This window comes from Arvicanthis niloticus, chromosome 9 (assembly GCF_011762505.2).
Source record: "Arvicanthis niloticus isolate mArvNil1 chromosome 9, mArvNil1.pat.X, whole genome shotgun sequence".
Taxonomy (NCBI): domain Eukaryota; kingdom Metazoa; phylum Chordata; class Mammalia; order Rodentia; family Muridae; genus Arvicanthis; species Arvicanthis niloticus.
Genome location: NC_047666.1, coordinates 61,958,217 through 62,029,201, shown reverse-complemented (window position 1 = coordinate 62,029,201; position 70,985 = coordinate 61,958,217). Strand labels below are relative to the sequence as shown.

General features: G+C 48.2%; 1 protein-coding gene across 1 annotated transcript; it reads left to right on the top strand.

Moving 5' to 3' along the window:
- The first annotated feature begins 23,429 nt into the window (after positions 1-23,429).
- Clstn3 (calsyntenin 3) lies at positions 23,430-56,866 on the top strand. Its single transcript, XM_034512012.1, has 18 exons — positions 23,430-23,740; positions 25,920-26,042; positions 26,431-26,626; positions 28,223-28,431; positions 28,925-29,074; positions 29,322-29,507; positions 29,924-30,205; positions 30,904-31,016; positions 35,793-35,955; positions 36,526-36,582; positions 37,275-37,432; positions 37,567-37,715; positions 46,952-47,178; positions 47,480-47,650; positions 48,366-48,511; positions 48,902-49,037; positions 55,479-55,681; positions 55,901-56,866. The coding sequence occupies exons 1-18, from the start codon at positions 23,677-23,679 to the stop codon at positions 56,039-56,041; spliced, it is 2,874 nt and encodes a 957-aa protein (XP_034367903.1). The 5' UTR covers positions 23,430-23,676; the 3' UTR covers positions 56,042-56,866.
- Positions 56,867-70,985: the final 14,119 nt, after the last annotated feature.

Below are 70,985 nucleotides of genomic sequence, written 5' to 3'. Positions count from 1 at the left end.
ACCAAACCAAACCAAACCAAACCAACAAAATGAGAAGAGCTCTGGTCCATGCCTTTGAGGAAATAGCAGAGAGTGAGGGTCAGAGAACATACAATTTCCCAGTCACAATATTGAAACACAATCTACCACTTGTGGCATGTCCTAACTCCACACACCCCTGGGGATGGTTCCCCTCCCCCTCCGACTGGAAGAGAATCCAAGGCCTTGCACTTTCTAAGCTAACGCCCTACTATTGAGCTGTATCACCAGCCCTTTTCTGTTTGTTTTGAGATAGAGTCTCAATTTGTAGCCCAGGCTAGCTTTGGCCTCTTAGCCTCATGAGCGATAGGTTTATAAGCATGCACCAGTCTATAGCAATCTTGGGAGGAGCAGACCCTTCTAGCTGAGGTCCCAGGGACCACTGAAACCTGTTTCCCCCTCTAACTACTAGGGTCATACAGAGTTCCTGGGAAGCCAGAGGTCACTCATATCCACAGGGTGAGTGGCCATTTTAGCCCATGACCAACTTTTCAGGAAGGAAGCAGCTATGACTTAGCTAAGGTGAGGGCTCTTGCAGTAGCTGGCCTTGTCTTTTTATCCTCTGTAGGGGCCAGTCTGTATCTATTTCTGAGCTCTGGTCATTCAGTAAGAGAGACAGGAATCTGAATCTGAGTGTCCAGGCTAGCCTCTCTGTCAAATTGTCCCTGGAGATCTTCTGGAGAAGAGAAAGGAAGGGACTTTAAAAGGAGACTCCTGGGTAGGAGCCAGGACCACAGTTCTGACTTGCATGGGACTAGTGGGTATTTGGGACACACTGTTCTGGTTTAAACAGGATTGAGGATGTCTTGGGACAGGAGGCTTTCAATTTTGTTTTGTTTTGTTGAGACAGGGTTTTTCTGTGTAACCCTCACTGTTCTGGAGCCCGCTTTGTAGACCAGGCTGGCCTCAAAGCATAGCGATCTGCCTGCCTCTGCCTTCTAAGTGCTGGGATTAAAGGTGTGTGCCACCACGCCTGGTTCATGGCTTTCACTTTTAAAACAGAAGAAGTTCTGGAAAACTCAGAATGGGTGTTCATCCTATATGTCCAGGAGCTGTACACTGGGTGGAAGCTGGTTGAAAAGACACGGGGAGACAGAGGAGAAAGAGACCAGAAGTCCAGGGCTGGGTGTATGCTGGTTCCTGTGGTGGGACTCTAACTTGAGTATGAGAGTCCACTTTATTCCCATTCCGGTGTGAAGGCCAAAGTTTGTATTTGGGTAAAGGGGAGGAAGCCTCCAGGGACTCGGGACTGGAGAGGGAGAGTGGTGGCTGTGCATGGAGCTGGTGAGTACAGGCCTATGGTCTGAGGATGGGCCGCCAAGCTTCTGGCCTGTTTTCATTGCTGCCTCAGAGTTGACACTGTGTGGTGGTCACACCTGTCCATGGATGGGAGTGGGGAAGATCAGTGTGAGCTCCGGAGCTGTGGGGAGGGGGCACTTTCCATCCTGAATTTACTGCCCTTCAACACAAGGTCTCTCATAGCCCAGGTTAGCCCCAGACCCAATAGGTAGCTGAAGATGGTCTCTACTTTCTAAGTGCTAGCATTAACTGGTGTGCACCCCCATGCCCAGTTTATAGGGGTGCTGGGGATTGAACTCATGGCCTCGTGCATGGTAGATGAGTACTTTACCAACTGAGCTCACCCGAGGCTTTCTACTCACCATGCCACCCTGGTGGAATGCAATTGATTGCATTGCGAGATAAAACGAACACTTCGTAAAGTTGCTTTTATCAGATACCCTAGCAAAACAAGGAGGAGATAACTAACATATAACCCCAAGTTACTCAAAATGTAGGGAAGGAAAAACACAAACCATGCTTATGAGAAAACTTAATTTACAGAGAGACTGGCTAGTTTTATGTCAACTTGACACCAGCTAGAATCGGTTTGGAAGAACTTCAATTGGGAAAATGCCCCTACCAGGTCTGCCTGTGGGCAAGCCAGTTGGACATTTTCTTGATTGATGATTGATGTGAGCCGGCCCAGCTAACTATAGTAGTGCCACCAATGGGCGGGTGGTCCTGGGTGCTATAAAAAAAAATCAGACTGAGCTAGCCAGTAAGCAACACTCCTCCATGGCCTCTGCATCAGATTCTGCCTCTGATTCCCTGCCCCGACTTCCTTCAGTGATGACCTGTCACATGGAGCCTAAGCAAAATAAAAACCTTTCTGCTCTAAGTTGCTTATGGTCGTAGTATTTCGTCACAGCAATAAAATCCTGACTAAGATAGAGACGGTCTTTCAAAATGACACAGATGTTGGAAACAGTAAACAAGAATTTTTGCATATAAAAATGAGAGGAAAAAATACATTTACAAATACAAGGAGAAAAAGTGAGAATTCTCATTCAAACCACTACAAAGTCTCCCAGCCATAATAACCCTAAATAACATAATCCCTCACAGGCATGGCCAGAGGCTAAATATCCAGCACAGGTATGCATAGAGGCTTGTCCCCCCCACCCCACCCCGGGTGACTTCAGAGCTCATCAAGGTGACAGTTGAGAATAACTATCACAGTAGCCCAAGAGGACTATCCTCCTGCCTCCACTGACCGAGTGACAGGCGTAGATCACAATGCCAAAGCACAGTTGTTTTTTAAAAGACCTGCCTATCAAGATAAGGAGAGTGGCTGCTCCCTGTCAGGAAGGACTGATGACCCGGCTGCTATACACATTCCAAGGGGATCATTTGGGGGGCGGGCACACGGTAAATAAATCATATCCCTCAGGTCACATGAGACTATAATAAATGGCCTCTTGAATTTATTTTCCCATCAGTTATGTTAGGTAAGCTTACTCCTTTTCCTCTGATTTTTTTCTATTAAACATTCAAATTCTAAACAAACGACAATGCATCTATTTGGGAGTTGGCTGACATATGGTATGAATATTAAGAGAAATTCTGTATGTTTCAATCCCCCTCCACCCCCCGTAAAATATGAAGAAAATGTACTGTTAGCATTCTGTGTAAAGCTGTGCTGTGAAATACAGGTTTGCACAGTGAAAAAGAAAACTGCATTTAAGTTCTAGTACTAAAGAGTGAAACACAGGAAGTATAAGAATCGGACAAGTGCCGCACGCTAATCAGGCTTGCTGCCCTAGTCCCCTGCACCTACATTCTAGGCAAATCTTATAAAGGAAAACATTGAATTGGGGCTGGCTGTAGTTTCAGAGGTCTAGTCTATTGTCATCATGGTAGGAAGCATGGGAGCATCCAGGCAGACATGGCCCTGGAGAAGGAGGTGAGGATTCTGCATCTTGATCAGCAGACAGCTGAAGGAGACTGTGTCAGTGGATGTAGCTTGAGCATAGGAGAGCTCAAAGCCCGCCCACACAGTGACATGCTTCTTCCAACAAGGCCACACCTTCTCCAACAAGGCCACACCTCCTAATAGTGCCACTCCTTATAGCCAAGCATTCAAACACAGGTGTCTATGGAAGCCATACCTATTCAAAACACCATACACGGTCTCATGATTTAGTTCAGGCTGGCCCAGAACTCAATATGTAGATTAGGTTAACCTGAAACTCAGAGATCTGCCTGACTCTGGCTCCCAAGATTTAGAGCTAAAGTGTGCGCCATCAGTCAGCTTTTCTGGTTGTTGTTTTATTTTTTATTTTTAAATTTTTACTCTTTAGACAGGGTCTTATATAGGCTTGAGGCCTTGAATTCTTTTTTTGTTTGTTGTTTTGTTTTGTTTTTTGGTTTTTTGAGACAGGGTTTCTCTGTGTAGCCCTGGCTGTCCTGGAACTCACTCTGTAGACCAGGCTGGCCTCAAACTCAAAAATCCACCTGCCTCTGCCTCCCAAGTGCTGGGATTAAAGGCGTGCGCCACCACTGCCTGGCATGAGGCCTTGAATTCTTAATCTTCTGGCCTTCACTGCCCAAGTGTTGGAATTATAGTCACGGAATTATGCCACCAAGACCATTTTGTTGCTTTTGGTTTTTGAGATAGTATGTACTCACTCACTATGTACTTCATGATTCTCCTGCCTCAGTTCCCTAAATGCTGGGACCAAAAATGAATGAGTGAATGAGTAAAGCAGCCAGAGAAAAATGACGCACTGCGGACAGAGGACGTTTTGGATGTCAGTGTTTTCTTCTAGAGCAGGGACATCATCTTTCCGATGCTACAGCACGAGCTAGTGATGTAAAAGGCACCTGTGATCTAAGCCCTTGGGAGGCCGTGGCAGGTGACTCAGGCGTGTGAGGCCAGCCTAGGTCAATACTGAGACCCTATCTGAAAAAGAAAAAAAAAATTCTTCCAGGATCAGATGAACTGGGACAATGCTGTCACCAGCAGACCTGCATCATGAGACGGAAGTGCCGAAGAGATGTCCTCAGGGATGAAGGGGGCAATGAGATCGGCCCAAGAGCAGAGAGAAGCCGTGGGTTTGTAGGTAAAAATCAGATCCCCCGCTGCTGGAGTTCCAGGTGGTTGTGACCCACCTGGTGTGGGTGCTGGGACGTGAACAGGATCCTGCGAATGCAGCAAGCATTCTTAACTATCTCTCCAGCCCCGATCTTTTCTTCTTAACGTCTTCCAAACACATATAACTGCATAGAGCAAAGTTATGCCACGGTGTTGTGTGACTTATGGCTAAGTGGACATAACCTTTGAGGACTGAGGATTAAGGAAACGCACTGTAATCCTTGATCAGTGGTTCTCCAAAGAGCGATGTCTTTCCTTATGTAGTCGGGGGAGGCTTAGGGTCCTTGAGAACCTTTCTCTGGGTCAAAATGACTTCCACAAAAACCTCAAGACGTTATTTGCTTTTCTCTCATGCTCTCCTAAGTGAGCGGCAGAGCTCATCCAAGGCCATGGGATTCTCGATGACTCACCCCTGATAACCAAAGGAATGCACATTGCAGATTTTTTTTTTTAATTTAAAAATCTTCCATTGGAATTTCCAGCCCAATAGCTATGAATAAATGTGACTTACATAAGCAAAAGGTCTTTTGGGTTCTCAGTAATTTTTAAGATGTGAAGTCTGTGATTAGCTACCTAACACCAACGGGACGAGGGGACAAGGCGGGGCAGTGTGGGAAAGACATAAAGTTAAAAGGGTGATACACAGGTCAAAGAGGACTGAACTCCAACCTTGTTTAAGTCTGAGGGACTTGTTTGTGACAGAGGGAACATATCATGATTCTTTTTGCTGAGTAATGCCTGGCACAAATGAACTTGAAGTAGGAAGGTTCGGTTTACAGGAAAAGCAGAGCAGGCATGGAGGCACGGTGGCTTGGTCCGTAGTGCTAACCTAAAGGTTACAGGGGAATCTGAGAACTCAATGGTTTTTACCTTTATGATTTTTACTCTGTCCAGGCCCCCAGTCCTCAGGAAAGTGCCTTCCACATCCAGGGTGGGTCTTCCTTCTTCATTACACCCAGAGGCACATCTCCATGAGGCTCTGGGCACTGGGCACATCTTTAGGGGGTTATCTCGGTCCAGTGTCTAAGAATGCCTTTGAAGGGGCAGCCATCTTCAACTCAAGACAAGGTCCTCACTAGAACCTGAGATTAGATTGAGACCCTGACTAGGGACCTCAAGCCCATGGAGGAACTAGGAAAAGTGAGTTTCTGTTAAGTCTCTGATACTTGGTTATAACAGTTCAATCTGGTGAATGCATGGTTAACCTACTGGGCTGTTTTCCTTTGAGCTGTTCAATGGATTTTTAATTTTGGCTGTCGTGTTTCTCCAGTTTCGCAAATTACATACAATATGAAGTCTGTGTTCTTTTGGGTAAAAGAAACTTCTATGAGTTATTTTCTTGATTACATTAACTGATGTGGGAAATGCCATCTTTTAGATTTATGTATGTATGTATGTATGTATGTATGTATGTATGTATGTATTTAGAGATGGGGTCTCACTGTGAATTCCCAGCTCTCCTAGAACTCACTGTGTAGACCAGGTTGGCCCTGAGCTCACAGAGATCTACCTGCCTCTGCTAGGATTAAAGGTGTGTGTTGCCCACCTTGACTGTGGGCAGTACTTTGTCCCTGGGCGAGGGTTCTGAGCTGTGTAAAGAGGAGACCAGCTTGTGACGAGCATGGGCGCTTTGTTCTTCTGCTTCCTGACTGCGGATGGGATCTGGGACAGAAGCCTTCCAATGGGCTCGGCCTCAGGAAAGCTAGAAGGGGTCGTCTCATTCTAACAGAACACCTGATGTGTCAGATAACAATTCTGTGTAATATTTCCCACGTGTTTCCCTCATCTCAATGCTCGCCACCGAAGAGCACAAGATGAGCTTGACCTGTGCTCACACAGATTCTTGGCAAGAGGAAGCAAGCCAGGCATGGGGGCGGGGGCATGGCTGTGAAGTACAAAATCTTAAATGCATTATGTTCACGTATGTAGTGAACACTCATGAGACAAACTGAAGTACATGTGTCACGGTAGAGCTTATGCATGAAGGAAGCTTTTAAAGTGAAATTTCTGTAATGCTGACTCACTGAGTATAGTAAGTTTAAAGCTATATTTAAGTATATATGTAAATATTTAAAGTTATAACTGTAAACAAGGGGTGGGGATAAACATCTGTGACCTTAGAACGCGGGAGGCCATAGCAGTAGGATTGTGAGTTTGAGGCTAGCCTGGGATACACAGGAAGACTCTAGCTCAAAGAGCCAAAAAAAAAAAAAAAAAAACAAAAAAAAACAAAACAAAACAAACAAACGGGGGTGGGTGGGAAGATGCCTAAGCAAGTAAAAGCACTAGGTAGCCACACAAGCCTGATGACACAAGTTCATCCTCCAGAACCCACCTGGCACATATCTGTAACCACAGGGTTTCTACAGTAAGAGGACAGGTGGAATTCATGGGCAGGCTAGCCTGGAGCACGCACACAGCAGCAAAAGCAACAAGGGGTCCCTGTTTCGACAAGGTGGAGGGTGAGGACCCACTATGGATCTATGCTGTAGCATATGTGCACCCCACCCCCAGTATATGAATATATTTAAAATCCCACACGAGAAAAACAGAAGGACGTACATCATAGTGACTGGATAATGGTCCCATCTGAGCCAGACAAGGAGGAGGAAGTCAGGAATTTCTTTTTACCTCATTTGGTAGCTCAGGCTAGCTTTAAATTCATGGTAATCCTCTTGCCTCAGCAGTCAGGTTCTGAGACCACTAATGAAGGACTTAAAATATTAAGAAACTATTTTATACGCATGAATGTTTTGTTTATATGTGTGTATGTGCAACATGTGTGTTATGTGCCTGATACCTAGGGAGGTCAAAGAGGGGGTCGGAGACCACGGAGCTGGAGTTCTGGACCACTGCGTAGGTGCTGGGAATCAAACGCGGCCCTCTGAAAAGCAGCAAGTGCTCTTAAGTGCTGAACTGTATCTCTGGTCACGAGGAACTTTCCCTTCTTAGATGTAAGCCTGGGGAACTGAGTGAGTCAGGACAGTGGGCTCCAGAGACCAGGGATATGTCTGAAAACAAACTGATACCTCCTACCTCCGATGTTTCCTCCCACCTTCTGTTTGTTTCTGGATCATTGACTTTTGTTTCTCATTAACTAAGATGGGAGAAGGGCAGGGGCAGGGAGACGGGATGGAGCGAAAGCAGAGAGGATGCGTGGGTCTAAGTCCAGGAAGGGCATAGACACATTTTAGTTTCAGCTTTGATTTTACTTTGAGAAAAATCCATGTCGGTGCTGCCACCTGCTGTTCTGTGAGGGGATGGCCCCAGGAGAAAGGGCCTGGGGTTTCCTGTAGCTTTCATTGGGAGAGGAGTTACTAGCTCTGCCCAGTGCAAAGGGCCAAAGGAGGGACCTGGTGGAGGGGCCTGGGACAGTATTGGCTGCTCCCTCCACCCCTACCATTGATTTTTTTTTTGGGGGGGGGAAACACGTGTGTGTGTGCGTGCGCGCTCCACACAGCATACGTATGGAAGTCGGAAGACAAGTTGAAGCAGTAGCTTTTTTCCTTCTACCACGTGGGTTCTGACACTCAAGCCATCAGTCTTGGCAGCGAAAATCTTTACTCGGCTGAGCCGTCTCACCAGCTCAGTCTGGCTTTAGATTTCAAGACTTACCCCAGGGCAAGGACCCTCTGGGGCTTCTGGGTTCAGGAAGGAAGATCCAAGATAGCATTAGGGGATGATGGATAGCCATGTCAGCAGGGCTGTGAGCCTGGGCATTAGGGGTATGGGCAGGCCAGGGCTTGGGAGACAAGATGGCTCTGACGACTTGTTCCTAATGCCCTTAAGTCATGGACACTCAGAGCTCCGTCCAATTCAACCCCCTTAAATCCAGCCATGAGTCTTAGCGCTCGAGCCCACCCTTCCTACTGCCCTCATCCGCCTACAAGCTAATCACACCCTTCCCATCTGGAACCCTTTCAGTGACCGAGCCCTCTGAGCGGTTTGTCTGTCTGTCCTGGCAGGTTCCTCCTCAGTAACTGCGTTCCCATTTTCTTTCTTCAGCCTCTTTCTGCTCTGTTTGGCTGCGCTCGTGGGTTACACTCTTACTACTAATCTTATGCTGTCCCCAAACTTCTCACACTTGTCCGCCTCCCCTCCCCCATCCATTACCATGTCCTTCAGTCGCAAGAGGTCAAAAACCAGCCCACTACTGCTGCAGCAGCAGTGGTTCCAGGCCTCGTTCAGCAGGCTCAGACCAAGGCACCACTACCCAGAAGCTTTGGGACGGTCTTCAGTGTGTGTAACATCTCCGTGCCACTGTGAAGTCCTCCTCCGTAGAACACAGAGCAATGAAGCTCGCACTTAAGAGCTGTTGTGAGGATTAAATGAGTTAATAACCTAAATTATTTAGGAGGAGGCTTGGTCCTTGGCGAACAATAAGCTTCATTACGAGTTTATGGAGATAAGAGAGAAAAATGGGTAGTTCAGCGCTTCCCAACCAGAGCAGTACAGCACCAGTGGGATATTTGACAATCTCGAAAGATTAAAATTAAAAAAAAAAAAAAAAAAAAAAAAAAAAAGGAAGGGTGAGGGAGTACTACTGCCACCTAGTGGTAGAGACCAGCGATACCCTCTATATTTGTGTTTGGTAATAGTTCAGAAATTGGGGTATTGGGTAGTCAGTTTCCTTTTATTTTATATATAACTTAGTACATGATTAAAACTTGTTCCTTAGTTTTCTTAACTGTAAAATGGAGACAAAGAGAGGCAATTATTTTACACACACACACACACACACACACACACACACACACAAAACATCTCTCTCCCTGACCCCATCTATGGGTCTGGATCTAACCTGTTTGGGACAGCCTAAGGTCATTAGGCAGCAGGGAATGATCGAGACTTGTGGCCCCCTCCCTCTACCTCTCAGATATACACCACTGGGCCTAGCTATGACAGGGCTCTTTTAAAAAGATTTCATTTATTTATGTGTGTGTGGTGGTAGTGGTGGGGGACAGCACAGGATCTCGGGGAGCTGCGGTCACAGGCAGTTGTAAGTAATCAGATATGGATGCTGGGAATTGAACTCAGGTTCTCTGGAAGACAAGCAAGAGCTCTTACCCATAGAGCCACCCATCTAATCCCTGTGACATGGGTCCTGGCAAATAGCGTTCATGGCCAGTCACCATTAATGTTACTTCTCTCCTTATGTTTACTCCTCTGGGAGGCCTGGTTCAGGGTGACCTTACTTCCCGTGTTCATTAGACACTCGAGCATATCTGAATGCATGATATCCACCTGTCCACTTGTCTGTCTTTCCCACAAGTCTGGGAGATACTCGAGGGAAAGACTTTATCCTGTAGGTTCTGGCATCCCCAGGACTGAGTGCAGGGCCTAACATGTCAGTTCCCACTTATGTCTTTGGGTGAGTATGGGCCCAAGCAGGGAAGTAGGTACCAAGCCTTCACCTCATCGTTGAGGGAGGAAGAGAGGGTGATGGGTGGGCAGGTCCAAGATCTGAGGGGGGGAGGGTGGAGGCCAGTGATGTAGGTGTAGCCGTGCTCCATCTGTGACTCTGTAGTGCCGGTTCTAACCGGCAAGTCATGCCTACCCATTGCTGTACATTGTTAACTATTATAGTTTGAGGGTAAACGCCCCCCACAAGGATACAGTTTGGGGAGGCTGGGAAACCTTTTGGATTTGTGATGTAGATTCACTAGCAGAAGTGTGGCAGTCGAGGCTTGCCGATTTAATCTGCTTTGCCATCTCTCAAGGTGTGAACAAGCCGAGCCACAAGCTCCCACCGCCCTAGACTAAGCCTTTTTTAGTTTCCATGCCTTCCTTAGACTGACGTCCCCTGAACCACAAGCCAAAATAAGCTCTCCCTAACTTCTCGGGTATATGTCCTACTGAGCAGACACCACCCACCCATCACTCTTCTTTGACTGGAACCTTCTCTTCTGTTGGAAGGAGCAGCCCTGTGAGTGGACGAGAAGCTGGCCCACGCTGAGGGTCTATCATTTGGCAACAGGGTCCTGATGGCACACATGGCTCTGGTGGGTGCTATGCACCTGTTGGTTGACAGAACAAGGTCCCTTTGCCAGGCTGGGACACTGCTCGTGGTGCTGGGGCGAATACTATGAACTCAAGCACTTGTAACATCTTTCTCCCTCCCGGCATTTAATGTGGTGTCACAATCCTTTGTTAGGGCACTACCGTTTTGTACTCAGCTGTTTCACCCTTTGTGGAATTTCTGACCTCAGCTGCCATCTGAGGTGGCCTCCTTGTCTCTGTGTCACCCTCTCTCTGATGACCCTGATGCTCAGAGTCCTGCTGATGCCGCAGAGAAGGAGCACGCTCGAGCACACTCGTGAGAGGGATGAGGAGCCACTTGAAGTGGCGGACACCCCTTTTACTGTTACCTGGGGAAAGGGGACCTGGCATCATGGGGACAGATGGAGCTTGCAGAAGGAGGGAAGAGGAAAGCTACTTTTCTCAAGAGGGTAAAGTCCCCTTGAGCTTGTAAAGAGGCTGGTGTCTGGGGTTCCAGTGAGGGAGAGGGCTGTAGCCTTTTGTGGTTGGACATGTTTTTTTCATCCCAATTCATCCCCACCCCGTTCTTTTGCTGATTTGGTAAATATTGAGGCTGGGAATGAGCCACGTGTGATGGAATTCAAATATTAGTTATTTGTTGCGTAATGAATTGCCCCTTCCTTTAGTTTAAGAGGAGTGTCATGTATCATTTTACACAGTTGCCGGAGTCGGGAATCAGGAGCAGTTAGAAGGGTGGTCTAGCCTCAGGGTCCCTAACAGGCTTCAACTGCCCAGAGTGTGAGGCACTCGGACGCTTGATTGGGGGAGTTCTGTTTCCAAGATGTGGTCTCTGATCTTTGCCACACAGCCCTCTCCGTAGGACACTTGGGAGTCGGAGTTATGCAAGATAGGAAAAAAAGCAAAGTCAGAGGCCAGAGTTCTTTTTCAACCACATTTGTTACTCTTATCACCATGGAGATAAAATGCCCGGCAGAAATGACTTAGCAGAGGAAAACTTTCCTTTGGCTTTAGTTCCAGAGGGATTCCTACCGCCATGGTGGTTAAGTGCAGAGGTGTGGTTTAGCCTGTGCTGGTGGGAGCAGGAGCCAGTGTCTGCTCACCCTGCAGCAGATGCCGGGTGGGAAGAGAGAGCAGGCCTGAGGACAGCAGTGGGCACAACCTTCAAAAACTTCCACCAGCCACACGCTGCCTCCTAAAGACTTATTTATAGCGGTGGTTCTCAACCTTCCTAATGGTGCAACCCTTTAACACAGTTCCTTGTGCTGTAGGGACCCCTAACCATCCAATTGTTTTCACTGCTTACTCATAACTATACTTTTGCTGTTATGAAATGTAATGTAAATATGTTTTATGACAGGCTTAGGCAACCCTGGGTAAAGGTCATCAACACCCCCAAAGGGGTCGAGACCCACAGATTGAGAACCAGTGCACTATGGCCTTGAAAACAGGCCACACACTAGGAAGCAATCACTGGAACCTGGTGGGGGACCTTCCAGAGTAAGGTAGCCTTGGCAGTGACAGTTTGACTTCTTCTCTATTTCCTGTCACTCAGGCCACTCCCCAGCTGATGCACTGTGGGAGGAGATGGCCTGTGAAGGGACCTTCAGAGACAACATTTCAGGAATTATTTCTAGAGTCTGAAGGTGCTCTCCACTTCCCACTCCATAGTAGCCGGACTGGACAGATCGTCACCACCCACAGGAGACGAAACACAGGAGGAGGTGGGGCTTAGAAAAGAGAAAGCTCAGGCAGAATGCCCTTCTAGCCTAGTGGAGGCCAACCACTGTGTGTCTTCCATGAAGAGCCTGCTAAAGGAGCATGATCCCTGGTCTAAACCAAAGCCCCACATCCCAGCAGCTGTGTGTGGACCTTCATCTTACAACAAAGATCTTCAGTAAAGGCTCCTTCACCCACTGCCTATATGGGTGGCTTGTTGACTGGAGGGGGTTCTATACCCTGCACCATCCCTTCCCCACAAAGACGAGTTCACTGGTGAAGCTGTGTCTCAGCCATTGAGCTGTATGCTTCTCTGTTCTGTACCCCACCCCTCTTGTTATGACTTTGGTAAATTCATCTGCAGAGTCCACCTTATCCCATCCGTGCTGTTCAGAAGTGCAGTGGCTACCACAGAATGAGCAGGGAGCAGCTTCACAGACAGGGGGCACTGGCGTCTAGCGTCTAGCTGCCCCTCCCTGTGTGGCACCGGAGACCCAGAGGGTATGTTTTTTTTTTTATTACACTAAAGATGACGATGGTTTCCTTGCAGCTGTGTCAAGGGGATGAAACAACATTTTCCTAAAATAACCAGGAAAAGAGAAGAACCCAGCTGGGGCGGGTGCAGGGATAGAAGGCACGAGAGCAGATCAGTTGTGAGCAGAACACAAGAGGACAAAGCTCAGAGGCAAAGAAACTTGCCTGTGACCATCCGGTGTGATCTCAACAGTGACTTGTCCAGGGATGCTCTTAGCTCTGCTGTGGGCCACTGGTGTAGGCCGGTGAAGAAGTCATTGTTGTGAACTCGAAGGGAGGGGGGGAAGAGGGTGGCTATTGAACATGCCAGCTCAGGAACTTTGGAAAGGTTATGGGACACCTGGCCCTCAGGAAGGGAGATGCTAGTTAACATTCCTCAGACCATGGAGGAGGGGGACCGACCTGAGGGTCGGGACACATTCCACAGGATGCACCACCCACAGACAAGGGAGGTCCTAGCCACCTTATTCCCTAAAGACCAATCAGTTTAAAAGTCACACCCTTCTGCCAATCATATTGTGCCTAGTTGCTGTTTCTCTAGAAACTGTATAAAAGCCCACTGAGAGAGCTGCGCAGGTCGCTTCTCCTTTTAGACGCAGGGTGACTCCAGCATGCTGAACAATAAATTCCTCTTGCTTTTTGCATCGATTCCTGGCTCCACGTGGTTCACTCAGGGAGTCCCTGGTAAGCTAAGGCTTGCCAGAGTCTTACACTATCAGGGAGGCTTTAGGACATTCTAACACCGAGACGTGTCCACACAGGCCACAAGCAGAAATGCCATGTCCTAGCAAAGCTCCAGAGATGTTGCAGCGGGGGAACAAATGGACACATAGACAAATTGGAAGCTAGGGCCGGGTGAACTGGGCGCTCAGGTAGAGAAGCCTCAGCATCAGGGAAGCTCGTGTTATTTTACACAGTTGAATAGGGAGTTGCAGACAGATGCATCAAGGGGACAGGAGTGATGGTATGCAGCCTAATCAAGGATGCAGGGTTAACTGATCTCCACAGGAGTGGGCTCAACCTGTGGGTCACCACCCCTTTGGGGGTTAAGTGACCCTTTTACAGGAATTGCATGTCATATAGCTACATATTATTTATATCACAATTCATAACAGTAGCAAAATTACTTATGAAGTAGCAGGAAGAGGTCAGCTCAGGGCCTTTGGAAAATTCCACCAGGCCCCATCCCCTCCTGGAAGAGAGAGGTCATGGAGCCCATAGGCACACTTCCCCTCCAGGACAGGCTGATCACATTCCTCAAGAAGACCAAAGGGGGGACGGACTGTTGGCCCCCACAGATAAGGGAAGCCCTTGTTACCTCATTCTCTAAGGACCAATAAGTTTAAAGGTCTCACTCTTCTGCCAGTCACGTTGGGCCTAATGGCTATTGCTCTATTCTAGCTCTGAAAACTGTATACAAACTGGCCTCCTCTCTTTTGGATGCAGGACGATCCCAGTGCGCTGGAACAATAAACTCCTCTTGCTTTTGCATTGATCTCCAACTTTGTGTAGTTCACTGGGGGGTGGGGTGGGAGGGGTGGTCCCGAGGGGCAGTCCCCAGTAGCTAAGGCTTAGTCAGTCTTACAGTAATAAAAATAATTTTACGGTTGAGGAACTGTATTAAAGGGTTGCAGCATTAGGAAGGTTGAGAACCATTGCTGTAGGCGCTCAGTCTTCAGGCCAACATCATCTGGGAGGTGTAGCGTGTAATATTAAAAAACAATTCACACTATCATCCTTTCCCAGCCCGGTACTGAGGCCGCATGCTTCCCTTTTGCCAATGGTTGTCCCACCAAGGCTGGTTCGGCCTCTCCAGAGCTCTGAAATCACCCTCTCCACCCGGAGGCTGACTGCCACCAAGCCTGCTCAGCACTCCCAAATTTGCACAGCTAGATGAGGCGCACTCTCAGTGGTTACCTTTCCCTGGAGCTCGGCTCAAGTGCCTCAAGAAGGAAGACACTAGTCAATCTTAATTTAGAATCAACAGATAACACAATTGCTGGGTGCAGAACCTAGTATCCTAAAAGTATCAACTATTCTATGTTATAAATCTTCTGGTGGCAGATGCATCAAAATCTACCGAAACTAACAGCTTCCGGCCTACAATGCGTCTGGCTTGCTCCCCGCAGTCCAAAAGGAAGTTCCTCTCCTCCTGCCTTCCCTCTTCCTTTCTGGGACCGGAAGTCCCGCCTCCTTCTCGCCCAGTGATTGGCTTCTTGTATTTATTATTATAGTTAACTAGGGGAAAATTCCACTACAGGGAAGAGAAAGCTATGGCGGGCATTTTCTGCAAACACTGTCAACATTGCAATAGGACCTGCAAGTGAAGACCCCCCATACTCGGAAGACCCTTCCTCAAGTCTCAGGAAATCATGACCACCCAAAGATCACAAGAAACCATACCTGAATGCAATCAGCAGAGGCTTTATTAGGGAAATTGGCTGGCCAAGGTCAAACCACAAGCTCTCTCTCTGAAGAGCAAGGTTTGGCCTCGAGTGGTGGACTAAGGGGTCTTTTAAAGAGGAAAACCGCAAACCAGGGGAGTGAGGAGGGGGTGAGGGGTTGCCAAGGATACATAACATAAGAATAGTGAAACATTCCAGAGAAACCCACCCTGAATGGTTAATAGCCATGGAAATTACTCAGTGCACTCATTCTTCTCAAAAATGTGGCTTTACCATGTCACTGCCCCACCCTGTCATTTACCAACTATTGATTGACTATTTCTCACTTGTTTCAACTGTAGAGCCACAGCCCTGTCATTGTGTTTCGCCACCTGAATGACTTTCAGCCAGTTCCTGAAACTGGCCTGGCTTGCTTCAGAGAAAATTTTCCATGTCCCTAAAAGAACTTAAAAAGCATCTATATATGTATATATTTATAAAAATGATTTTTATAATTTTTCATTCTTCACAAGGAAGGCGTGGCCATTTCCCATGGGTCCAAGGCAATGGAGCCCTTGGTGCAGCCCTGTCCTTGTCAGCCACACATATCCATTCAGGCTTATACACAGCCAGGCCTTTCTCCACTCTCCACACAGAAGACAGGCATGACAGAACAAATCACAAAGCCTGTGAGGATTTTTGTGGGAGAAAAGTGTTCCATGTCCATTTGTGTGGACTCCCTGCTGGAAATTACAGGAGGGCACCAGAGGGCACCAAAGCTTAAAGACGGAGAAGCTGCTAACTCAGGCTTGAACAGAAGGAGAGCCGGAAGCTGTTTAGTGTGGAAAGGTGATCCTGAGGGAGTCTGTAGATGTGGAGGGAGCCCTCAGTGAAGAGGAAAACATGAGAACTCCAGGGCAAGGGGATGGTACCGCCTCTGTACCTCAGCACAAGAGGCAGGGAACAGGGAGGTAGTGGGACAGTGGCTGAGTTTACAACGGGGGATTGCAGAAACCCAAGGCCCAGTTGCGGGCTTGGCTGCGGGTGTGAATATGTGTCCAGGTGTATTGTGCAGTCTGCACTGAAGGCTGATGAGTCTGGACAGAGCAGGACCATCCCTCTGCCTGCCGTTAAAGGTCCCATTAGTTGTCAGGAAGGCAGGAGTGAGTGGAAAACACAGTCAGAAGTACGCACGCCCCACTCCTTGCTAGTATCTTTCTTGGGCATGACGGGGTGGACTATATTGGGGATTATAGTCTTGGGCTTCAGGCTGGGGAGCTACAATTCTGCTTCACCCACCTCATCCTAGGTGAGTTTCCTGTCTGGACAGCCCAGGTAGGGAGCTCTCCTGACTAACTCCACTTCTCTGGAGATCAGTCATTCCTACTTTGGCATTAGTGATATCTCACTGGCACTGGCGTTTGATGCTTCTTCGTCTGTTACTTGTACAATTCAATGCTCTGCTTCCGTTTAGGAGAGCTCTACTTATTACAAATTCAAATAGTAATAGCCAGTGTTTTCCTGTGTACACTCTGTTCCCAGAACACGGCTGAATGGCGGTACGTGGAAAATTCACGGAGTTGTTGGAGAAGGAGGCATTCTTGGTATTTCTTCTGATGACTGGTGCACACTATTATCGGCTGAAGGCCCCTTCGATCTGACTATTGGATCTGTGTAGATAGCCCTTTTTGTCCCCTTGGGATATAGGTAGTCCCTGGTGAGGGAGACAGTATTCGTTGAGGAGCACAGATGCCCACATAACTGGTCTTGGCCAATCCTGGTGGCTGAGACACAAGGGTGAGGAGGGCAAGGGGCCGCCTGTTTTAGCTCTTGGTCTCAGGGTCTAGGGAGCAGAGGACTAGCTTGTCAATGTAGCTACTCCATAGATTATGGAAATAAGCATTGGAACTCCTGGTCATATTCCCAGGATCTAAGTCTTTAGTGACCAAAGCCAACTGCTGCAGGAAGTTTCACACTGTGCAGGAAGCATTAGGGGCGGGACTCACCCTATCTGTGACCCTTGACCTTTTTCTTGCCTTTTCTTTACTCACAGGTTGGTCTCCTTGACAACCATCTCTTCCTTGTAAGGATGAACAGAGGTCGATTTGAATGAGGGACACAGTCTTGTGAAGCTGTTATTGTGGGCTTGGGAAGGGGGAATGTGCACGTGTGGGCTGCGGCATAGCCGGAATGTTGCGTGAAATAGGGTTGAACTGGGCAGCAGTTGCGGAGTAGCGCCATCTCCTGGCCACAATGAGAACAGCACTCTAGCGTCTTAGTGGCTGGAGGCTCCTAACTCCTTGGAGTTGCTTCTAGAGCTGCTCAGTCCTACTCCGAGTGTTTGTGTAGCTTTGGGTGATCTGGAGGATTCTGGATCTTGCTGGGGTAGGGGATGGGGACTTGTGGTGGTGTGGGTGGTGTGGTGTGGTGTGGGTGGAGGGTTTTTCTGAGGATTCTCCTCTTTCCATTGTGCAGAGGACATTCAGAAAGGCTGGACAGATGGTAAAGTATCCAGTCCAACTCCGAGTTCTTTTCCAGACTCACTTTGGGATCAATGTAAGGTCAAGCCTAGTTCCTGAGCAGAGCCCTAGCTACCATCTTTTATGGGTGAGGGCCCTAGCTATTGCAGGAAGGGGAAGCAGGAGCGTTCATTTGGTAACAACAAGGACTTTCTACCCTCCTCCCTTTTCAAAGACCAGATCTCACTAGGATAGGCCTGACTGAGCCTCAGACATGTCTTCCTTCTTCCCCAGGCTCCCCCAAAGCTGACATTTTGGATATTGTCACCCAGCTCTCTGCTCTGAGCCAGGGACAGCCCCCATCTTCATAAGATCAGTTGTGTCTGCTCGAGGCAGATTGCCACTGCCGGGCTTGTTGATTGTGAGCATTCCCTCATAGAAGGAGGGGTGGAGAGAATCATCGGACCCTCTCCTGAGTATCCAAACACTCTCTCCAAGTAGCTGTATTGCAATTTTAGCCCAATTGCACACGGCCTTCGAGGTCTCGGGGAGCGGCTAGGACATACAGGCTGGGAGGGAGGAGTGGGAGAAAGCTCCGTCTATGCAGCTCTGAGCAAGCCATCATCATGCTGGGTGTAGACTTTCCAGTGTGGGTGGTTGGGATCATCCATACCCCGCAAGCAAGGCCAATGAATGCATCAGCTCCCTCAGAGGGACTTTGGTGGAAAAGACTTTGATTTGTTGTTGTGACTTTAGAAGGCAGAGGGTGGAAGCTGCCGATTCTTCCTCCCACACACAGGGAGAAAATTCTTGCAACAGATATGTATCGCCATACCAGGCTTCCAGGGACTTTCTGACAGCCACTCCTCGACCCTTCCCACCTCACTTTGTGTTACTCCTACACTGAGCCCTTTTCTGACTGACACTTGATCCACAGACTTTTATTCTGAAGGAACTAAGTCCTCCAGAGGGAAGAGGCAGAGGCTGAGGCTGGTCCTGAACCAGCTCCGCCCGCTTTCCAGGACAGTGACCCTGGTGCCCTAAGCTCATTGTGTCCAGCTGTTCCTCTTGTCCAGTATTCCCAGCCTTGCTGGCTTGTAAGCAGAGGGTCTCTACAGTCATTTCTGCTGGTCCCTTCTGTACCCAAATGTAACTAATTCTTCCATCCCCTGGTCCTGTCTGCTGTCTCCTCCCTCGTTCCCAAGCCCTTTAGCTGCCCATAGTTTTCAACGTAGCCATAGAGGGTTGGCCGTTACTTGGAAGCTTATAGCTTCCTCCAGGCTGTACGAATCTTGCTCAGACTAATTCTTTTGCTCTAGCGTGTGGGAAGGATATGCCCTCAACTGTGGGTGAGGTGGAGTCTATGGTCCTCTGTGGGCATGGCCTTGGATCCCATTCTGGTAAATGCATAAGGTTTTCTGAACAATGAAGACAAATGAGACTTCCCCAAGGAGACTGCTCAGGGGATCAGCCTAATGACCAGGTTGGAGACTCACGTGGTGGAACAAAAGAACTGACTCTACAAGTTGCTCCTCTTCCTTCCCCTCCCCTCCCCTCCCCTCCCCTCCCCTCCCCTCCCCTCCCCTCCCCTCCCCTCCCCTCCCCTCCCCTCCCCTCCCCTCCCCTCCTCTCCTCTCCTCTCTTCTCATCTTCTCTCCTTTCCTCTCTTTCTTTTCCCTCCCCTTTTCCTCCCTCTTTCTTTATATTTTTGTATTTCAAGACAGGGTTTCTCTGTGTAGCCTTGGCTGTCCTGGAACTCACTCTGTAGACCAGGCTGGCCTCGAACTCAGAAATATGCCTGCCTCTGCCTCCCAAGTGCTGGGATTAAAGGCCTGCGCCACCACTGCCCTGCTCTTTCTTTTTTCTTTTCTTGAGTTTGAACTTAGGACATTGTGCAAGTGCTGTAGCACTGAGCTGTGCCCGCGTCCCCTCCCCTTCTTTCAGATGTGAATATGCGCATGTCTCTGCAGGCGTGTGCATGGTTGCTGTTCATCTCCTTTGAGACAGGGTCTGTCATTGGCCTGGCGCTCATCACTTCTAACATCAGGCTGGTTGGCTAATGATCCTTAAGGATCCTCCTGTCCCCCTTCCCTGGAGCTGGGGTTGCAAGCACGCACCACCACCACCATCTGGGCATTTTTATGTGGGTTCTGGGAGTCAATCTCAGGACCTGTGCTAGCAAAGTAAGTGCTTTACTGACTGAGACATGCAGCTCTCTTGTTATGGTGAAACTACCTAAGTTGTTCGGACTGGCCCTGAAATCTGTAGTCCAGTCGGGCCTTGAACTTGCAATCTTCCTGCCTCAGCCTATTGATGTTACAGGCCTGTGTCACTAGGCATGGTTCCTGATTGAGAATTTCAAGGAAGGCAAGAAAAGGCACAGAAGTCAGAGTGAAGGCTGATGTTCCTGAGAGGCTGTAGAGAGACCGAGGAGCTGGCACATCCTCTTAAGTAGCCTTTGTGTGGAGTGTAATGAACCATCGCTGGGTGAGTTAAGCTACAGAGTGACACGGTCAGTTTTACTTTTTTTTTTTTTGATGAATCCTGTGGCTACAGGTAAGGTTGTGCTGCCTGGGTTAGTGGAGGATTAAGACTGGGGACCAATTTGGGGCAGGTGAGAAACAAAGACCTTAGTTAGGAAGAAACAGACACTTAGCAGAGAGCCGTAAAATAGAAATAAATCATAAATGCCTGCAAACCGTTCTAGAAGACCTAGTAGAAGACCAAAGAGAGACACGTACATTGAATTTTAGAAATATAATTTTGTTTAATATAAACTCTTCAAAATATTGTAATTTCAGCATGTGATCAATAAGAAAATCAGACACGGTTTTTTTTTTTTTTTGATGCTATTTTACAATGCGGTATGTATTTCAGACTTAGCACATTTCCATTTGGACTAATTACATGCCAAATAGCTACTATTTTGGCTAGTGCAGAAAGTTATTCTGGATATGGTGTGTGTGTGTGTGTATGGGGGACGTGAGTAAGGAAACAGGGACATCAATCAATGTGGCATAAGGTCTGGCTGGTAATTGCCGTCCACAGACACAGTAAATACAGAAGTGAACGTGCATCGGGCCTCAGGAAATAATGAATTCAAGTCTGACCTCGAGCACACAATAGCAGTGTCTTCTAGATAGGTGAGGGCATCACTCTGGGGTGGTGTGACTGCCACTCAGGCAGTGGTGTGGCTGGAGGACAGATGTCAAGGACAGGTCAGGTGGCAGCTGATAGCATGGGAGCAGGTGACTTAGCTCACGGTGTACAGGCAAGAGAAAGAAAGGTAGGAACAAAGTCCTGTGGGGGCTCAGTGTCAGGGTTGATTAGTAGGGACTCTGTTTGCAAAGGGGACTGAGCAGGACCATGTAAGAAGCAGGAAAAGTGTGGGGAAATGTGGCTAAAGAGACAAAGTGAGAGACTCAGACCCAGTGCGACAGGCTCCAGGAGGAACAGATGTTGGCTCATTGGCCCATCCTTTGTGTTTCCAGTGACTGATGATGCAAAAGGAAGAGACTGGGGAGACAGCTCAGCAGTTAGGTGCACTTTCTGCTCTTCCAGAGGACGTGTGTTCGATCCCCATTACCTACCTGGTAGCTCATAACTGCCTATATCTCCAGTTCTAGGGGACCCAGTGGGGGCACAGATCCATGCAGGGAAAATATTCGTCCACATAAAAATGTTTAAAAGAAGATAAAATAAACTAAATAAGTCATTCTATTAAAGACATAGAATGAGTAAGGAAGAAGTAGGAAGGGGTTGGGGAGCACAGGAGTTTGTTGGTCCCAGAGACTGTTATTTGGGGACCCCATGTCCTGCTTTGGTGGTCACTGTGCCTGGCTTGGCTGGAGGAGTCACAGTGGCCCACCTGCCTGGTGCCCTGTCAATGCAAAGGAAAGCACTTGGCATTTTCATCCATCCATGAAACTTAGATCCATTTCCAACTCAGGTTCCATAAAGTAGTTCCAGAAGGGGCTAAGAGTCTTCATCACTATGTGATTCCGCTGATGGGTGATCTCCTTTCCCCGCCCCCACCCCACCCTCAGCAGCACTACCTTTCTCAGACCACTGATGTCTGTGGGGGCTGAGACTTAGTAAGGGCTCTCCTGGCCAGCCAGGCGCTTCCTGTCTGCAATAGCTCTGTCAAGGCTGTGAGAGGCAGGGAAATAGATGCTACGCCATCAGGTGGGGTGTTGGGTGTCTGAATCTTCCGATGCTGTCCCACTCCAGTGTGGCTTCACAGTGGGACCTAGAAGAGGAAGAGACTGAGAGGAAGGGCCTGAAAAGGTGACATCATTACTTAGGATATCTAGGTAGTGTTCCAAGTTCTTTTGGGACAGGTTGGGAGGGAGACATTGTTCCCAATATAGACAGGAATAGACTGAGGAGTCAGGGGGGCTGTCTGGAAGAGAATGCTCACAGACTTCAAGTTAGTCCCCACACACGGTGTGGGAAAGTCCAGCTACCAGGGCTTTAAGAGAGCTGGTCCCTTGCTGCAGTAAGAGATGCTGCCCCCTATCCCCGCGCCGCCCCAATGATGAGCTCTGGTCTGGTGTCTTGTAGCCCTGGAGCGAAGAAGCTGAAGGAGACTTAACAAAGTCATGCCTGGCTTCAGCTTTTGCTGTGGAGTGACCTTGGAGCTGTCAGTCATTCAAAACTTGAACTTTCTGAGCGTCAGTTTTGGCCTTCGTGCCCTTTCCAGCAGGTTTGGGAACTCCTAGGGGCAGGCTCCCACTGGAGGCTGCTGGGTCTGGTGCGGCAGGCAGTGTGTGGAGCATCTGTGAGCTCTGAGTTTATTCTTAGACTGAGGGGAAGGGGAGGGAGAGGGCATTCAGAGGTGTGAGGCGGGAGGTGAGGACAGCCGGGAGACAGGAGCCACATTTAAGAAAGGCCTGGGCACTAGGCCTTCACTGCCTCCCTCACCGTTGGCTGAACGTGGATCTTAAACGGGTGTTTTTGGTCTTTTGGGGCATGTATGTGGAGGCAGAGGAGATGACACTCAGTGAGGGGTGAGTTCAAGAGAAGGCAATGGAGGGCTGAGAATTTTATGCTCCTTGATTTGGGACCCAGGGTTTCCCTCCTCAGGTCCTGGATACCATCACCCCTCAGCCCTTACCACGGCACATCATAACGGCTTAGGGGGTACTGAAGTCATTGCATACCCTGTCTGCAGCTGCCCATATGTCTCCCAAACTGGCCAACGATGTGGGGCAGCTCCATCACAGTTTAAGGTGGGGAAATCAGGGACTGTAAGCAGTAAGAAAGAGAGCGCTTAGGGTCCAGATGCGGGTAAACTGCCCTTACAGGAGCCTGTGTGGAAAGGACCGAAGGGAGTCCTTCCTCTCCCTCATCTCAGGGTTCTTGTCATCAGGGTGGGTTTTTCCGTCTGTCTATCTGTCTTTTTCTGGCCTTCCTCTGTCTCCCACAGGGCCCTGAGTTGGAACTGAAATGCTAGAATTTCATACTCCAGGTTTTGCCTCCAGGTTTCCAGAAAGCACGCAGCAAGGACTCGCTAACGGAATGGGCTGTAAAAAGAGGTTAGTGCAGAATTGGGGGTGGGTGACGTGGATACTGCCTCTCTTGGCCACCCTCAAATCTGTTGACGTCTCTGTCTCACCCCACCTCCTGGCTTTCAAGCTAGGTCTTCTGATGTCCTTCGCATCTTCTGCCCCCTCCATGGCTTTCCTGCTTCCTCTCTAGCCCCCGCAATTCCTCTGCTCCCCCAAACTGCAGCCAGGGGAAAAAGCCCTTACACATTCTCCCGCCCCTGCTCCCCAGTCCCATTGGTTCCCTAGCCCCCCTTGCAGCACCTGGCGCCCCCGGTCTTCTAATTGGCCAGCGGCCCCATCAATCCTTGCCTGGCTGTGCTGACGTCATCCTGCAGTAGCGGGGATGGGGTGGGAGTGAGAGAGCGAGCGAGAGTGAGGACGCTGGGCTGGAGATTGAAGAGAAGCTACTGCAAGTCCCCCATCTCAGCTACCCAGCGGCTCTGCACGCATCTGCTATATGGACTAGCGTGGTCAGCAGGCCCCTTTCTGATCTTGTCTCCCTGCCTTCCCCTCGTAGAGTCTCTGCATCTCTCTCCCAAGGTGGCATTAGCAGGCTTGAGGCTCCCAGGGGATAGCGCACCATGACCCTTCTCCTGATGTCCCTCCTGCTGGCTTCTCTGCTTCAGATCAGCTCTGGCAACAAAGGTGAGATAGACGGGGATGGGGGGCCTCAGAACTGGGGCGTCAGGCTGAGCAATGTGGGGGTGCGGAGGGAAGGGGATGTTGAGGCTCTCTGGCGTCTGAGACAGGTGTCCTTTCCTTTCTGACCACCCCTTTCCATCCTTACCTCAGACCCGTTCTCACTTCCAAGGACCAGCTCCTCCTCTCCGGTCCATCTCTACACGTACTTGCCCAGCACCCTGCCTGTATTTGGTCTCTATTCCCACCTGGGGTCTCTCTGCCCCCTCCCCCAACTCCTCCATGCTGGTAGATACCTCCTGTCTCAAAGGGACTTGCTTCCCCGAGGGTGACATTCCCTCAGGTTCCGTTTCACTGGGTGTTTCTGCTCACTAAGGGCGTGTGGCAGATCCAGCTGGCTGTCTTCATCCCTTCCTGGGGAGAAACTGTGTACCTCAGCTCAGCAATTCCGAGCACGTATGTTTTTTCGTGTCTCTCTGCATCCATACCCTTCTGCCTGCATCCGCTGGGTTGTGGGTTACCACAGCTGCCCTCTCTGGCAGACAGCAGATAAATTCAGCTGGGTGAGACTGTCAGAGGGAAGGGGAGGGTGGGGCCAGGGGCAGAAGGTTCAGGTAGCTAGAGGGGACAGAGAAAGACTGAAAAGGGCAGAAAGGGGCTTGGGGGTGCTCCAGAAGGAGGTGAGAAGGGAATCTGAGGAGGGAAGGGAGGATGAGGAGTGGGAATAAGAAACGGATCAGAAAGGTAGAGGCAGAAGGAGGAAAGGAGAGAAGTGGGGAGGAGGGAACCAAGGAAGATCCAGGGAGCAAAGAATGGATACAGGACAGCAGGCAGACATAAGACAGGGACAGGAAGGAGGCTCATTGCTGAGGGCAAAAAGGCAGGGTTGTTGGGTGCCTGGCTCTGCCCTTGGCATCCTCTGCTCTTCTCTATTCCCACCTGTCTTCTGTCTTCTGTCTGCTGTCTTCTAAGTCTGGTTGGAGCTCCTACCTCAGGATGGTCCTCCTGGCCCCCAAACCCTTCTCACTTCCTGTTTGGCCTCCTATACACCATCTTAAGGCTTTCTCTTCGGCCATTAGGGGAGAGGGTTATGGTGGTCATCACCATGAAATGGAGAGGCCTGCAGATACCAGCATATGATTGGTTGGGCTGTGGTTACAGGAGTGAATAGAAATTCGAATTTCTTGCTCATCATGAGATACTGGGGTGAGAGCCCTCTGGTGACTCAGTTTCCCTCTGATGATCTATCCTCTCCTCTCCGTGTCTGGCTTTGGGAACATGGATGGGCATGATGGAATTAGGTGGAGGTTGGTTCTAGGGGTGAGAGAGAAGAGACATATATGCTTTCCTGATAACCTCTCAAGAGCTTGAAGGAAGTTGGTCCTGGGGAAGAGACCCTACTTGGGAGGAGTCTGGTAGGAGAAGGTGTGATGTGGGTTCAGACAGGTCTGTGAAGGAGCTGAGGGAGTGTGGAGATCTTGAGAGGACCTAGAATGTACTGGTTATGACTGCATTCTCTTGGGTGAGGGATTTGCTGTGTTTCTAGGCCAGCTCCATAATCCCTTAGGATGTGGGCTCTGCTGGGTCCAGGCACAGCACTGATTTCTCTGTTCTTCCCCTCCCCTCTGCCCCCTCCTGCTGTCCTATATACCTGTCTTCTTTCCTTCTCCTTTTCTGGGAGAGTGGCCTGGAGTCTGGGCCCGACTAGGAGAAGTATAGGGTGAAGGATTGAAATTCAGCAGGTGGGGCATGGGGGTGGGAAGGAGGGTAAACCACTGAGATTTCAGGAAACTGGGCTCTACTCTTACCCCCAGTCTTAACTCTCCCTTCATTCTCCCCATCCTTTCTCAGGACCTTCTGAGGGCTCACCATTGTTTCCTGAGTCCCCCATCGCCATTTCCCTAAGGCAAAAAGACCTTCTAGGAGATTCTCTACCCCTGACCATGGTTCCCAGGGAGAGACAGTGGTCCCTTCCCCAGAGGAAGGTAGTTGCCATGAAACTGTCCCTCCAGTTATAGAAGGCCGTGACCTCCTACAGAGAGTCTCTGGTTCCTTCTGGTTCCTTCTGTAGCTCATCCGTCTCCCTCTGGCAAGGTGGCAAGGCATGGAAAGGGCGTTGCTATTGGGTGCATCCTGGGAGTGGAGGGTCAGCTCACGTTCTCTCTTCTCCCTGGGGTGGGGCCAGCCAACAAGCACAAGCCGTGGATTGAGGCAGAGTACCAGGGCATTGTCATGGAGAATGACAACACGGTTCTGTTGAATCCACCACTCTTTGCCTTGGATAAAGACGCTCCGCTCCGCTATGCAGGTACCTGGTAGGACTAGAAAGTGGGTGGGAAGGCAGAAGACAAGGGAGGGGTGGGGGCCCAGGGAGTGAGAGCAATGAGAAGGTGGGCACGAGCCTGGGGAGAGCATCAGAGGAAGGGGGCATGAGAAGGGGAATGGGCCGCACTGAAGAACCTAAGGTATGATGGAGGATGCCAGAGTTGAGCAGCCGGGGATTAAACACATTATTAGATGCTGGACCTTAGACCTGCTGGTCCTGAGCTTGCTGCTCAGGGAAGCTGGAGGTCACTGATATTTCATGTCATCAAGAGAAGGGTCTAGCGTTTGGGTGGAGATGTGTAGCTGGGAACGGCCCAGCCAAGGGGTCGGAGGGCTGGTCATGTGGAGTCTCACTTCTCCTGCCTTGCCAGGCGAGATCTGCGGCTTCCGGCTCCATGGGTCTGGGGTACCCTTTGAGGCTGTGATCCTGGACAAGGCAACGGGTGAAGGGCTGATCCGGGCCAAGGAACCTGTGGACTGTGAGGCCCAGAAGGAGCACACCTTTACCATCCAGGCCTATGATTGTGGCGAGGGGCCGGATGGCGTCAATACCAAGAAATCTCACAAGTAAGGAAGGCTTTCTGTTAGGCGACCCTTCTCCCTCCTTCAATGATGCTCTCTCAGAGACTGGGGTCTCCTTTGCTAGCTGAGACTGTGATGCTCAGTTGAGCAAGCTCAGTCATTTCAGCTGCTTGTTAGCCGAGGATAGACCAACCCAAACCTGGGCATGGAACCCATGACCTCACCTATGCCCGGGAAACACTCTACCAATGGACTATGTCTCCAGCCCCAAATTTACTATTGCAAAGTTACTGCTGACCCACTTTATTCCTTCTCCTATGTCAACTGATTATTGTTTGTTCTAGCATAAAAATAGTGCTCTCTTAGTCCCTGACCGTACTAACTGGATGTCACCCCACCCCTGCTATTCATAGAGTTTAGGGACCTCTGTTCAAGGTCACCAGCAGACAGGAGAGTTCGGTGACATCTCACTCTGCTTTGCCTTTTGAAACCTTGGACAAAGTACTTAGCCTTTCTGATCTTGCTTCTCCTTGTCTGTGAGGCAGATATATGTTGCTGGGTATATTACGGGAGATGGATTGTATAAAAATCATGTACCTTTGCACCAGGGGGCATTGTGGTGATGGAGAGACAAGCAAATTCCACACGCAGCCAGACCCATTCCAAGTGCCCTCTCTGGTCCATTTGCAGTACCCAGCATACATACATCAGGCTCCTGACATGCACATGGCTTAGAGGGGCCAGGGAGGGTAGGGGGTGATTTACTATAGAGAGGATTGGGCCTCAGACACCAGCATCCATTGCCAGCTAATTTCTCACTTGAGAATGGGGAAAAGGTCAGTAATAAGGAATCCTGGATCACTGAGAGGCACCAGAGATCAGAAAGGTCTTTGTGACTTAAGTTTCCCATTTAGAGAGAAGACCTTTGCCTCTGAGCCCTGGAGCCTGGCTCTTGGCTAGAAGCAGGGCATAGGATGATGTTCCTAGACCTGGCTCTGTTGGCCTGGGAAGGGCCATGGCTGACATGTACAATTTAGGCAGGTGAACTACTCAGTTCAGACAAAAAGGACTTCCAGTCAAACACCACTTCCCTGATCCCTGGTTTTAACTTTTTTTTTTTTTTTTGTCTGTAGCTTTTTTGTTTCTTCTGTAAGATTAGACTTTTGTTAATTCAGGGACCTTTTGAATTTTTTTTTTAAATGTATGTTTTAGTTTGTTGCCTTTCCCCTCACCTTGGCACCCTAATGAGGGTTCCCAGATACACTCAGAGCTATGTCTGTAATAGAGCACATGGATAGACAGAGAGGGCAGTAGAAAGGGGTGGAGATTCGCTGAACCTATTCATTGTCTTCCTCCTCATCTGATGTAGCTTTCGGGACAAAAATCACCAACATGGCTTCTGATATTCTCTAGGGCTTGTTCCTTCTCTCCCACGCCATTGGCCCCTTCCTCAAGCCCTCTCCCTTGTATGGTTTTATATTTGTTATGTACAGCCCAGTGCCCTGTGGAGTGGGAATGAGCAGTCTCAGAGCAGACCGGCCCCCTCCTGCTCTCATTCCCAGTCCGCACTCCCGACTGCAATTTTCTCAGTGCCTGCCGCTGGCTAAGGCTTCCATATCTATTCGGTTCCTATGCTTGCAGGGCAACCGTGCATGTTCGGGTCAACGATGTGAACGAGTTTGCCCCAGTCTTCGTGGAGCGTCTGTACCGTGCTGCAGTGACAGAGGGGAAGCTGTATGATCGTATCTTACGTGTGGAAGCCATTGATGGTGACTGCTCCCCTCAGTACAGCCAGATCTGCTACTATGAGATCCTTACACCCAACACCCCTTTCCTCATTGACAATGATGGTGAGTCTTCTCTTGGTCCCTCGCTGATCAGCATTCTCTGCTCTCCCGATGAGTGACATGGCATCATCCTTTCAATTCCTGCCTCTCCCTCTATTCCTCTCTTTGCCTCTATGTGAGGCCCCTTCCCCCACCCAGATTCTTCTTTTCCACTTTAGGCTGCGATCTGTATGTGTTGATTCTCGGCTTGTCTAGTATTCCCATGTCTTCCTCAAGTACAGTGGTTCTCAACCTGTGGGTTGTGGCCCCTTTGGGGGCTCGAATGACCCTTTCACAGGGGTCACATATCAGAATGTTGACTATCAGATATTTACATTACCACAGTAGCACATTACAGTTATGAAGTAGCAATGAGATCATTTTATGGTTTGATGGGGTGGTGCGTGGGGGGTCACCACGGCATGAGGAACCGTATTAAAGGTTCTCGGCATTAGGAAGGTTGAGAACCACTGCCCTAGTGTACCTGACCTGTCTGTCCTCCCCTTTCCCACCTCAGGCAACATTGAGAACACAGAGAAGCTGCAGTACAGTGGCGAGAAGCTCTACAAGTTTACAGTGACAGCTTATGACTGTGGGAAGAAGCGCGCGGCAGATGATGCTGAGGTGGAGATCCAGGTGAAGCCCACCTGCAAACCCAGCTGGCAAGGTGAGGGGGGCATTCAGCGGGGACCTGCTGCGAAATCATCTGTCACATTGGGTTTTCATTTTTTTTTTTTTTATTTTAATTCTTCTCCTCTCCTGTCTGATGACCATGGAAGGTAGACCAGATGCCGGAAGCGTATTTCCAGACAGGCTTCTACCCTAGACATTTTTCTGGGAGCCGCAGACAGTCAGCACACATGGCGGGAGGGACTGCCTTGCCATCTGCCTTTCTCTCTGTTTCACCTGTGCAGGCTGGAACAAAAGGATTGAATATGCCCCAGGAGCCGGGAGCTTGGCTTTGTTCCCTGGCATCCGCCTGGAGACCTGTGACGAGCCACTGTGGAACATTCAGGCCACCATAGAGCTGCAGACCAGCCATGTGGCCAAGGGCTGCGACCGAGACAACTACTCAGAGAGAGCTCTGCGGAAGCTCTGTGGTGCGTGCGTGCGTGCGTGCGTCTCCTTCCCCCGGGACCATCCCTTCCCAACCATCCCTCATCTTCCCTGTCCCGTTCTCCTTTGGCCATCGCAGGTACTGATATCTCCCTGGGTGTTGAGGTGTGTGGGTAGCGTTTGTGCTCCAAAGGGTATGTAGGTAAGGCTCTGGTAAAGGTGTATCATTGTTGGGCCTGCCACTAGATGCATCACAGAACAATATCTCGGAGCAACGAAGAGTTGGTGAATGGGTTCAATTAGTAAGAGTCATTTGTAGAAGAGAGAGAGCGAGAGAACGAGAGAGAGCTCTCCCTCTCTTGTCTTAGAAAGCCCACGAGAGAAGGTGAATCGTTTCCTTCCCATCTCCTCATCTGCTGCTTCTCAGCTCTGAAGCTTGTCCCCTTTGGGGCATCTGCAGGTGCTGCTACTGGGGAGGTGGACCTGTTGCCCATGCCCGGCCCCAATGCCAACTGGACAGCAGGGCTCTCAGTGCACTACAGCCAGGACAGCAGCCTCATCTACTGGTTCAATGGCACGCAAGCTGTGCAAGTTCCCCTGGGTGGCCCAGGAGGGCTGGGCTCTGGGCCGCAGGATGGCTTCAGTGACCACTTTACCCTGTCCTTCTGGATGAAGCATAATGTGACTCCCAGCAAGGGGAAGAAGGAGGAGGAGACCATTGTGTGTAACACAGTCCAGAATGGTGAGTCCTGACATGAGGTGGGACACTGGTTCCTTGTGCTGTATTTGCCACTTGCCATTACCCAGTGAGGATCGTTGACAGGCCTCTTTCCCTCTTTTAATTTCAATTTGTAAGTTGGCGGTTTTTTATTTTAAAGACAATCTTGCTGCATAGCCCAGGTTGGCCCAGATTGGCTCAGGTTAGCCCAGGTTAGTCCACGTTGACCTTCAACTTGAACAGCCCTCCTGCATTAGTATTCTGAGTGCTGAAATTACAGGAATGCTCCGTTGTACTCCCCTGACACCTTAACAAAACAAAAACAAAAACAAAAACAAAAACAAAAAAAAAAAAAGAGAGAGAGAGAGAGTGTCTTGCTATGTTTTGGAGGCTGATTCTAAACACCCCACCGCCATCCCCCTAGTCTCACAAGATACTAATGCCTTACTTTGCCTAGTTGCCAAGAGACTACGGCAGACACCATCATGCCAAGTCCTCCGACTGGTTTCTCCACCCCTGTAATTTTGTGACTTGTTGAGATGATATTTTGAGAGGTTCCTCTCTGGATGCAGCAGGACTGACTCTCAAATGACACTGTCCTTTTTGTCAGTTGCCAAGTTACTCTTCCTGCATCCCTGTTGTATCTCCCACACAAGCCCCCCCATTGCACACGGTGATGGCTTACACATCCTTTCTCTCCCTGTCCCCTTCCTGCCCCTCAGAGGACGGCTACTCTCACTACTCGCTGACTGTCCATGGCTGCAGAATCGCCTTTCTCTACTGGCCGTTGCTTGAGAGTGCCCGTCCGGTCAAGTTCCTCTGGAAGCTGGAACAGGTGAGATGGAGGCAGGCCTCTGAGATGGACGGAACTAACTTTTAGGGGCTTCCAAGCCTCTGGGGTTGTTGTTGTTGTTGTTGTTTTGATGGCCCTTTTTCTAACCTCAGTCCCTGATGAGTCTACTCCATCTTGTTTGCAAGGGCTTGCTGCCCAGAGAAGCATTCATGGATTGAAGGGACGTAAGGGCAAGGTTCTACTAAACCTGGCCACCATCTTGGCCCTTGTTTTAGTCCATTTTCTTATATATAAGCCGTATAACAGTATGTGTTGTTGCTTCTTAGTTTGTAACCAGGAAACCAAATAATGCTGGGGTGAAGTTCACAGCTTACGGTTCAGTATTGATTGGGAAGCCATACTGGTTAGTTTTGGGTTTTTTGTTTGTTTGTTTTTGTTCTGAGACAAGGTCTCTCTACATAGCCCTGGCTGTCTTGGAACTCACAGAGCTCCACCTGCCTCTGCCTTCCATGTGCTGGGATTAAAGGTGTGCTCAATAGCACTTCACTAATACTTTTAAACTTTGTAATTTTTCATTTTATACTATTTTATTATTATTAATTTTTGAGACAGGATCTCTTGATAACTAAGGCTATCAAGAGTTTGATAAATAGCAGAGGATGACCTTGAACTCCTGGCCCTTCTGCCTCCACTTCTCAAGGACGTGGATCACAGGTGTGTGCCACCATGCCAAGATAAACTTTAGCCTTTTAAGAAGGGTAAAACGAATTCTACATCCCGGGGTTGTTGTATGATGAAATTATATACTAAGGCTTTACAGACTTAAAACCACTCTACACGTTAGCCCTCACTATTTTGTCTATGCTTATGAAAGATATGTAAAAATGGACAAAGGAATTAAGATCCTCTCTTAAGTCCACACTTCCAAGTTGTAGTCTGTTTATTGAGTTGGTCTTTACAGTCCAGGCTGGCCCTGCACTTGAGTCCCCTCTGCCTCTGCCTACTGGATGCTGGGACTGTAGGTTCGTGTCACCATGGCCAGCACATCCTGTCTGTTCGTTCTTCAAGTTGACAACAAAGACCAGTGAGGGCAACTTGAGTTCCCATCTTCTCCCTTTCGTGTAAATCCTGGTAGAGTGATTGTTAAGTGGAGGGCGGTGCAGGAGACAGGAGAGGGGAAGGGCCTGGAGAACCCTAAGCTGTGAACTTCACCCCAGCATCACCTGGTTTCCTGGTTGCAAACTAAGAGTCAAGGACAGATATTGTTATACAGCTTATATATAAGAAGATGAACTAAAAAAAGGGCCAAGATGGTGGCCAGGTTTAGTCTGGATGAGTGAGGCCTGAATACGAAAGCTTTGCTGTTGGGAACACATTGTAAGAGAAGAATTGCCATCTGCCACTTCTGGGTCTTTCCCCGTGTGGTTGGCCTCCCCCCATTCTTCTCTCTCTTCACCTCTTCTCTCCGTCTTTTCCCTGAGATGCTGAAGATTGAGTTTCGGGCCTTGCTCTGCCAGTGAGCTTTGTCCTCAGCCCTCTTTTTTGTTGTTTATTGGTTTTCTTTCTTCTTCTCTCATATATTGCATTCTGACTGCAGTTCCCTTCCCTCCCCTCCCTCAGGCCCCCTTCTTTTTTCCTCCGATCCACTCCCCATTCACTGCCCCCTTCAGAAAGAAGCAGGCCCTCTAAGGACATCAACCACATACAGCAGAACAGACTATAATACGACCAGGTACATATTCTCACATCCAGACTGGATGAGGCAACCCAGTAAGAGGGAATGGGTCCCGAGGGCAAGCAGAAGAGTTAGAGACAGCCCTGGCTCTCACTGTTAGGCATCTCACAAGAACATGAAGCTACACAACTCTAACATATGTGCAGAGGACCTAGCTCAGACTATATAGTCTCCCCTATCTCTGTGAGCTAACTTGAATTCCAGTTGATTCTATGGGCCATGTTCTTGATCCCTCTGGTTTCTCCAATCCTTCTTCCCCAAGCCCTAAACCCTGCCTAATATTTGACCAGCTTACTTTTTACTTTTTATTTTGAGACAAGCTTTCACTAAGTTGCCCAGGTTGGCCGTAAACTCACTCTTATGTAGACAAGGCTCTTGTCCCAGCCTCCTAAGGATTGGATTACAAATTCTTTACCATGCCAGGCTTAGAGAGAGAGAGAGAGAGAGAGAGAGAGAGAGAGAGAGAGAGAGAGAGAGCGCTGGGGATTGACTACCTGGTCTTATTTATATGCTAGGTAAGTGCTTTATCACGGAGCTACATCTGTAGTCTTTCTCTTTAAAAAATTTCCTTATCTTCTTTTATTTAAAACATCTATCAGACACCAATGAAGTGTCTGCCTTTTCAATGGATAGATTCTCGGGGTACAATGGAGTTTAATAACACGAAACAAGAGATTCAGTTTCACTTAGCTTTTATTTTAGTTGTGTAGATAATCTACTTTATATTTTTCTTTTCTCCTCTCATGCCTTCTGTTTTTCTCTCTACTTCCTCTTTTTGGCAGAGTTGGGGTTTTAGCCCAGGACCTTGTGTGTGTCAAGTCAACCCTTGAACCCTGAGCCAGCCTCTAGTGGAGGTGGAGTTAAAAAAAAAATCTAAATATTTAAATGGGAGCAGCAGATGGAAAGTCTCTGAGGCAAGGAAGAGTTCAGTGGAGCCAGGGCCAGCAGACGGTGGAGAAGGACTTAGGGAGTGCTCGGAGAGGTGATGGTGGCTTTGGGAAGCCTTTGTCTGAAGGCTTGGTCAGAGTTATATTGAAGACCATCACATGGGCAGTTGGGAGAGGCCTTACTGAAGAGGCACGGGAGTGGAAGTAAGCCAGGCCTAGTGCTACAGGCCAGCGATCCCAGCTACCTCAGGGGCTGAGGCAGGAGAATTGAAAGCTCAAACTAGCCTGGCAGTTTAGTGAGACTTTATTTTTTGTTGTGGGGGTTGTTTGTTTGTTGTTTTTGTTTTTTGAGACAGGGATTTGTGTAGCTACAGCTGTCCTGGAACTAACTCTGTAGACCATGCTTGCCTCAAACTAACAAAGATCCACTTGCCTCTGCTTCTAAGTGCTGGGATTAAAGGTGTGAACCACCACTGCCTGGCTGGCTTATTTTTGTTTTCTAAACGACAACTGCATCATCATCATCATCATCATCTGTCTGGAGCTATAACTCAGTTGGCAGAGTACCAACTCATCGTCTCAGAGATGGAGAGTTCCACATAGAAACCCTGAGAAGAAAGCATCTGTTGATGGTTTGGGTGTGGAGGATTAGGCTGTGAGGGGATCTGGGGAAAAGTTCTAGGTTCAGTGTCCAGCATCACATAAAACTAAGGTGTCACGGTACATGCTTGAAGTAGGAGGATCAGACGTTCAAGGTCATGGTGGGATTGAGGCTAGCTCAGGCAATGTGAAACTTTGATTCAAAAAATCCAAACTATCAGGCAAGATAGCTCATGGTACACACCTTTAATCCTAATACTGAGGCAGAGGCAGAGGCAGGGGTCAGGGGGCAGAGGGCAGAGGCAGGGGGCAGGGGGCAGGGGGCAGAGGCAGGGGGCAGAGGCAGGGGGCGGGGGCAGGGGGAAGTGGGCAGGAGAGGCAGGTGGATCTTTGTGTGTTTGAGGATATCCAAGTCTGTGAAGCAGGTTCTAGAACGGCCTCAAACAAACAAACAAACAAACTCAACCTCAACCAAAACAGAAATAAAAAGTCACAAAAAGACTTGACTGAGGATGTGCTTAGAGGTATGAGCTCGCTGGAAGCTTAAAGCCTCAGGCCCCATCTCCAGTATAAAGAAGAAGAAAAAGAAGAAAAGAGGAGTGTAAATCAATAGATGGAAGTGTGGTGACTGTTCACACAAAAGGGACTGGGGACTCGCTGCTATGTCACCGTGGAGCCCGAGAGTCCTAAATGAGACCACAGCTGTTAGTCTTGCTTGGCCCCGAGATGAACACACCTGTTGGTTCTGGTGTGGAGGGTGAGGATGTGGGGGAGCTGGGAAGCGTACTGGCTTCCGTCTTATGCATGTTAAATGTGAGATGCCCTTGAGACCTATGAACGGAAAGCATAGAATCCAGAGAACTCTGGGCTGGACATGGCCATGGCGGTGTCACCAGCGTGAATGTGGAGTCTGAGCCCCTATGAACAGACCAGGCTACTCCTAGGAATCGGGTGTAGAGGAGGGAAGGAAGAGGCCCTGCTGAGCCTTGAAGGCTCCCGCCACTGGGAAGTTGGTAAGGTAGAGAGCTCCACTCCTTCCTCTGCCCATTTGTCCCTTGTTTTAGTGGCTCCAGGAGAAGCAGCAGAGGGAAACGGTGTCCCAGAGGGTCTTCTCAGGTTGGAAACCATCCTGCAAATCACGATGCCGTCCATCTATTTATTCATAAATATCTTCGGGAAAATTCACTTATAGCATATTTTTGTTGTTGCTGTTTTATTTTTCTGAGACAGCAGTTTGTTGTGTTGCCTGAGCTGACCTTCAAACCCCTCCATTCAAGTGATCCTCCTGCCTCATCCTCCGGAGTTGCTGGACTTTAGGGATATACTCCTGTGGCTTGCTTTTTTTTTTTTTTTTTTTTTTTTTTTTTTTTTTAAATCATTTCACATGCTTCTCTAACTCATGGAGTTTTCTATACTACGTTGCATGCCCTGTAGATTTTGGACAAGGTCGCTCTTCCTTGAGCAGGGTAGGCAGCCGTGCTGCCAGGCCTGGGGATGTCCAGGACTGTCCTGTTTCCAGGACGTGGAGGAGGGTTGGGGCTAGATCCTTGGAGAGCAAGTAACTGGGGGGCTCTTGCCCTCTCTTTGCACCCCCAGGTGTGTGACGACGAGTGGCATCATTATGCCCTGAACCTCGAGTTCCCCACGGTCACGCTCTATACTGACGGCATCTCCTTTGACCCGGCTCTCATCCATGACAATGGTCTCATCCACCCACCCAGGAGGGAACCTGCGCTCATGATTGGGGCCTGCTGGACTGGTGGGTCCCCTGACCTTCTCAGTAAAGACTCAATAAAGGCTTAGGGCTCTGAGGGGAGGAGGTCAGGTGAGTAGCCAGGGCGGTCTGCCCCTCTGCAGAGGCTGCCTCCTGCATCTGTACAGCTGGGCAGGGTGACTGTACTCTGAATGATCTCTGCTGGAGACCTCTGATTCTGATACCGAGTCCCCATGGTGTGGGTCAGCAGCTTAAACTTGGTGTCATTTCCATCCGCAAATCGACAACGTAACTCCCGCCACTTCTCACTTTGTTGAGATGATTTCCACAGCCTCTCCCTTGCAGGAGGACAGGAATCCTCCAGAGGACCGTCAGTCTTCTATTTGCATACCGCTTACCAGAGTCCTCCCTTGTCTGGTTATAGACAGTAATCTGTAACAGAGGCCTGCAAGGTTGTGGAAGGTTGTGGAATGTCACGAGAGGGGTTGGGGCTCTGCTGAGAACCTGCAAACCCCAGATGGCATGAGAGGACTTAGGGTAATTACAGAACGTCTTGTCACAGCCCCCAGCTCACTGCTGCTTTTTTTTTTTTTTTTTTTTTCTCTTGGTTTGCAGAAGAGAAGAACAAAGAGAAGGAGAAGGGAGGAGAGAACAGTACAGACACAACCTCAGGTACACCGTGGGTGACAGTTGGAGACCAGAGTTCTAATCTGAACTGGTTTACCTGTGCTTCTCTCTCTGCCCCAACCCAGCCTTTCTAGTTTCTCCTTCACACTCCTTGGACTAGGAAGGCTGGGTATATAGCTTGGCTGGATTCTGCGTGGTTCCCCGCCTGCCCATAGACTGTACTACCATTTCTCTCGCTGACTTTCCACATAGCAAAAAGCAGGCAGCCGGAGGGGCTAGTCTAGGCATCTATGGAGCTCACACACATCCATCCTGGTCTCCCCGTGTGTCCCTGGAAAGACGCCCTTTCTTACCTGTCAGTTTCTAATGTTCCTCCTCCTGTGGTTCCCTCCTCCTCTCAGAAGGTTTTATACATGTCCACTCCTCTTCCTCCTCATTGTGTTCCCTCCCCTGCCCTCTTCTCATTTTTCTTCTTCCGGTGTGTGCCAGGGGATGGAACCCAGAGCCTCACACATCCTAGGCAAGAATTCTGGGACCTCTCCCTCATCCCATCCCTCATTCCCACTTCTCCCTCACCTCTAGTCTCTTATTTCCATATTTCCATTTTCTTTCTCAAGCCTCCTGCTACGTCTTCCTTTCTCCTTTCTCTTTTCTCTCAGCCCCACCCTCGGCCCACCTTCCCTCGGCCCCTCTTTTCTCCTCTCACTACCTGCCCTGCTCCTGTGTTCCTGCCCTAGGAGACCCCTTGCCGATCCACCACTACTTCCATGGCTACCTAGCTGGTTTCAGCGTGCGCTCAGGTCGCCTGGAGAGCCGTGAGGTCATCGAGTGCCTCTATGCATGTCGGGAGGGGCTGGACTATAGGGATTTCGAGAGCCTGGGCAAAGGCATGAAGGTATAGCCCTTTCCACTCCCTCTCTTTCCCGGCATGCCCCTGGCCCCTACCCCCCTCGACCCCTCTACTCTTCTGCACCTTTCCTCTCCTGCCTCCTGGTCTTGCTCTCAGCTATGTCTGTGTCTGGGACCCAGGTCCACGTGAACCCCTCGCAGTCCCTGCTCACCCTGGAGGGGGATGATGTGGAGACCTTCAACCATGCCCTGCAGCATGTGGCTTACATGAACACTCTGCGCTTTGCCACACCCGGCGTCAGGCCCCTGCGCCTCACCACCGCTGTCAAGTGAGTGCTGGGTAGGCGGGCTAATCATAGAACAGTCAGTGCCGCTCTTTGTCTTAAGACATCACTAGACCTAGCCATACCATTCTCATTTCACGTTCCTCTCCGAGTCCCAAGAGAGCACAGCTGATCTGTTAAAAGTCATGTTGGTAGAAGAGCTTGGACCAGAATCAGGTTTCCCATTCTGTTACTCTGTGAAGATGTGTTGCCAGGTTTTGGGGGTTTTGATCTTTTTTATGCTGATATATAAAGTGGGGCTGGCATTAATTGTGACTCAGTTCTAATTATTTGGATGACCTTGAACAAATAGTGAGCTCTGCTCATTTTGCCTATTTATCTTACTTCACCAAGTTCTTGCAAATAAATAAATGAATAAATAAATAAATAAATAAATATGGCGAACCTAAGCCATCAGTGATCCCAGGCCAAATCTGGTTTGCTGTTTATTCTGGAAAGTTGTAGCGGAACAGAACCCAGCCGGTTTGTTTTCCCTAATGTTCATGGCTGCTTTTATAGGGTGTGGGCAGGAGAATAGCGGAGATGGAGATTGCGTATTTCCAAAAGAGAGTATTTCCTAGCTGGTCTTTTAAAGGAAAGCTTTGCTGACCTTCGTATTGTAATGGGACGATTTTTGAGTTATTCAGTCTAAAAATTGTGAGTTAGGTCAAGGTGTGAGTATTTATTAGCTATTAATCTATAGCTAATCTATATGCTAATCTGCATTTTAGTAGCTATCTATTAAACTAGATTATTAGATATTAGAGGGGTAATAGAACCTGACTGATGGAGTTGTTATGAACTAAATGCTATATAATCCAGGGCTAATGCTTGCCCTAGTGCCTGTTCTGTAGAACTGGGTCCCCTGGGAAGGCAGTTTCACCCCTAGTTATGGTCTGTAGGGCCGTTTTAGTACATACCGCCACCTAGTGGGCAGATCACGCATTTGAGGAGTCAGAGTTCTGTGTTCTCCCCTCTCTGCCTTAATTTCTCTATAAATTCCCTGAAGCACGTGGCTTCAGATATCCTGGAAGAGGGCTCCGAGCCCTGTAGTGACTGGGCACACTTTCCACGCTCCTGTCAGACCCATGGAAGGGAGCTGCTGGGCTGTCGTGTGGTGACACTGTGGAGTTAAAGGTCACAAACTGTTGGGTATCATGTGACACAGGTCAAAGCCGTGTGCACCCCCACTGTGTACCGGCCAAAATTTCTTGTGTAAAACATCTCTTTCTATGTATATGGGTGACTTATGTATATTTCTACATACCATATTTGTGCAGTGCTGGCAGAGGCCATCGGATCCCTAGGACTGGAGTTAAACCTTGTACTGAGGGGCTGTGTGGGTGCTGGGAATTGAACCCGGGGCCTCTGGAAGAGCAGCCAATGCTCTTAACCACTGAGCCATCTCTGAAGTCCCCCTAGTCAGAAATCTTAAGGCGTTTCCATCCCTCAGGAACCAAGATCTGTCTCACCCCTCCCATGTCCTTAGGAGTTACATTAGGGGAGAGAACTGTTTTGGCTAAGGGTGGAACTCTGGCAGTGGCGTCCTGTAAAGGTGTGTCAATGTCTTTGCTCACTGGCTCATCTGAATCCATCTTACGTCATTCTGGCCTAGACTAGAGACTTATTAATAGAACCTTGAAACTGACTTTGACATTTTTTTTTTTTAAAATGAGGTCTCTTCTCTCTTGTCAGAGTCTCATGTAGTCCATGCTGGCCTCAAATTCACTATCTAACTAAGGATGGCCAGGGGTTGTCCATCTTCCTGCTTGTACTTCCCGAGTGCTTCCTGCACAGACACACACACTGGTTTGTGTGGTGTTGGGGATCAAACCGTGGTTGTTGTACACACTTAGCAAGCATCTTTCCAGCCGGAGCTAACAAGCCCAGCCCTTATTGTTCTTTGGGCTACTAAGTGGTTGGTCCACCTTGGTTTCCTCAGGTCATGGAAAGAAATTTGGAGATTTGGGGTGTGTGTGTGTGTGTGTGTGTGTGTTACAGAAGAAATGTGTGTTTTACAGAAGAAATAGAGACGCCTATCACCTGTTCTTCTCTTTGCCTGTGTGGCTTTCATGGCTTCCTGTTTCCAGTGTTTGGAGGTCTGATCATTTAAAGTCAGATTTACACAACTCTCAGGTCAATGCTTAAATGCAAGTTGGCTCCACCCCCTTTCTTGGTACCAGGGCCTTGTGTACTAGGGCAAGCAGTCTTGTCGCTGAGTTGTATACATGGCTCCATTTTCACATGTTATTTTGAGACATAGGGTCTTAGTAAGTTGACAAAGATGTCTAAACTTCTTTCTCAGGCAGGCTTTGAACTTTGATCCTCCTGCCTCAACCTCTCCAGTAGCTGGAATCATAGGTCTGTACCATCACTGTTGGCAAAATTAAATGATTTAAACTTTAAAAAGATGTATGTTTTGGAAAGCCTGCCTAATGGATATGAACCCTTGGAGAGACAGAGAGGCATCCTTTTCTCTAGCTTTGCCCAGACCGTGGTTCTTGACTTTATTCCTGTGTGCTGAACCCTCTACCTAGTTCTCTCAGCGCCACAGCCCAGATGAGTCAATGCTGAAACACCTGACTTTAAATAACTCATACCCAAAGGGCCAGCGCTCCCAACCTCTCTAACAGCATCTCCAACCTTGAAGTCACTCAGGCCTGAGTCATCTTTGTCTCCTCTCTGTCTTTGTCCTTCATGCTCTATCCATTGTCAACCCACACCAAGCTTGTCTCTGAGTTTGAGTATAATTCTTTAACTCAACCCCCCATGACTCTACCCTGCCCTATTGTCTTACCTTCCTAACCAGTTGATTTAGTTCTACTTCACCCCTACCCAAGACTGGCCCTGAGATGTTCAATCAGACTTTTTTTTTGGGGGGGGGGGTTGCTTTTTTTTTTTTTTAAAAATGGTTTTGCCAGGTAGTACAAGCTGGCCTTGAACTTGGCCCGAACTGTTTCAGCCCCCCAGTGCGCTGGAATCAGAGGTGTATACTACTATGCCTGGCTCAAAGTAGACCATTTTCTAATGAAAAAAAGATACTGTGAGGTCTGTGCCATAAAACTGCAAACTGAACTCCTGTCACTGACCCGAGTCCCGGCACTGTAGCCTGAGAGCTCTGCCCTCACTCTGTAGGGCACTACCATCCTCTAACTCCCTCTCAAAGCCACCTCTTCTTACCTTCCTCAAACAAACACTAAACACCAAACACCAAACACCAAACACCAAACACCAAACACCAAACACCAAACACCAAACACTCTACTACTGTCCTGTCCAGAAATAATTCTTCCTCCTTCTGACTCCTCATTTTTATTTTTCCGTGTTTTTTTCCTGTTCATGCTGGGGTGATCATATTCTCCTATAGTGTGAGGTTTGTGTGCCATGGTGAACCGTTTCTTTGGCTTTTGACTCCCGAAGCTTCTCTTCCTGTTTGAATGCCCTAGAGCACTCGTATGGGCTGGGTCTGCGGCCCCTCTGCTCCACTCCCAGGCTGCCGCTCGGGTCATTTGTAGGTCATGTCGGGCTCTTTTAGGGCTCTGAGCCCTTCACACCCGCAGAGGGCACAGCTCTTTTTATGTCACTCCACCAGTCAGCCTGGGTGTGTTTGGTGACACTGACGGTTCCAGTCTCCTCACTGAAATCATTTCAGTTAGCCCAGTCAGAGAGACCGGAGTCCGATCCTTCAGGGCTACAGTCCTTTCACCAAGATGGTTGAGTCAGCCTTTCTTCCTTTGTGGTTTCGAGGCAGGGTCCTACTCTAGAGCTTGAGCTGTCCTTAAACTCACTCAGTTTCCCAAGTGCTGGGATCACAGGCACCAGCCACCATGCCTGCCTTTACTCTGTTTTCTGTTACTGTAATAGAGTACCCGAGACTTGGTAGTTTAGAAAGAACAGAGATTTATTTATTTATTTAATAGTTCTAGAGGCTGGTGATTGGTGATCAGCATCTGGCTAGGTACTCTTGATGTATCATCTAATAAACCAGTTGAGAGGTGGAGGGAAGAAAGATGGGAGAAGAGGGAGGGAAAAGAAGAGGGGAGGAGGAGGGAAAGGAGGAGGAGAAAGGCTGGAAAGGAAAAAACATGAACAGGAGAGGGAAGGAGGTGTCAGGCTCAGATCTCCTCTCTTCTAACCAGTGTTAATTCATGAGGATGCATCAGGTGTGAGGTAAGTGCTTCCCACTAGGTCCCACCCCCTAACACTGGTTCACAGTGGATTAAATTTCTAACATACGTTTTGGGGGACACATCTAAAGCCTAGAATTCTGTCCTTGGCCCACTACATGTATGTTCTTCTTATATGCAAACTACATTCATTCCATGCCGACTGTCTTGTCTCATTCCAGCATCCACACAAAACACCCCAAAGTCTTGAGTGTCATCAGGTTAGATCCAGGTGAGAGGTAAGGGCTGGAGTGCCCTGAGGGAAATTCCTCTCCATCTGTGTAATGGAACAAATTAGCTGCTTCTCAAATACAAGGAAAGGAGCGTGCTTAGGTTAGACATACCCATCCGGGAAGGGAGTAGAACAGAGGAGAAAGAGAAAGCTGCCTCCAAACACATGCCCAAGTGATCAGAACTGACAGTATCTCACAGTGCAGCCCAAGCTGGCCTTGAACTCATGACCCTCCCGCTTCAACCTCCTGCATGTTGGGTTATGAGTGTGCCTCACCACACCTATCTAATATTATCTCTTTTATTTATTTATTTTTTTTTTGGTGTATGTACACATACACGTTTGTGTGTGAACAAGTGTGTGCATAGGAGTGAAGTCCAGAGGTCAGTACCAGGTGTCTTTCTCCATAACTTTCCACCTTATCCGTTGGGACAGGTCCTCTCACTGAAGTGTGTTGGTTTGTCTAGACTGGCTAGCTAGGAAGTTCAAGGATCCTTCTATCTCTGCCTCCCTCGTACTTTGAGTACACGTGTTTGCCATGCCTGGCTTTCATGTGAGAGCCAGAGGTCTGACCTCAGGCCTCCATGCTTGCATGGTAAGTACTTTAGCGGCTGAACTGTCTCTCTAGCCGTGCCATTTCAGATCCTAAGATTTCAGGATAATGAGTTAGAGATGTAGCTCAGTTGATAGAATTGCTTACCCTAGGTTTGAGTTCCAGTGCACCATAAATTGGGTGTGATGGTACGTGACTTATAATCCTAGCACTCAGAAGGTAGAGATAGGGAGGATCAGGAGTTTAAGGTTAACCTTGGCTACACAGAGAGTTTGAAGTTACCCTAGGGCTACATGAGACCCCACCCCAAACCAAACCAACCCAACCCAACCCACACAAAACCATCCAAAAGCTTTCAAAGAACCCCTGACTCCATGTACTCAGACATACTGGGGTGGGGGTCAGTCAGAAGGCATCAGACAGCCCCACTTTCATGACTTGTTGGGTTCAGCTGTGTAGCAGCTCTTCCCATAGTGATCCCAGGCTGGTGTCCTGTGCTGCTGGGAGCTCTGTAGTTCTGGGGTCTCCACGGTGACATTGCCTCTATTGCTTTAAAGGATTAACTGTTCCACTCGATTTGCCCTAATACTCTCTATATTGTCTCTGCCCTCACAACTCTTGGGGCTCCCTGTGACAGAGTTTGAAGTCAAGGTGAAACGAACCATGGCCTCTTCTCTAGTATCAGTGACATATGGACGCTACCGAGCCTTCGCGTGCTCTTGTAGGTGATCCAGGCTGCACCTGGGATGGCTGAACCCCATGATTCTGGGTGGAGGCGGGGTTCCATGTCAGAATGTAGCCAGCAAGAGACTTGAGGTGACTCAGACTTGGAATGTTTATCTCTCTCCACCCCCTGGGGCTGCCCTGAAAATCTCTGGAATGTCTTCATTTTTCTATTGTCTTGATAAGTACCATCTTCCTTCTGTCCCGTTATCAAAGGATCATGTCTGATTGTTCATTCTTTGCTTGGGAGGCTGTGAATCTTTCAAATCCATACGCTGTTTGCTTTTGAGTTATGAACTTCATCTTTAAGTTATTTTTTTAATTTCAATCCTATGACTTCCTACAGTGTCTTCAATATTTTTCTTAGAATTTCTTTCACTAATTGTATTTTACAAAAATATTGTATCTACATGTATGTACTCATGTGTTTGTGCATGTGATTGTTTGTGAGTGCCTGTGGAATCCAGAAGAGAACATCTGACCCCCTGGAGCAGTAGTTACAAGCAGTTATGAACCAAGCTGGGCTGGCAGGCAGTTATGAACCGAGCTGGGCTGGCAGGCAGTTATGAACCGAGCTGGGCTTGCAGGTGGTTATAAACTGAGCTGGGCTTGCAGGCAGTTATAAACTGAGCTGGGCTGGCAGACAGTTATGAACTGAGCTGGGCTTGCAGGTAATTATGAACTGAAGTGGATGCTGGGAACTGAATTATGGTCCTTTGGAAGAGCAGAGAGCACTCTTCATTGCTGAGCCATTTCTCCAGCCCCCCTACCAGCTATTCTTGTTCACTGACTTTAAGTTTTGCTTCCAAAATGCTCAGACATGGACAGCTCTTTGCTGGTATACACAAGGATGGTCCTCACCCCTCATTAGACCTCAGCAGAATGGCCTTTAAGGGACCATATTTCTAGCAGAATCCTGACTGTGACATCTTCAGTCACCTCTGAGAAGTTCCCTGCTGGGGAGATATGGCTTAGTAGGTAAAGCATCTACCACTCAACCATCAGAACCTGATTTCAGATCCTCAACACTCACAAGAGAAAGCCAGGAGATGGTGTGCACCTAACCCTAGTGTTAGATGGGTGGGGGAGGTGGAGTGAGGGAGACAGGGGGTCCTCAGAGCTCTCTGGCCATCCAGTGTAACCAATTGATGAGCTCTGGGCTTGGGGAGAGGCTCCTTCTCAAAACCAAACGAAAACAAAACAAAACAAAACAAAACAAAACAAAACAAAACAAAACAAAACAAAACAAAAATTTCTTCTCTCTGAGCCCTCAACAGAGTCTTTTTAACCCTCCATTTATGGCAGCACAGCCCCTGTCCCAGCATCCCTCTCAAAACTGGTCCAGCTTCTAACTCATCACCTGGTCCCAAAGCTGCTTTCACAGTTTGAACATTTGTTACCATGACACCTGCCTCTATGATCCCAATTTCCTAACTTACTTTGTTGGATAATGGAATGGCTGATACTGGGGAGTCATAAAAACAGATGTTTGTTTCTCATAGTTCTGGAGACGGGGATGCCCAAGACTGAGGCACTGGTGCCTGGTGAGGGCTGTGAGGGCTGTCTTGTTGCATTGTCGCACCGTGGACAGTGCAGGAAGGCCAGCGGAGGGGGAATATTTTCCTGGTATGAATCTAGGCATTTAAGATGGGCTGGGCTGCAGCTGGACTTTGAAGTCTTAACTCTGTGGCAAATATGGTTTGTGAGGCCCAGATGCTCCGTCTGTGGGGGCTTTTTTTTCTTCCTTTTCTCTCCTCCTTTTGTTGTTTCTGAAATTTGTTTATTTTGTTTTATTTCGGCATTTATATAGAGTCTTACCATGTAGCCCAGGATGGCTTGGGAATTGATTTGTAGACTAGGTTGGTTCAGAAATCACAGGGATCTACTTGCCTCTGTCTCCTGATGCTGGGATTAAAGGTGTACACCATTATGCCAGGCTTAGAATTTTATTCTCTTATTGACAGACTACAAAGTTTCTCAAATTCAACTTTAAAAACTATTTTAGTTATGTGGGTGAGTGTCTGTGTCCATGTGCACCTACTGTGTGCAAGTTCCCTTGGAGATCATAAGAGGACCTTTAACTCCAGCTCCAGGGAACCTGATGTGCTGGGAACTGAACTACAATACCCTGGAAGAGCCAAGGATTTTTTTTTTTTTTCCAGATTGAATCATATGTTTGAAGTAATGAATAAACATACTGTGATCACACTTATTGTAATTAATCCATTAATTCCAGTGATACCAAAATGTTGATTATTGATTTACTGTATTAAGCTATTTTAAATAGCTCTAAAGACTCCTATTGGTAAGTTCATGAGTAGTGTTGTTCAAAACATGTAATGCACAGCACCATGTCACTATGGCAACCTTCCACATCACCATAGCAACCTTCTATTTGATAATTAGAGTTTAGGACAATTAAACTGTATCTGTCATATTCCTTTTTTCCTCCCTCTTAGATGCAGGGTCTTGCTATCTAGACAAGGGTGTTGAGGTTCTCTGATGTGTAATTGAAGATACCCTTGAACTGTCAGTAATCCTCCTGCCTCAGCCTCCTGAGAGCTGGAATTAGAGATGTGCACTACCATGCATGTCTAAAAGCTTTTGGTCTCTTATCCTTATTTTGAAGCACAGAACCATTTGCTGTAAGGAAGTGACATCACAGAATGCTTCTTAGGCTAACAGGAGCTTGAGACTGGGAGAGGTCGGGGTGATGCGCAGGGGCTGGGCTGGGAGAGTGGGGGCATAGCTGATTGGTCGGTTGAGAGAGTCTTCTGGGCTGATGTCCAGTAAAAGGGATAGAAGACACACCAAAAAGAGGACATTATTGATAGATATCTAACCCTAGCCTGGTTTAAATGTTGGATATTTTAGGCCCTATATTAGGCTGATATTTTACTGAACCCGTGTAACTTTCACTGGGTGAAGAACTATGTGTATATACTTTAATTTTAATATTTTTTGAGAGAGTCTCAGTTCAGGCTTGCCTGGAACTTGAAATCCTCCCCCCCCCCCCATCTCAGCCTCTTGAATGCTGGGATTACGGGCATGTGTTACCATGCCTGGTGGAAGGGCAGAATGTTGATGAGAAGTAGCAAGACTGTAACTCCATGTATGTACATTCTCGTTGGTCTCGTTTCCTTCACTGGGTCATTAAAATAGAACGTAACACACGTTCTGTGGTTTACAGCCTCGATAATGTGATTACCCACAGGCTGAGTCTGTCTTATCTTCTGCTTTTCCTGCAGTAGTGCCATATTCAGAAGATTTTGTTGTGGGTGTGGGGCACAGAGAAGCTGCTGTTGCTGTCTCTCCTGCCCTCACTCTCTCTGAGACAGTCCTCTGTTGTCGAGGTGGGGGCTCAGAAGTATTGAACAGAAAGTAGACTTCTGTTTTTGAAACAGGGTCTCACTGTGTATCTCTGTCTGGCCTGGAACTTGTATGTAGGACAGGTTGGCCTTGAATTCACAGAGATCCACCTGGCTCTGTCTCCCAAGGAATGTGCCATCATGCTTGGGCAGACTCTAGGTTTTTAAGGAAGAAACAAGCTGCCTCTTTTCTCATACAGGTGTTTTAGTGAAGAGTCCTGTGTCTCCATCCCTGAAGTGGAAGGCTATGTGGTGGTTCTTCAGCCCGATGCCCCCCAGATCCTTCTGAGTGGCACGGCTCATTTTGCCCGCCCAGCTGTGGACTTTGAGGGACCCGAGGGAGTCCCCTTGTTCCCTGATCTTCAGATCACCTGCTCCATTTCTCACCAGGTGGAGGCCAAAGCAGATGAGAGTTGGCAAGGCACAGGTAAGGACAGCCCTACGAGTGACCTGGACCAGAGAAGGATGATTGTCTGTAACTAGATTGATGGAGCAACTATAGGGCTGGAAGGCTTTCTCCTGTGTTTGTGTGACTGAGAACAACTTATCCTTAAAACCCAGAGCCTATGGGGAAGAAACCTGCAAGTATAAGGACATGTTGCATGTTGATTTCATGATGATGATTACTTTCCTTAAGGAGTGGCCCTGCATCGGGAAGGGGACTGACCATATGTGATGACAATGTCTGGGTCTCAGAACCTCACCTTGACCCCAACTCTCTCCCACAGTGACAGACACACGCATGTCAGATGAGATTGTACACAACTTGGACGGCTGTGAGATTTCTCTGGTGGGGGATGACCTAGACCCTGAACGAGAGAGCCTGCTCCTAGACATGGCTTCCTTGCAGCAGCGAGGCCTGGAGCTCACCAACACATCTGCCTACCTCACCATTGCTGGTCAGTGAGGCCAAGCGTCTGACTTCTTTGTTGTGTGTGGCTTTCTCTCGAATAATCACGTGGCTTCTCCTTCCTTGGGATGTTGATCAAATGCCATTTTGTTCCTTCTTAGCTTGAAGAGCCTCTGGCTCTCAGATTGAGGGCAGTGTGTCTGGGCAGAGGCTCCCCACAGCCTGGCTCACCAACTCTCCTCGTTCTACTTCCATGTCCCCTCTGCTCTCTGCCATCTCTCTCCTGCTTCTGTCTTCCCCAACCAGTTTTCCAGTCTTCTAGCTCTTTGATAAGGTCACCCCCTCTATCTTTTCCTGCATCCAGCACAGCTTTAAGAGCTCATCTCAATGAACGTTGGGAAGTGATGGTTTCTGGGGGAAGCTGCACCCAGGAGAATGGGAGGAGATGACAATGACTGGTCCTTTCCATCCCAGCCCTCATCAAAGCTGTGTCCCTTCCATTACCTTCTCTTGAAGATGCCTTTATCTTCCGTTCCATAACTATCTAGACTCTTCCATCCTTGGGAAGTCCCAGAACAGGGCTAGGTGGGAAGGGCAGAGAAGGAAACAGGGCTTTGCTTACTCTACTCCTGTAGATCAGAGTGCATGGGAGCTTTTCTTCTCTGAGCTGTCAGCTTACAACTCTGTTGAGGGATGGGGCTAAGCACTGTGTTGTCAGCTGGCTGGAGCCTGAGACTCACTGAGCTTGTCTCCTTATTCCCCAGGGGTGGAGACCATCACTGTGTATGAAGAGATCCTGAGGCAGGCTCGTTATCAGCTTCGGCACGGAGCAGCACTGTATGCCAGGAAATTCCGGCTTTCCTGTTCGGAGATGAATGGCCGATACTCCAGCAATGAATTCATCGTGGAGGTACCGGGAGAATCCCTTCCATCCCTTGGTCACCTGCTCCGTGCAAGGAGCCAGGATGTATTGACCTCAGATAGATGGTTGATGGATAAGGACTTTGTCCTAGGCCCATGACTGATGGCAGAGGAGGAGATATGGGGTGATAGTGATGTGTGGAGAGAGATAGCTCACAGCTAAGCTCAATGACCTGTGTTTGAATTTGATCCTTAGAAACTGCATGGCAGACAGAGAGAAGTGTCTCCTGTGTCTCCAGTCCTTTGACTGCCCCCCCATTCTGAGTTATGAGTCCCACCCTAAATGAGAGAGAGGTGCAATGAGTGAGCTTGGAGTGGGGTGGGTGGGGAGGGCCTTGGGGAGAAGCAGTTGTACTTACAGGGCCATGCCTTTCCCCAGGTCAACGTCCTGCATAGCATGAACCGGGTCGCTCATCCCAGCCATGTGCTCAGTTCACAGCAGTTTCTGCACCGGGGTCACCAGCCACCTCCTGAGATGGCTGGACACAGCCTGGCCAGCTCCCACCGAAACTCCAGTGCGTAAGCTGAGGGGAAGTGTGGCATAACACTTGTCCCTATATCCTTGGGAGGGCAGGGGAGCGAGGCAATGGATTCTGTTTTCTATGGTACCAGCATTAATGACAGCGGTGGGATAATCTCTTCATCCTTCTGGACTGCCAACTTCACTGGGACGGTTGAATCCAGGGTGCTCAAGCCTGGCTGCGAGTAATGTGGGCTGTGGGCATCTTTATTATTCTTGCTGCTGTTCCTGTCCCCCCAGAGTTAGCTAGATTCTAGAGAACTTCTGTAGTGAAGTTATTTAGTGCCTTTTCATACCAGCACTTCCTGAAGATGTACTGAGGATAAAGGGCTTTTAGTAGTTGTGTATAGTGGTGCACAATTATGATGTCAGCACCCAAGAGGGGGGGACAAGCAGGGTGGGGGTGGTCAGGTGGGGAAGCCTGACTGGGCCACATGGTGAGATCTGTCAGTTAAAAAAGAGAAAAGAGCCAGGCAGTGGTGGCACATACCTTTAATCCCAGCACTTGGGAGGCAGAGGCAGGCGGATTTCTGAGTTCGAGGTCAGCCTGGTCTACAGAGTAAGTTCCAGGACAGCCAGGGCTATACAGAGAAACTCTGTCTCAAAAAACCAGAGAGAGAGAGAGAGAGAGAGAGAGAGAGAGAGAGAGAGAGAGAGAGAGAAGAAAAAAGAGAGAAAGAAAAGAAGAAGAACAATTAGGTAGGTAGCAAAATGGCTCAGCTGTCAAGCCTGATGGCTTACATTTTAGATTAAGAGAGAGACCAATTCCCACAAGTTAGACCTCCACACATGTACCATGGAATATGCATTAACACACACACACACACACACACACACACACACACACACACACATATACTCACACACTTACACACAACACAACCCAAAATAAATAAATAGAAAGAATTACAGAAGAGCTATCTTCCCTCTCCCTGTGGACAGAGTAGATGCTTATTAAACACGCAATCCTGTGTCCTCTGTGAGCTATTTCTAAATCAACAGATACCAAAATGCCAGATGCTGTTTCAGGATGGGGCAGCCTTGCTTCCCAGTTATGGTCCTGTACTAGTGGCTCATTGTTTTCTAGCACTAAGAATTGCTTCATTACCAAATAAGTAAATAAATAAACAAACAAATAAAATGGCACAGATGTGAGCATAAAGAAGAAAAGTCAACCTTGCTGCTGGCAGATTGACGCTGCCGTCCTGATGGCGCCATCCTGATGGCTGTGATGCCGTCCTGATGGTGCGTGCTGTTTCCGCTGAGGTTTGTGAATCTGTCATATCTGTCACCTGTCTTCCTTCCTTTCCTTTTCTTCCTTTCTTGTTTTATAAAGTTGACATCAAACCATCCTGTAACCCGATATTTATACTTCAGACTAAAGTAAGTCTTTTCTTGAATCATTAAAATCTGAACAGTGGAGATACACTGCTGAGAGCAACGTGGGGGACCTTTTAGAATTGTTTCCAGAGCCTGTCTGGAGGTGCAGTTATTCTCGTCACCTTGCCTTTGGCCTGGTGAAGTTATCCAATTTCACCATCCGATTTTGTCAGAGTTGGCTCAGGAGGTGATTAAAATGTTTTAAGCACTAAGCCCACTCCCAAAGGCCACAGACTGCCTCTTTTGAAAACCAGCAAAAGGTCACAGGCTCTTTAGGTAACTCCCTGGGGAGCTCACGGTCACCGAGTCACCAGTCACCAAGTCACCTCATACTTCATTTTGAGGGCTGGATGCTGAGCTCTACTCCCCTGAGCAAGCTCAAGCTAGATCTGGGTGTCATGGCCCTGTTCTCAGTTCTTTCTCTCTTTGGTCTGAGCTCAGGAAGGTGTCTTTGTTATAACTGATCAGAGCTTCCTCCCTGAGTGTCCCACTGCCTTGTTCTGGCTATCTCTACAGGTAGTGTTTGTCATCTTGTTTCCCCCTGCTCTGCTAGGGGATGCTCCGGTACTGTGTGCCATCTCCTTGATTCTCTCTACAGTGAAACTCTTTTGTGACTTATATCCAGGCCAACCAGCTGATAGTCAGTGGAGAGCAGCCCCCCTCTCTTCCCCTCATCCCTTATTTTGTCCCTAGTAGGTACAGAGTTCACGTTTCTCTGAGGCCATTTATGAGTGACAGGTCTTGAGCTTAGCAGATGACACACTCCAACCGTGCCCATCAAACCTGTTCCATACATTGCTTCGGACTCCAAGGTGTTCCCTCTTCTTCACCTCTCAAGTCCTGCTTTGCAGAATTAGGGTTTCATGAAACCTAACTTCTCAGAAACTGCAGAAGAAGTTAGCGCTACCATCTCCTCCAAGGATAGAGGCTAATTTCTCTTTCTTTTTTTATTGGATATTTTATTTACATTTCAGATGTTATCCCCTCACCCCATACCCCCCCCCGCCCAGGAACCCTCATCCCATTCCTCTTTTTCCTGCTTCTATGAGGGTGTGCCCCCACCTACCCCCCCCACTCCTACCTCCCCACTCACGAATTACCCCACACTTGGCGTCTGGCCTTCATGGGACCAAGGATCTCCTCTCTCACCTATGCCAGACAAGGCCATCCTCCCCTACATATACAGATGGAGTCATGGGTCCCTCCCTATGTGCTCCCAGGCTGGTAGTTTAGACCCTGGGGAGCTCTGGTTGGTTGGTAATGTTGCTCTTCTCATGGGGCCACAAACCCTTTCAGCTCCTTCAGTCTTCTCTCTAACTCCTCCATTGGGAACCCCATGGTCAGTTCAATGGTTAGCTGTGAGCATCTGAGAGGCTAATTTCAGTGCGGCTTCTTAAGCACCAGACAAGAGAGAGCCTGGTGAATTAGAACGGTCAAGGAAGATTCTGTGACATATGTGGAGTTTGCACTGGGTCCTGGAGAGCAGGAGGTCTCAGGCAGGAGCATGACATACAGTGAGGATTTGAGAGGGTAGTTAAGGAGAGAGACAAGTGATGAAGACATGACATTATCACCCCAAACTCTGATTCACGTCTCTCACACTTTAACATGTCTTGGTTGTTGATACCGCAAATTGATGAGAAACAGTGATTAATGCTTTTTTACCTTAATTTTAATTAATTAATTAATTAATTAATTAATTAATATTATTGTGTGTTTGTGTTATGTGTGAAGTGTACATGTGGGCACATGTGTCAGAGGTCAGAGGTCAGAGGTCAGAGGTCAGAGAACAACTTTGTGAAGTCAGCACATCCTTACATACTTTCCAGGCATTGAAATCAGGCCACTAGGCTTGCAAGACAAGCGCCTTTAACTACTGAGCCGTTGGTCGGCTCTATCAGTATTTAAAGATCCCCACGTGACTCCACTGCATGGCAGAGCTTGGAAACTATTTCTGTACATTGATTTACACAAGTACCTGAAGCACCTTAGAAAGATGTGCAAAGACACAGTATTAAACAATGGTGACAACCAGGAAGGAGAATTGAAGTGGTATGGGAAGCAGAAGAGCTCACTTGAGTGACCGGGGAGACTGGGAAGAGTATTGGGGTGACTATACTCAAAACACATTATGTACTTTCATGAAAATAGCCTTGTACGACCTTGTATAATAAAATAACAAACAAAAAACAAAAGAAAAAAAAAGAGAGAATTCCTTCTAAAAAGATGACTGATTCTGTCAAAGTTCATGATTGAAAGAAAGAAAGAAAGAAAGAAAGAAAAAAAACAGAAGGAGGGAGAAAGGAAGCCTGGCACTGTATTTCTAGCTACTTGAGAGGCTGAGGTAGAAGGATTACTTGAGTCCAGGAGTTCAAGTCCAGCCTGGCCAACAAAGTGATATGCCGTCTAGTATAACAAAATAAAACAAGACAAATGAACCCAGTCCAAAATACTTAAAAGAGAAAAGAATTAGGAAGGAAAGAGGGAGGGGCAACGGTGGGAGAAGAACGAGATGAAGCCAGGGACTGATGTCAGTTCATATAAAGCACACACTGTGAGCTGCTGTGTGGCTGCAAAGCCCTGCTAGCTGGTAGCTGAACAAAGAGAAGCCCTAACAACTATGGAATCACAGGGTAGGAAATGGGCACCCAAGGACGTCTCAGACACTTTCTTCACCGGGGCGGGGTTATGCTGGGCTGTGGACAGCACTTTCAACGGTGTCCCTATGGTCACATGAACCATTTGGGAAAACATCCCTTAATGTCGGCTTCAGTGGTCACCCAAGGCCAGAGTTCACTATGTAGATCTAACGTGTAGCAAGATCTAATGGGCTTTTGGAGGTCTTGATTTTTGTCTGTAGCGAATTTAAAAATTCTCCCAACCTTCTGGTTTATGCTAATGAATCAGAATTGTTGGCCTACAGCTGGAGTGTTTGCATTTTTGTCCTTTTTGAAGTCACAAGGTCACCTGCTGTGGCTTGCACTCTGAAAGTGGGATTGCTTTGGCTTAGCCACAGGGCCATCTTCTGTCAGGGTTGTTACTCCTTGGACTTGTCCTTTGACTTGGGGACCTGAGAGGGGCTGTTTTGGACAGTTGCATAGAAAGAGAAGCCCTGCCCTCTTTCCCCTTCCTCCCCCATGCCCAGGCAGTTGAGAAATGCCGATCCAACCAGGCAGAGCTTTGCCTTGGAGCCAGAGCCGAGTGACTGAGCCTGCCGACCCCGCCCCTGCAGAGTTAGCTCTATTTGGCAAGTAATCCAAAATGGGCCATCGGTCCTGTTGGGATGTGAACTAGCTTGACAGAGAGCCATCAGGGTGGCCTCGGGGCGCTGGGTGGCTGTTGGGACCACTTACCTGCTTGGTTCTGGAGTGGTGGCAGTGTGTGTGCTTGGCTGCTGGCAAGAGGGGTCTGCAGCTGGGTGTCATCTCTATGCTCAGGTTCGGTTTCTTAACGTGTGACTTTTAGGATGTAGGTAAATTTGAAGCCGGGTTGCAATGTGACCTTTATGTAGAGCTTGCTTGTATGTGACTGCTAGTGGGTGTCGGGGACACACACACACACACACACACACACACACACACACACACACACAATTTCTCAGGAATAGGACTGCCTGGGGTGTGAAGGGCAGCGTGAATCCATGTGGCAGGTAGCGATCCAGCTGCCCAGGAGGGCTCTGGGCTTGGGAGTGTATCTGTGGGCTCTCTTTCTCCATTTGCTGTCTCAGGGGTTTGGGGCTCCTCTGCTTTGCCTCCTCATGCTTCTTCGAGTGCTCTTTCTGTGTGCACAGAACGGGGCCCAGGTTGTGTTTACAGCTGCTCGCTCTGTGGCCCTTAGGGCCCAGGTCTGTAGTGTTTATGTCTTCCTTCATGGGGGTGCTTGGTTGGCTCAGCTGGTAGGGAGTTGGGTGACCCTGCCCATACGGCTCTTTGGTGCCATGCTAGAGACTCTGACACATATCCCATTAATCCTACTGTGTGAGCAGGCTGCTAGGTGGCTGGTACAGGCAGGTGTTTTGGCAACCAGAGGCCTGGCTCGGGTATGGGGCATGGCGATATTTGTCCAGCTGTGTGCCCGCTCGTTCTTCATTGGCATGTGCCTGTGTCTGCATGTCTGCCTTTCCACCATCAGCTCCAAGGTGCACGTGAGAGTGCATGTGCCCTTCTGTCTCTCACTGCCTGTGAGAGTCCATGTACCCCTGAACCTGGGCATCAGAATGAGGCTACAGGGTGGGAGGCCCGGGAGTGCAGAAGTGGAGGGAGGAACACCTCAAGGGGAGACGCCAAAGGAACAGAAGCCCTGCAGGACCAGGAACCCCAGGCCTACAAGGAGAAGGGAGGTGTCACGGAACAGGGGTGAGCCCAGACCAGGTGGGTAAGTGAAGGGACCTGTCCTCAGCCTTGGGGACAGCGACTCCTCTCTCTGGTCAGCAGGCTAGGCTTAGAGCTGTTTTGCTTCTCATCCCAGTCAGTCCCTTGTAGCTCCTTCTCTTTCCCTCTGGGGAGTTGGTGGTCCCTGGGGAAGATCCAGGCAGAAAGACACAGCCAGCTTGTCGCTTGGGCCGTTTATCCAAAAACAATATGGCTGATGGAGGCAGCAGTAGGCTGGGGTCCTTCTCCACACCACCCGCCTCTCTTTGCACATCTGCCTCCCTGTCTGTGTGCCTTTGGCCCTTGGAGCAACCTCTCTCTTCTTCCTTTCCTGTTTACATGTTCTGGTGGGAGTCTGCTTCTCTTCCAATTTCTCAGGTCATTTGCCTCCTTAAGACCTTGGGGCCTTCCTTCTGTTGCCCCGCCCCCTCCCGCTTCCCCTTAGGATCCTCTATTTCCATTTCACTCTGGGGATCCCTGCTCCTCCCTCTTCTCAGCCTCCTCTCTCTCTTGTCCTCTTTCTTCTCCTGCCTGAGCAGTACCAAGGTTTTACAGTCTCTGTTCCTTTCTCCGTGGCTGTGGTTTATTTACTCTTGGACTTTTTTTTTTCCATCAGCACCCTACAACCCCTGTGCCCGAATTTCCCAGGTGTGCTCTGTTCTGCTGACCCCTTGCTCTCCCCGCAGTGGTCCCCAGTGCTGCGACTCTTATCATTGTGGTATGCGTGGGCTTCCTGGTGCTTATGGTTATCCTCGGCCTCGTTCGGATCCACTCCCTTCATCGCCGCGTCTCAGGAACTGGCGGACCCTCAGGGGCTTCCACTGACCCGAAAGACCCTGACCTCTTCTGGGATGACTCTGCTCTCACTATTATCGTCAATCCCATGGAGGTGAGTGGCCTGGAGGAATGAAGCAAATATCTCTGATGAGGGCCCACGCCATAGGCGAAAGTTCTTAGTGCAGCTGTTAATATCATGGAGGAGGAAGGGTGAGATTGGGGCGGGACTCTGCAATGGCGCATGCGTGCATGCTTGCCTGCGAGCACGTGTGTCCTCAAGGAGAGGTTCTGGCTGTGACTAGGCTGAGCCCTCTGCTTTTGTCTTCTCCAGTCCTACCAGAACCAGCAGACCTGTGTGGCAGGGGTTGCTGGTGGCCAGCAAGAGGAAGAGGACAGCAGTGACTCCGAAGCAGCCGACTCCCCGAGCAGCGATGAGAGACGCATCATTGAGAGCCCCCCACACCGCTACTGAGGCTCCAGCCCTGCCAAGAGAGAGAGGCCTGCCCTGGGGAGACGGCAATCCAGGAAAGAAAGGGAGAAAGGCATTTGGAGAGAAGAGAGATGAAGCGGGAGAAAGAGCTCTTCATTCGGAGCGGTCCTTCCATCTCAGAACCCCAGGAGGCCCCACGGGGGTGTGTGGGGGGGGGTTGCCCTCCTCCTTCAGCCTGCCCTTCCCCTGGCGAGCTCCTAAGGCACCTGCCCTAGCTGGCTGCCCTGGGAGAGTGGCTCGGTGGCTTTGGCTGCCCTGTAGCCCACCTGTGGCAGCAACCCTGCCAGCCATGCACTGTATTAGGGAGGGGGATATCAACAGCCATGGTTGAGGTGGGAAGAGAATTGATGGAAGCCTGCTGCTGTGTCCTTTACTCTGTTCTGTCCGTGGGGGCCTTCCTTCTGTTGCCCCGCCCCCTCCCGCTTCCCCTTAGGATCCTCTATTTCCATTTCACTCTGGGGATCCCTGCTCCTCCCTCTTCTCAGCCTCCTCCCTCTCTTGTCCTCTTTTCCACTCCTGCCTGAGCAGTACCAAGGTCTTACAGCCTCTGTTCCTTTCTCCATGGCCTGCTTTGCCTAGGTTGTGGGGAAGGAGGCGGAGCGGGACCCTGGGGGTGTATTATATATAGTGTATATTTTTTCAATGTTGTCGTGAGCGCAGCTCCTGTGTTTCTGTGTGCAGCTCACAGCCTTGTATGTGTGCGTGTGTGTGGCATTGTCATGTCCTGGGGTGAGGGTAGGGGATGGGTGTGGTAAAGGAGGGCCGCACCCTAGGGTTTTCAAATAAAACAACCAGAAAAAAGTTCTAGCTTGCTGTCCACCTGGCTGATTCTGTGTGGTTGTGGGCTTTCTGATCTTAGGGGCTGTTTGGGTCTCTGAGCAGGTTGAGGTGACAGGGCAGGGCTGGCTCTGGCTGTGCAAATCCCTAGGTTGTCAGGTCACTGGGAATGTAAGATGGGGCGGAGGACTCACATTGTCTTCTTTCCCCTGCATCTTGGAAAGGAATGACGTAGACGCATGCGCAGATGACCACTGCTCTCTGGGGACATTGTCAGTCCTTCTCCCTCACTTTAAAAATCCCAACCAGAGCACATTGGCAGTCGGACAACGTAAGGGAGGACACTGGCGGTCCTGTTCTTTGCAGATAAGAGATCTTTGCAACTAAGAAATCAAGAGCTCCTTTTGCTGACGAATCTGCAGCTCAGGCCCAAGGAATCTCTGCTTTGCCACACCCCCTGACCTGTCTGCTGAACAGCCTTAGCTCTCTTCACACAGACGTGCTGGTATGGCGGGTTCTGGTCTGTCCTCAGCCTTTGGGCTGTTTGTTCACCGGCCTTTGTGTCTCTAGGCCCCAGGTGATAAAGGACAGATGGTGCTAGTGGAGAGGGGACTGCAGCTGTAGACACTGTCCTTCCTGTACTGTCCCTGCCCTAGGCCATACCAGAGAACCACACCTCAGTTCCTTTCTGAAAAGCAGGTAATTTGGAGCTATCAGCTTTTCCTAGTTCTCTGTGGTCCTTTATAGATAGCATCATGGGGTCGAGCGGGAGCTTCCTAGTCTGTGGATGCTCCATCCACCTCTGTCCAGCTTCCATCCGGTGCCCTGGACCTAGCTCACAGTTCGGGCTCTGAGCTGAAAGCTTATGTCTCCACATGTATGTCTCTCACCCAGGCCCTTCCTTTCTGATCCTCCCACCTATTGACAGAAGTGCCTGGGCAACCTATGCCTCACACTTACCCTTTGCCCAAACTCTGCAGTCATGGTTACCATGCTTATGTTTCCTGTGCAGTGTCTTAATCCAGAAAGCAGTCCCTTGGCCTGGATTCCTTTCTCTCACCCATCCTCGAGTTCAAGGTGACCACACCTTGTCATTGCTTCTTCAGTCTTTTTTAGACATGCCCGGCTGCTGCTGCTGTCACATGGATTTGCACTCTTCGCTGAGAAGCCCCTACCTGCTTCTAACTCCTCTGTCTTGGTCCATTAAAGTACATTGTTAATTCTGGGTCTTACTGGCCTTTCTGATGCACAATTCCACCTATGTCATTCTCTCACTTGGAATCCTCCTTCCTGTCCCTGGTTTGTTCAATCTCAGATGCTCTGGCAGCCTCTTATCCCCTCCCCCTTGATGGCTTCTTTGCCACCACTATCCCTGCCTGAATGCAGGGAACAAACGTCACGGGCACTTTCCAGAGCCACCCTGCTCTTTCTTGCTTCTCTGTCCTTGCATGAATTGTTCCTTCTGTCTATTACTCTTTCCCCCTCTTGGCTGCCTAATGGCCTGACTCATTATGGAAGACTCCATTCAAATGTTGCCTTTTCTAAGAGGTCTTCGGTGTTCACGTACTCCGCGGTCACACCTCCATGACAGCGTGTCCCATGAAGCTACAGCACACGTATCTCTATCAGATAGATTCTCTGTATCCCTTGCAACTTGTGTAGGGCCAGCCACACACCAGGGGCTCAGCTGCCATGAAGTTGTGGGATGCAGAGAGGACTTACTGGTGAGAGGACTTACAGGAGCGCTGGGTGACCCGTTGGCCTGGCAGGCCAGGGTGTGGAAGGTGGCCCAGCAGTGTGTCTTCCTATAGCCGTCGGCTTGGATGTCCTGTCGTTGCCTACCTGTGACAACACCACACAGGAGACAGCCTTCCAGCTGCTCTTGTAGTCCCTCAGGATCCCAAGGTGGAGCTCGGAGGCTTGAGACAATGCAAAGCTTCAATTCCCAGGAGAGTATAGGAGAGTTTGAAGTGTGTGGGTCTGACTCCCAGTGCATCCAACCTTTCTCTCCTCCCTCTTTTGAACCTTCTGGTCCTCACTCACCCTGGGTCTCGGAGACTGGGGCGTCCTATGTGTAAGAGCAAAAGCCACGCTCTACCATTATTTTTATTTGCTTTTATTGTGCTGTGACTGAGGTTCAGGCCTTGGAGTCTTTACTCACCTTTCAGTTCATTCTTTGTAATTTATGCACCATCAAATGTCTCCGATTCCTGCTTCTGACCTCTTGATTGCCCTCTAACCTGGCCTCTGTCAGTCTCCCTGTTTCTGTTTCTATGTCCTGTCTATCTCTGCCCTAGTGCACACACAACCCAACCCAGAGAGAGAGAGAACACAGAATTAGGTAAAGTGCCAACTTCAATGATCTAGGGAAAGGGCAGAAGGCAAGGGTCCAAACCAGTCTTTATTTTCTTGCTCAAGATCGCCTAGAACATTCCTTAACCCCGTTACAGAATCTGGCAAAGTCCCAGGACCTCAGGTTTGGCTGGGTTTCAACTTCAACTCGTCTCAATTTAATTAGACATAGCAAACACGTTTCCCTCGGCCTCACTCATTTCCCCCACCTGCAGTGGGAGGGAAGCTCTGTCTGTCTGAAGTCCACTCTTGGCTGGGAAAATTAATTACCTTAATTCATGATGAAGCCCTGAGCTCCTGGGAAGTCACACTGTAGAAGTGAGTGTGTCAACTGTCAGTTCAAAAACACTGTGTCTTTCTTCATGTTACTAAACCAGAGGCCTGGAACCCTGCTTTAGTGTCATCAGGGAGGTTGGATTCGAGTTCAGTGGAGGTTGTGTGTAGATCCACCTTTCAGCTTTTGGGCTCATCAGTAATGCTGAGAATTTCTATTAACCCATCAGCCCTTGCCTCGGGGGCTTTGTTGGGAAGGTCAAGAACACGTCTGTTCCCATTCTTTGAGGAGCTGTGGAAGACATCAGGTTCCTTTCAGGGGCTCTCCTAAGCGGATGCATTAAAAGTCCAAGACCAGTCACAATGTGGGGTTTTTCTAGGCTGTGTGAGGACCCTTTAGATCCTTCAAACCCTTGGGTATTTCCTGGGCATGTTTGTAAGTATGCCCTGTGAGGATAGACTGGTGTTCATGCCGTTTCACCATGGCTACCAATTTCCTGAATCCACTCCACTCAGTGGCTTGCAGAGGCTCACAGCTCTTTCCCTCCAGCTGCTTCCTGAGAGGCAAGAAGGCATGGGAAAGGGAGCTGGCATGAGGAAGATGGGTAAGCCCCGGGAATGGGGGGAGGGGGGGGAGGCGTTTTATCTACCTCTTCGATGCTGGAGTTATTTGGTGCTGGTGCCTCTCTTGCAGCATCATCCTGAGAGTACTTAAAATACCCTCATCCTACAAGAAAAGGACAGACGAAGCTCTAAATTTAGAGACGGTGGGTAGAAGGAGGGGGAAGGAGACTCTGGCATATACTGGTGCTGGATCTGGCTGAGAGGGTAGCCCACAAGGATAAGGAAGTCTCTGTTTTAATTTTCTGGTTCTAAGACATGACCTCAGTTTTTCCAACCCCTTCTTCCACCTCCCCCATCAGTTGGTATTTTCCTCCTTTTACTGCGGGTTGCAGTGAGGCTGGCTGAGACTGTTCACAGGGACAATAGCCAACCACAGGATACCTTTCCTTTGTTGGTAGGTCACCCTCCTTCCATACTACTGTGGGGAGGGTAAGTAAGTGCAGAAGAAGGCACAGCAGTGACAACTTTCAGACCGCAGCAGGACTACACTGCCAGAGTACCAGGCCCAAGGTAGACCTGGGCTGTTCAGGCCATCTGTCCCTTTGGAGCTGGTTCCTGCATAAACTCCTGTCCCAGTGACACTTGCTAAGCTTCCTTGCCCCCCCCCCCCCTTCTCCTACAGTAGATTATCTCAGGCACTTGCTAAGGCAATAAGAAGTGGCTGTCGACATGCAGAATAGTCGACTGATTATATCTGCCTAGACAGAGTAATCAGTCCTTAATAATCCTGCATCACCAAGGTCTGTCAGATGATTCTGGGCCAGAAGGCTGAAGATTTGATGCTCCAATGTTCGGTAGTATAGGGGCTTTTCAGGTGTTCAGAGGTCTCTATAAATTGGCTAAGTTTTAGAAGCTATGCTTTGTGCTTCCCACAATTATAGTTAACTCAGTCATTCTGGATTTCTGACGGGTTGAAAACTTATAGCTATTTACCGTAAGAGAAAAGATTTGAGTGGATGGTCGTCAGCTGACATTCATCCTAAAGCCAGGTTCAGAACTAAATGTTTTAGTTAGGATAGATGACAGAGGTGCTGGTTAGTCAACAAAAGGATGGACGGGGTATTAGGACTATCTTGTACCTCACTGGTACAAATTGGCATAATTATGCTCTAATTGTATTTTGAGAGAAAAGTTTCATTTTAACAGGAAGGGTGATGTGTAGGAGGAGCTAAGGTAGGAGGAGTACTGAGAGGAAGAAAAGGAGTAAGAAGAGGAGAAGAAGAAGGAGAGGAGAAGCTAGGTGATGAAAGAGAGAAAGAGGGGGGAGACAGGGAGGCAGATGTTCATGTATCTCCACCAGTCAAAGATAGTTGTTATATCTAGGTTGGTCAGTGGGTTACACCTCTGATTGAACAATTCCAAACTTATAACGCTTATGATTAACATTGTTTTAAAAAAATGTATAAATGCAAAAAGGAAAAGGGGGCATGGGATAGGGGTTTTCTAAGAGGGGGAATGGGGAAAGGGGATGGCATCTGAAGTGTAAATAAAATATCCAATAAAAAATAAACAAAAAACAAACAAACAAAAAGAAGTGGCTGTTGACAGGTCAATAGAGTAGTGTAGTCTCAAGTAGTATAGGCTACTTTTTAAACTCACTTGAATAACCGTGAACTCTTGATCCCTTTGCTTCTGCCTCCTAAATTCTGGGACTTCAGGCACGTACCGCCTTCCAGCTGATGCAGCTGTTAAGGGTTTTGATTGGAAAGGAGACGTCAGAAGGTACACCATGGAGTCTCATCACCGTTTCCAGTCCTAATAATCTAAACTGTGTTAAGAGGTACAAAATTGACTGGATGGACCTTCTCCGCAGTACAGCTGACCATGTTACCTATATTCCTGTAAGTGACGTTAGTACTACAGTCATTTAGTCATCAAGTAGGGCTTGGGGGAATCTTTCTTTGACATGTTCACTTTCTCCTTATTTGGAGTGAACAGACACTTCTTTTATGTCTCCCCGGAAACAGCAATCTAGAAAGTGGAAGATTGTAAAGCTACACCAAGCTCTTGGTGGGATTAAACCTTCCATTAGAGTTTAATTCCATAGTCATTGTCTGTCATGTGACTTTTCCTTGGGAGATGTGAACAAATGTCTACTCACCCCAGATAGAGCACTGGCCACAGACGGAAGAAACAACTCCACTGGAGTGTTTCTTCGAACCAGTGAGTTCACTGGAGTTATGTTTAGGAGTTCTAATTAGGATGGGTGATTCAGAGGTAGCCTTGTTACCAACAGCCCACCCCAACATGAAGACTATGCCCTTGAAACTCCCTGCAAAGTTGGTGGCATTTCAGCCAGCAGGAGAGTCTCTGCTCCCCTGAGTTGTACTGCTTATATGACTTGGGGCCTGGCCTTGTGAATGTTGAAACTGTCTGAGCTTCCAGATGCTAGTGTGATGCCTTGGCTTCTCTCCTCCTTCCAAGAGGGAATGTTTCAACTCAAGAGGAAATGCTACAGCACTGGTAGAGCCTGACACTAGGAACCAGAAGGGTGGACTGCTGCAGAGACTGCCAGTGTACGCTGGCACAGAGCTGAGCTATTTCTCCTTACTTCTGCTGCCATTCATAAGCTAGTGGGTTGTGAGCATTCAGTCAACCATTCATAAGTTAGCGGGCTGTGAACATTCAGCCATTCATAAGCTAGTAACCTGTGAACATTCAGTCACACCAACCTCTGAGAATGCTCTTGGTAGAGTTTGGTTTCATAGTGACCAGGGTGTCCCAACACCACTCTGAAAACCAAAGCTATATATGTTTTAAGTCAACACTTGTTAAACATGCAATTGATTTTGATTCCAAAATTCATCTGAGGGAATGCCTTCCCTGAACAGCGGTTGAGGCTGTTGTGGTGAGACTCTACTGAGTAATGTTGCTGAAGGAGTATCAGCATGTTTGATTTCAGGGTGCTGCTCCAAACCCCTCTGGGGATCATATGCAACTACTATGCACTGATATATATATATATATATATATATATATATATATATATATATATATATCTCACATCTATATATATATTACATCTACTGTATTGCACACACACACACACACACACACACACACACACATATATATATATTACATCTACTGTATTACTGTATTGAAGTCCCCCAATTTCTGAATACTAAATTATACTTGGCCCCAAGAGTTTCAGGTAAGGGACTGTGGACGTGAGGAAATGGAGCTTCAGGTAGTGGCAAGCTTCTGGTAACATCATTGGGTTTGAGTTTATCACTTATGAATTAGAAACCCAGGTTATCTCCATCTGGTGCCTCTGTTGTTCTCAACCCAAGACTTCCATAGGCTTTTTGGTACAGGATCTCTCACTGAACTCAGAGCTCACCAGTCAGGCTCCTGGCTGACCAGGAATCACAAGGACTCTTCCTGTTTCTGCCTGCCAAGTGCTGGGCCTACAGGTGGACAGTGACATGCCCAGTTGTGCAAGAATGACCATGTCAAATTGGGAAGGACCAGAGTCAGAGGATGGCATCTAGGAGGCTTTCAGAAGGAAGGTCTGGAATAACATTTACCATTCTTCTTACAGGCCACTAGCTAATACTAACACCACAGACATTTTAACAGTAAAGGAAGCTGGGAACTGTAGTTCAGCTGCTTGACCATGGTGAGGAGTGGTGGGTGTTTAGCAATCAGCCAGCTGTCTTTGCTAACAGCCAGTCCCTTTTAGTCAGCACTTATTCTTTCCTATCTGCGTGCTGTAGAGATAGTCACAGCCCTCAAGCAGGCATGGTGCCCAGCTCAACCTCCATAGTTTCTGCATGCAGTGTTCTACTTATGGCTGCAAGGTTTGGTGACCTATGGCCTAAAGACAGGTTATCCGGATGCTGTCTTTCCCCCCATAACCTTTGCTGTTATTTCCGTGTAGTTGAGCTTCTCTTTGCCCAACCCTTCTCTTGTCTGCCTGGCAGATGTTGGTCCCGACATGCTTGCCAACAGTGTCAGAGTGCATTTCCTAGGCTACTCCACCTGGGACGATAGAGTTGCGCCAAGTATGTAGTCTCATATTTAAGAAAAAAAAAAAAAGGCTTTAATTTTTTTCTCTGGTCATTTCTTTCTTTTAATGCTACAATTCTTTCCTTGTTCTAAGTTTTAAAAAATGGTTTATTATTTCCTCAGTTTTTCAAAGGACATGCTTTTGATACATCTATGTCGTTTCTCTAGACACCCATTTCAAAACCAAGCACACTTAACTTTTTTTGGTGTTGTCTTTAAAAACAGAACAGAACAAAACAAGGTCTTGCTATGTAATCCAAGCTGGCTTGAAGTTCAAAAATCCTCCTGCCTCAGCCTTCTGAGTTCTAGCATTACAGACATGCACCATGAGCCTTATTTATTATTTTTTTCCTCTGTAAGTGAGGAGGTTCTAACTTATTTATTTATGTTGGAATGCCATTGTATGCTTGCTTACATGTTTGTGTATATGTGTACAATTACATTTGGGTGCATGTATATGTGTGTGCACAGGTGTGTGGAGGCCAGAGTGTTGGGTGCCTTCCCCCGTGGCTCTTCCATTTTATCTTTTAAGACAGGATCTCTCACTGAACCCAGAGCTCACCAGTTTGGCTTCTGGCTGACCGATAAGTACTAGGGATCGTCCTGTCTCTGCCTGCCCGGTGCCGGGGCTGTAGGTGAACAGTGACAGGCCCAGCTTTTCTGCCTGGGCGAACCTAAATTCAAGTACTCACGCTTGTGTGTCAAACACTTTACTAACGATTGCAAGTGAGTATTTATTCATTTAAAACATCCAGGGCTGGAGAGACAGCTTGGGGCTTAAGACAACCTGTTAATCACTCAGAAGACCCAGGTCTGATTCCTAGTACCCACATGGAGGCTCACAGCCATCTGTAACTCCAGTTCCAGGGGATCTAATGTTCTCTTCTAGCATCTGCAGGCGTCAGACATGCTCAGATACATGTAGGTGAAACACCTATACTCGTAAGCACAAATAAATACAATGTAAAATAGCCGGGCGGTGGTGGCGCACGCCTTTAATCCCAGCACTTGGGAGGCAGAGGCAGGCGGATTTCTGAGTTTGAGTCCAGCTGCGTGTTCTACCATATTCCTTCTTTCTGCCCTCCGTTCTGCTCCATTCTACAGCACGGTTTGTCCCTAGACATTTTCACTTCTAACTTCGTTTTACACGTGCACGCAAACACCCACGCACGCGAACACGCACGCGCATACGCACGCACGTGATTTTATGTGACTATATAAAATGAGAGAAAGCCTTTTTGAGATTGGCTCCATTTAGTTAACGTGATTGTCTTCAGTTGCAGCCATTTTCCTACGAACAGCCTAGCAGCCTAGCTTTATGCTTTGTCTGTGCCTCTGCTGCGGTTTTTACGTCTTCCCCTGCTGTTGGACACCTAGGTTGTTCCAGAGTTTAGCTAGCACCTCAGCCTTTATCTCTCTAACTCAGATTGTACTAGAAAATGAAGATCTTTAGTAGTGTTCCTATATTAAAGCCCCGGCTCGACTGTTTGGATGTTTATAAAAATGACTGTCTTCACTGGGCATTGTACACGTAGGTGTTATGAGGTAGTTTTTCCTCCTGTGGTGCTTTTGGACCTCAATTTATTTTGTTTGGTGTTTATTTGGTAATTCTCTTTATTTGGTTGTATTTTTCTTTTATCTACTCTTATTTTAAGCATTTCAGGATAAGTTTATTTTAAAAGTGTATCTTGTACATAGCATGAAAAGTGATTTTGTTTCTGATCTAAATTGACTACTTCTTTTAATTTGGAAGTGAAAAGAAAGAAAAGAAAAAAAGATCTGGGAGAAGGGGAAGGAGACCAGAAGGAGGAGAAGCAGATGAAATGAATTATCAAAGTACGTAATATACATGTATGACAATGCAAGGTATGTCATATACATGTAAAATAATGTAATTATACATTGCTTGTACAGTTAGTATATTAAATTAAAAAACAGACGAATCACTGATATGATTGCTATAAAGCTGGATTCTACTTTTGAGATTCTTTTTTTTTTTTTTTGGATTTTTCGAGACAGGGTTTCTCTGTGTAGTCCTGGCTGTCCTGGAACTCACTCTGTAGACCAGGCTGGCCTTGAACTCAGAAATCTGCCTGCCTCTGCCTCCCAAGTGCTGGGATTAAAGGCGTGCACCACCACCGCCCGGCTACTTTTGAGATTCTTATACATTTGAACATTTTTAGGGTTTTTTTTTTGTGTGTGTGTGTGCACATATATATGTGCACTCCACAGCACTCATATGTGCTGGGGGCCGACTTTTAGCAGAAAGCAGCTATCAGCTTTGCAGCCATCTTGAGCCATATACCCTGACATGAGACTTGGATTACAATAGCCTACAACAGCTGAGCACACTCCGATAATCTTGGTTTAGATACTTTAGGTGTGTGAGATTAAAGGTGTGTGAGACTAAAGGTGTGTAATTTAAGACTATGACTTAGAAGTGTAGAGATCAGATTTAGAGACAAGACCTAAGGGCATGATTAAAGGTGTGACCAAAAGGCATGGCTTAGAAGTGAGACATATAAAAGGCAGAGGCTGAGGCAGAGAATCAGACACTTTTAGGAGACACTTAGAGGAAGAGAGACTGAAGAATAAACGGGATTGAAACAAACTCTCTGTCTGGTCTCCATTCCTTGTGACTGTCCTCTCTCTCTTGCTGAACCCCGACCCGAGGACTGGAGCGGCAGCTTGGGCCGGGATACAGTGGCCGCCAAACGCGGGGCAGCCCGAGCCTCAACATTTTGCTCGGGCCGCGACATTTTTGGCCGCCCGAACGTGGGACTAGTGCGGCTCCCAACACATATGGACGTCTGAGGACAACTTTCAGGAGTTGGTGTTTTACTTCCATATGTGGGTTCTGGGGACTGAACTGAGGTCATTGGGCTTGATAGAAAGCATTTTTACCTGGTGAGGCGTCTCAATGGCCCTACACTTATTACTTTTCAGTACAAATATGTGACATATATAAAATATAGTATTTACATATAAGTATATATAAATATATAACAATAAATATATAATCAAAGCCATGTATATTAAAATTTCTCTCTCTCTCTCTCTCTCTCTCTCTCTCTCTCTCTCTGCCTCTCCTGTAGCTCTAACTGAGCTAGAACTCATTATGTAGTGTGGACTGTTGTAGAATTTGTCTCAATCCTCCTGCATCAGTTTCCTAAGTGCTGAGATTACACAAGTGAGCTACCACGACTGGCTGCACCTTTTTAGAATGGTGCCAAGATATTATTGAGGTGTTTCTGTCCAGTTATTTGGTCTTTTCATGTGGCTTTCTGTGAATTGCAGTGGCTAACAAGGCTGGACATACATGAGATAAGAATTAAGCAGGAAACAAAATGCCAGCCTTGGGTATAGAGTAACTTGAACCCTAACCCTAACCCTAACCTTCAAGTTAATTTAGTAAATCTGAAGTTCTTGCACCTGGCTGATTCCTCAAGGAGAAGTGGCTGTTACTGGGGAGTAGCGTCAAGATGGGGAGCAGATCTGTCTTTATAGAAGCTATGCCCTTGGTTGACAACAGGATTAATGGGCGCCCAGGATCAATGGATAAAGGGAGAAAGATGATAAATGGTTGCTCTTGTTCTTCTGTTTCTCCATTAAGAGGCGTGGCATTGTTGGCCTCTGCATCCCACAGGAGTGAAAGCTACCAGATACCTGGTGAGGCTGACACTCGGCAAGCCATGGCTTTGAGATCTGGTGAAACCAGTCTTTAAGAAGAACCTTCTTACACCCACACCTTGCAGAGCAGGTGCTGTGCTCTGCCCGACTGCTGGCTCCATAGACCTCAGTTCCCCTGGGAGCTGTGCCAAGCTCTGGCCTAACAGGTGGAATTGAATCAGCAGCTTGTCCCACAAACTAAAACTAAAACTTCACTGACTTAGGTTTAACAGCTATAAGCTGAAACTTGAACTTGACTGCATATCCTTTGTGCTTTCTATCTCTGAACTCAGAATATAATTATTGCCATTCAAAATCCAATAGCAGTGAATTTACTCCCCAGAATCCTGTAAAAACTGAAAATCTGGTTATCTATCTCCTCAGCATCGTGGTGTGTGTGTGTGTGTGTGTGTGTGTGTGTGTGTGTGTGTGTGTGTGTATGGAGGGATTCCCTCTTCCCGCAGCTCTGACTTTTATGAGTTAAGCCCTGTGGTTTGGGTCCTCAACAGATAATTTAGGTGCTAATAGTTTAGAACAATATTTAGGGAAAAAAGAAGAAGGATCTAGAGAGTTTAGGGTATTTTGAGACCAGGCACAACTTTCCTTACTTGAGGAAAGAGTGAAAACCAAGTGGTTGTTTTGGAAGCTGAATCCTGGAATTTTGGCCTGTCCAGTGGAAGAAGGTGTGTTTGGGTCATTGTCCTGCCCTTCAAGGTAGCTTGTTGCCAGGCAACTTGGAAAGAGTTCCACCTCACTCACCAGACAATCCTGCTTGTCTCCACACATTTTAAGACTATTTGAGAATATGTATAAAGGACTTTAGGGAGCACTGCTTTAGGGAGCACCGCATGAGAATGCTATTGCTGCTGTCGTGGCAGTTACTGTTCCATCTTCTGTACTGCAGCAGAACAGGGCACATGCACTGCAGAATAAGTTAGGAGGAAGCCTCATGTTCCTGAACTCATGCCTGGAATTACAATGTTCTATAAATACATTACGATCATTTACTAATGTGTGCTTCCTGTAATCTTTGTAGGTTTTTTCTTTTCTTTTTTTTGTATTATAGGTGAAGAGAAAATTTCTGGTTTCTTTGGAAACTCAGTTGTGTCATGTGATGTCTCTCTGGAAACTGTCTTATGAGAGGATGTTTTTGCTGAAGCAGACACGTGGGAGAATGTTTTGCTGAAAACAGACATGTGATGTTTTTCTGAAGGCGGCCTGGAAAAAGGACATGTGTTGTTTTTTCTGGAGTGGATGCTTGAGAGAGCACGTGATGTTTGGAAAGAATATAAATATAGTCCAGTGAATGATGGATGATGCTGGGTGCTATTGGTAGGCCTTGCCATTCTTTGCTGGTTTTCATGGGGCGTTGCTGATGCTGGGTGGTATTGGTACGCCTTACCACTCTTTGTTGGTCATCCTTTGATGTGACTTTATAGAGAGAAATGCACCAAAAACCTTCTGGTGTTGTTTCGTCCGCTTCTTGTTGCTTCTATAGACTCAGGCTGACTGGCAGAGCCTTGGGTTGTTTTTTGGATTGACTTACTGTTGTTAATCCATGGATAGTGTTTGCCAATCCTGCTGTTGCTGATTTGTGAATGGTGTTTGTGAGTGGATCTAGCTGCTACTATTGATACATGTGAACTCAACTGCTAATATCCTGACAATGCAGATTAGATTTGATCCAAAGAAATATTCCTAAACAGATGCACATCTTAGTTTGCTCTATTAACTTTTTCTTTCCACTCCCTCTGGTGGGTGATGGGTTGGCAGGGACATTAAAGCATTTACGAACCCTTATTAAAAGTAGGTTTTGAGAAAAAAAACAAAAAACAAAAAACAAAAAACAAAAACCAAAAAACTAAGCCTACAAGTGGTGCCTAACTTGGGGCTTGAGCCTGAGACTCTGACATTTTAGCATTATAAGTCAACAGTTGCTCCTCCTGAGACACATGGCATGTTTTGCCCATCACTTTCATCAGCCAGAGTCTGTATATGGCCAAGAATGTTATGCCCTTCTCCTGTAACTGAAGAAAAATAGCTTCAGTAGAAGGGTGCTGACTGAGCTGGCCAAAGCTGTAGTATCAAACAATAGGAAATTCACTTTTTTTTTCTGGGGTGGTGGTGGTAGTATCTGATAATCCTTCTGAACATAGATAATTTTTAGAAAACTTTTAGGGTCACAGAAACATCGAGTTAAAGCAGAGTTCAGCTAGGTCTTCTGCCTCAACCCCAGTTCCTTCATTCCACTTCCCTCATTAGAGGAGCACGTTTGGTAAAAATGATGGAACCGCATATCCTTCGGTATCGCCCACAGCCCACAGACTTCCCTAGGCTTTTGTCTTTGTTCTCTCCACTCTATAAAGCTTGAGGAGCAGACAGTGCCGTACACCTCCGTTACAGTGCCGTGCACCTCCGTTACAGTGCCGTGCACCTCCGTTACAGTGCCGTGCACCTCCGTTACAGTGCTGTGTAGTTGAGCTACACTTATCTTCAGTGCTTTACTGTCTGTTGGGCTGTGGGGTGTGTGTGTGTGTGGGGGGGGGTCCCGTTGGGTTGAATTGTGGGTCTTCTGTCTCTGGCCCCCATGGCTGAAACTGAGGCTCAGAGAGACAGGAGCATGGGAATTTAACTGTGTTCACTCCACACTGCGCAGGGCAGACGTTGGGCTGTGAGAAGCCTCAGGGCTCTGCTCCAGGGGTGGGGGCTGGAGCTCTTGAGTTGGGGGTTCCCAGGCCAAGAGGCGGCTGGGAACCGACTGGTTCTCTGGCCCTTGAGCTCTCAGGTGCTGCTGAGAGGCTGTGGAAAGGTCCAGATGGGAGTTAGGGAGGGGGACAAGCTCTGGCTAACCAAGCTCCATGAGAAGGAGACTTTTGGTCATGGCTAACGGCTTGGCCGGGTCAAGGCTGCTCTGATCTCTTGCTTGAGTTGCTGGGCCTCCGTGCTGGAAGCATAGAGAGGTCATTGGTGGAAGGTTAAAAGGAGGCTCAATAATTGAATACCTTTTCCATGATTCCCCACGGCAGGTTCCAAAGAGGAGAGTTCTTAAAATGTTTATTGTCATGGAGGAAGATGGATGAAGCTATACCTCATATTCTCAGAACGGGCCTGAGGTTAAATACCTTTGCAAGGAGGAGGGTCTGGAAAGGAATGCTTAATTGGCTACACCCTAGGTATTTCATGAATATGGAGATCCGTCTTGAGGCTCTGTGGCCTGTAG

Coding starts and splice junctions, on each gene's coding strand:
- Clstn3 (XM_034512012.1), top strand. CDS start 23,677: ATGACCCTTCTCCTGATGTCCCTCCTGCTGGCTTCTCTGCTTCAGATC. Junction 28,432..28,924: donor TTTCCTCATTGACAATGATG/GTGAGTCTTCTC, acceptor TTCCCACCTCAG/GCAACATTGAGAACACAGAG. Junction 36,583..37,274: donor CAGTACAGACACAACCTCAG/GTACACCGTGGG, acceptor TTCCTGCCCTAG/GAGACCCCTTGCCGATCCAC.